At 42.4% G+C, this 72,089-nt stretch overlaps 1 protein-coding gene, 1 long non-coding RNA gene and 1 pseudogene across 3 annotated transcripts; all 3 read left to right on the top strand.

The window, feature by feature from the left end:
- Positions 1-1,477, top strand: part of LOC101022927 — a 3,174-nt pseudogene extending 1,697 nt beyond the window's left edge.
- A 20,541-nt stretch (positions 1,478-22,018) lies between these two features.
- On the top strand, positions 22,019-39,217 carry LOC101022227 (cyclin-Y-like protein 1). Of its 2 annotated transcripts, XM_031658274.1 has the most exons (7): positions 22,019-22,761; positions 24,058-24,117; positions 26,521-26,555; positions 31,869-31,969; positions 35,272-35,307; positions 37,388-37,439; positions 38,034-39,217. In XM_031658274.1, exons 1-7 carry the CDS (start codon positions 22,404-22,406, stop codon positions 38,184-38,186), a joined length of 795 nt encoding a protein of 264 aa, XP_031514134.1. In that variant the 5' UTR covers positions 22,019-22,403; the 3' UTR covers positions 38,187-39,217. The 2 variants fall into 2 exon arrangements, with proteins under 2 accessions (XP_031514134.1, XP_031514135.1); XM_031658275.1 differs by lacking the exon at positions 37,388-37,439.
- Positions 39,218-42,278: 3,061 nt separating this feature from the next.
- Positions 42,279-56,427, top strand: LOC116271299. The gene is made up of 4 exons (XR_004179794.1): positions 42,279-42,352; positions 47,060-47,222; positions 49,676-55,209; positions 55,834-56,427. It is a non-coding gene; the product is annotated as an uncharacterized LOC116271299 (long non-coding RNA).
- Positions 56,428-72,089: the final 15,662 nt, after the last annotated feature.

Genomic DNA, 72,089 nt, shown 5'->3' with positions numbered 1-72,089 from the left:
GGCCTGAGGAAGCCATGGAGAGGCTGCAGAAGACAGAGAAGATTATAGCTGAGCTGAATGAGATGTGGGAGAAGCCGTGCAAGGCAGAAGCCCTGAGGACGGAGACAGAAGTGTTGCTGGCATCACGAGCCAGAGTGGTGACTCCTGAAGGAACTAGTTACCTAGAATACAAACACTCACAAAACAGTGAGGGAAACACATCAACTAGAAAATGGGCAAAAATGTGAGCAGACATTTTCACTGAACTGGACATAAAGATGCACTCCACTAGTCCTGTGGAGTGGGGACTTGTGGTGTCTCTTCTGGGCGCACCCATGGCCACTCATGGACCAGTCAGCACGCACTTCCTCCCCTCGGAGGTCTATAAAAGCCCTGGGATCAGCCAGAGAAGGACAGAAGACGTCCAGACAACAAAGAGGGCAGAAGTCGTTTGACCATCACCTGCAGAGAGGAGGATTCTCTCTGCTGACAGGTGGAGCTGATGAGATGACCGGCTACAGAGAAGACCTGTCATCTCTGCTGAGAGCTGCAGAGGTGACCTGAGCAACAGCAGAGAGGACCTACCCTCTCTGCTGATTGGTGCAGAGTCAAACTGCCAGCAGAGAGGAACCATTCTCCAGGGCCGCCTCCCCACCACTGAGAGCTGTGGAGAAGGTCCTCTCCCACCGAGGAGCTACAGAGAGGACCCTTACCCTCTCCTGCCGAGGAGCTGCGGAGAGGACCTGCCAGCAGTGAGGAGCCACTCTCCAGGGCTGCCTCTCCTCTGAGAGCTGCAGACCTTACCGTCTCCTGCTGAAGCGCTGGGTAGAGGACTTACCCCCTCTTGCTGAAGAACTGCAGGGAGGACCTGCAGGCAACCAGGACCCACTGTCTTCAGGGCCTCTCCTTTGCTGAGAACTGAACACTTAATGGATGACCTGACTACAGAGAGGAGCTATGTCTGCTGAGTGCTGTTCTAACATTTAATCAAGCTCATCTTCATCTCATTCACCTTTGTTGTCTGCATATCTCATTTGTACCTCATTCTTCCTGGACACAGGCCAAGAAAAGAACTTGGTGTAGGGCCACAGAGGTTTCTGGCCCAGCCAGAAAATGGACCCCTGAAGTCCCATAAGAGTCTCAATTTGCATTTCCTTAGTGGTTAGTGATGCTGAGCATTTTTCTCATGTTAGTTGCCATCTTTATATCCACTTCAGTGGAAATGTCTGCTCGCATTTTTGCCCATTTTCTAGTTGATTTGTTCCTCTCACTGTTTTGTGAGTGTTTGCATTCTAGGTAACTAGTCCTTTCAGGAGTCACCACTCTGGCTCGTCTGAACTGAAATGTCTCTCATCCTTGTGTGAGTTGTGGTAATGGTTTAACTGGGCTCTTTGCCCAGCCTCATGGAGTTTGACCCTATTCACGTGAGGCTTAGTATTAAGGAAGACGCTAGAGGAGAACCCTCTGCAGATTTCTGGAGGTCTTTTTGTGATTTTTTTTTTTTTTTTTTTGGAGACAGTCTTGCTCTGTCACCACCCAGGCTGTAGTGCAGTGGCACCTGAGGTTAAGTGACCTTCCCACCTCAACCTTCCAGATTGCTGGTACTACAGGTGTGCACCACCCCAACCAGCTAATTTTTTTTAAGAGATGGGGTGTTAATATGTAGCCTAGGCTTGTCTCAAACTGCTGGGTTGAAGTGATCTGCCCTCCTTAGCCTCCCAAAGTGCTGGGTTTACACGTGTGAGCCACTGTGCCCGGCCTGTGATTAAGTCTCTTGGTACTTTTTTTTTTTTTTTTTTTAAATTCCAGCTCGCTCTCTCACCAAATTCTGATCTCTGTTTCCTCAGCTCAGTGAGATGCTGTGCTCTGCTGAAATTTCAGTTTCTCGGCTGCAGTCTGGAAGGTGCCTCAGGCAGAAAGTCAGGGTAATGACAGGACTCGCAACATTTGTTTCCCTTCTTTCAGGGATCATCATCCTGCCTTATCCATTGCTTGAAAACTGTTGTTTCGTATATTTTGTCCAGTCTTCTAGTTGTTTGTTGATGGAAAAGTAAATTTAGTCCCAGTAACTTCTTTTTTTCCTATTATACCTTAAGTTCTAGGGTACATGTGCACAACGTGCAGGCTTGTTACATATGTATACATGTGCCATGTTGGTGTGCTGCACCCATTAACTCATCATTTACATTAGATATGTCTCCTAATGCTATCCCTGCCCCCTACCCCCTCCCCAAAATAGGACCCGGTGTGTGATGCTCCCCTTCCTGTGTCCAAGTGATCTCATTTTTCAGTTCCCACCTATGAGTGAGAACATGCAGTGTTTAGTTTTCTGTTCTTGCGATAGTTTGCTGAGAATGATGGTTTCCAGCTACATCCATGTCCCTACAAAGGACACAAACTCATGCTTTTTTATGGCCGCATAGTATTCCATGGCGTATATGTGCCACATTTTCTTAATCCAGTCTGTCACTGATGGACATTTGGGTAGATTCCAAGTCTTTGCTATTGTGAATAGTGCCGCAATAAACATATGCGTCCTTGTGTCTTTATATCAGCATGACTTACAATCCTTTGGGTATATCCCCAGTAATGGGATGGCTGGGTCAAATGGTATGTCTAGTTCTAGATCCTTGAGGAATCGCCACACTGTTTTCCACAATGGTTGAACTAGTTTACAGTCCCACCAACAGTGTAAAAGTGTTCCTATTTCTCCACATCCTCTCCAGCATCTGTTGTTTCCTGACATTTTAATGATTGCCATTCTAACTGGTGTGAGATGGTATCTCATTGTGGTTTTGATGTGCATTTCTCTGATGGCGAGTGACGATGAGCATTTTTTCATGTGTCTGTTGGCTGTACGAATGTTTTCTTTTGAGAAGTGTCCATATCCTTTGCCCACTTTTTGATGGGGTTGTTTTTTTCTTGTAAATTTGATTGAGTTCTTTATAGGTTCTGGATATTAGCCCTTTGTCAGATGAGTAGATTGCAAAAATGTTATCCCATTCTGTAGGTTGCCTGTTCACTCTGTTGGTAGTTTCTTTTGCTGTGCAGAAGCTCTTTAGTTTCATTAGATCCCATTTGTCTATTTTGGCTTTTGTTGCCATTGCTTTTGGTGTTTTAGACATGAAGTCCTTGCCCATGCCTATGTCCTGAATGGTATTACCGAGGTTTTCTTCTAGGGTTTTTATGGTTTTAGGTCTAACATTTAAGTCTCTAATCCATCTCGAATTAATTTTCATATAAGGAGTAAGGAAAGGATCCAGTTTCAGCTTTCTACTTATGGCTAGGCAGTTTTCCCAGCACCATTTATTAAATAGGGAATCCTTTCCCCATTTCTTGTTTTTGTCAGGTTTGTCAAAGATCAGATGGCTGTAGATGTGTGGTATTATTTCTGAGGGCTCTGTTCTGTTCCATTGGTCTGTATCTCTGTTTTGGTACCAGTACCATGCTGTTTTGGTTACGGTAGCCTTGTAGTATAGTTTGAAATCAGGTAGCATGATGCCTCCAGCTTTGTTCTTTCGGCTTAGGATTGCCTTGGCAATGCAGGCTCTTTTTTGGTTCCATATGAACTTTAAAGCAGCTTTCTCTAATTCTGTGAAGAAAGTCATTGGTAGCTTAATGGGGATGGCATTTAATCTATAAATTACCTTGAGCAGTATGGCTATTTTCACAATATTGATTCTTCCTATCCATGAGCATGGTACGTTCTTCCATTTGTTTGTGTCCTTTTTTATTTCACTGAGCAGTAGTTTGTAGTTCCCCTTGAAGAGGTCTTTTACATCCCTTGTAAGTTGGATTCCTCAGTATTTTATTCTCTTTGAAGCTATTGTGAATGGGAGTTCATTCATAATTTGGCTCTCTGTTTGTCTGTTACTGGTGTATAAGAATGCTTTTGATTTTTGCACATTGCTTTTGTATCCTGAGACTTTGCTGAAGTTGCTTATCAGCTTAAGGGGATTTTGGGCTGAGATGATGGGGTTATCTAAATATATAATCACATCATCTGCAAACAGGGACAATTTGACTTCTTCTTTTCCTAACTGAATACGCTTTATTTCCTTCTCTTGCCTGATTGCCCTAGCCAGAACTTCCAACACTATGTTGAATAGGGGTGGTGAGAGAGGGCATCCCTGTCTTGTGCCAGTTTTCAAAGGGGAATGCTTCCAGTTTTTGCCCATTCAGTATGATATTGGCTGTGGGTTTGTCATAAATAGCTCTTATTGAGATACGTTCCATCAATACCGAATTTATTGAGCGTTTTTAGCATGAAGGGCTGTTGAATTTTGTCAAAGGCCTTTTCTGCATCTATTGAGATAATCATGTGGTTTTTGTCTTTGGTTCTGTTTATATGCTGGATTATGTTTATTGATAATTTGTGTATGTTAAACCAGCCTTGCATCCCAGGGATGAAGCCTTCTTGATCATGGTGGATAAACTTTTTGATGTGTTGCTGGATTCGGTTTGCCAGTATTTTATTGAGGACTATTGCATCAATGTTCATCAGGGATATTGGTCTAACATTCTCTTTTTTTATTGTAGCTCTGTCAGGCTTTGGTATCAGGATGATGGTGGCCTCATAAAATGAGTTAGGGAGGATTCCTTCTTTTTCTATTGATTGGAATAGTTTCAGAAGGAATGGTACCAACTCCTCCTTGTACCTTTGGTAGAATTCAGCTGTGAATCCGTCTGGTCCTGGACCTTTTTTGGTTGGTAGGCTATTAATTATTGCCTCAATTTCAGAGCCTGCTATTGGTCTATTCAGGGATTCAACTTCTTCCTGGTTTAGTCTTGGGAGAGTGTAAGTGTCCAGGAAATTATCCGTTTCTTCTTCTAGGTTTTCTAGTTTATTTGCGTAGATATGTTTATAGTATTTTCTGACGGTAGGTTGTATTTCTGTTGAGTCAGTGGTCATATCCCCTTTATCATTTTTTTATTGCATCTATTTGATTCTTCTGTCTTTTCTTCTTTATTAGTCTTGCCTAGTGGTCTATCAGTTTTGTTGATCGTTTCAAAAAACCAGCTCCTGGATTCATTGATTTTTTGGAGGGTTTTTTGTGTCTCTATCTCCTTCAGTTCTGCTCTGATCTTAGTTATTTCTTGCCTTCTGCTAGCTTTGGAATGTGTTTGCGCTTGCTTCTCTAGTTCTTTTAATTGTGATGCTAGGGTGTCAATTTTAGATCTTTCCTGCTTTCTCTTGTGGGCATTTAGTGCTATAAATTTCCCTCTATGCACTGCTTTAAATGTGTCCCAGAGATTCTGGTATGTTGTATCTTTGTTCTCATTGGTTTCAAAGAACATCTTTATTTCTGCCTTCATTTCGTTATGTACCCAGTAGTCATTCAGGAGCAGGTTGTTCAGTTTCCATGTAGTTGAGCGGTTTTGATTGTGTTTCTTAGTCCTGAGTTCTAGTTTAATTGCACTGTGGTCTGAGAGACGGTTTGTTATATTTTCTGTTCTTTTACATTTGCTGAGGAGTGCTTTACTTACAACTATGTGGTCAATTTTGGAATAAGTGCGATGTGGTGCTGAGAAGATTGTATGTTCTCTTGAATTGGGGTGAAGAGTCCTGTAGATGTGTATTAGTCCGCTTGGTGCAGAGTTGAGTTCAATTCCTGGATATCCTTGTTAATTTTCTGTCTTCATCTGCCTAATGTTGACAGTGGGGTGTTAAAGTCACCCATTATTATTGTATGGGAGTCTCTCTTTGTAAGTCTCTAAGGACTTGCTATATGAATCTGGGTGCTAAGTTTAAAACTCTGAAGTGTGGAATAAACAAAGTCCAGCAAGTGCGGACAGGCGCCTGCTGACTGGAAGGGAACTGGAGTGGGCGTCCTGGGGGTTGTGAAAGGGCCTGGAGGAGCCTGCAGCAGCCCAGTACGCTCTGTAGTTAGCGGCGGTGGGCAATTGAGAACAGGGTGGAGGGGGGGGAGAGGAGGAGCGGGGGGGGGGGGGGGGGGGGGGGGGGAGGGGGGGGTGGTCCAGAGCCAGGACACCGAAGAGCAGGGGAAGAGCGCGTGGTCAGGCAGGGTAGGGCCCTATCGGGAGCGCCGAGGTTCCCAGGATGGCGGCAGCCTTGCCACAGCCGGCAGCAGACTGGGGGCCTAGGCCTGGGTGGCCGCCTGGAGTCGTCGCAGCCCCGCTCTCCAGGCAGCGCGGCCCCTGGGGACTGCAGAGCCGCTCTCCCTCTGGAGGGGGCTGCCCTGTAGCCGATCCGCGTGGCGGGATGTGCCCACCGGGGGCGCACTGGACACCCGCGAACGGCGGCCAAGAGCGTGGGGGCCTCGGAGCCGGGGCACCCCCGCCAGTTCTCAGCGCCTCTATTCTTTAAATCCTGCCACATCCTGAGGCCTGGTCCCTGCTCTGGCTGCTTTTGCCGCAGGAAGCCGTCTCCTGCGGACTCTGAGCTCCTTCCCTGGAGGCTTCCCCTTGAAGGGCATTGGTGGACGGCTTGGGTGTCTCTACTGATGGAGAGGCCTGGACCTCTCGGGGGCTGAAACGGGAGACCTGCCCCGGCCTGAACGCCTGCGTTCTCCCCTCACTTCCTCCCGCCCAGCGCCTCACACACCCACAGCCGTGGCTGGGGGAGGCGGAGACTCCAGGACCCCCAGGCAGGGGCTCCACACAGTAGCCACAGTGGGAGCTACTCCCTGTTCCCGGAATGGGGATGGAGCTCCGCCTCTCTTTCTCAAAGCGTGGGGTGGAGGGGGCCTGCTGGCCCACCAGGGTACCCCTCTTCACCTTCTCCCTCCTCCAGGGCGATGACAGGAGCATGGGGCTCCTGCTGCCGCTCTCTCCCCTCCAGGTGAGTTCCTTGCATCCAGTGATTCTGCTTCCTGCCCACGCAGGCCTGTAGTGAACAAAGGGCGCCCCAGGAAGCACAGTTTGGGTCAAGTTTGCGTTTCTTCATTGTAGGACAGCCGCAGGAAGGGGAGGAGAACGGGGAGTTCTCCCGGCAGCCCCTTTTCCTGAAGCCCACCCCGAGTCTCCAGGAACCCACCCAGCCTAGGAGGAAGCCGTGGTCCTAGGGGAGGGCAAAGACGCCTCGGGCCTATGGGTGTGCAGCGCCCCCAGCTCCCCCAGTTCCTGGGATCTGCGTTAGGTGGTCGCCCCTCCATGCTCCTGCTCTGAATATTCCTTGGGCCTTCCATGGCCTCCTCTCCCCAGCCCAATGCCAAGTGGACGTGCGGATGCACAAAGCCGGCAAGGACCACTATGTCTCCAAGATCTGGCGTGTAGAGGCAGGAGCATGAGTGTCTGACAGGCGAGTGAGAGTGTGAGATGGGGCAGGCGGCGTGTCCTCAGGTGTCTCTGGGCCTGTGTGCAGTGGGCCCCTGTGGGCCTGTGCAGAGCCCTCTTCCCCTGATAATTTCCTCAAAACCCACAGTGGGAGGAGAGGGCCGTTGAGGAAGAGAAGTTCCTTCCCTTGTCTTTGAAATGAATTCCTCCTCCCCGAATCTCTGAAGGGGGAAGCCCAGCCATCTGCCTTTGTAGTGTGCAGAGTAGAAGGTAAGGGGCTGGTGTAGCCTAGGTGGGGGCCGCCCTTGGGTCTGCAGCTCACTGGGAGTAAGGAATGTGGGGGAAGGCTCCGTCATTCCAGACATATTTTCTTCCCCCATCTGTGTCTGGGGCTGCAGAATAGGGTGCCAGAAGGACCCTGTTTCACCCACGTTGTGTGTGTCTCACTGAGGGGGCTCTCCCTGCAGGTCTCCCCCTCACATAAAGCCCCTTTGAAACAAGGAAGAGGGTCCCTGGGCTACAAAATGGAAAGCACAGCCTCCAGGATGCGGAGGGGAATGATGGTGCTGTATTCAAGTTCCTTCTCTCTGCTGGTTGGTGGCTGTGACAACCCTGGCCTGACTTTATGCATCTCTGGTTTTTCTTGCCACCCTTCTGTCCCCCTCCCATCTTCACCCTGAGGCCAAACAGGTCCCACTGTTGATCTCCTGTCCCTTTGCACACTTGTAATCCACAGGTGAGGGACAGTACCTGTTGAGTCATTATTCATCATGTTTTGTCAACTGTTCGTTAATGCATTTGGGACATTTGCCCACAATCAGAGGTTGAGGAAATGAGTAATTAACTGTGGGCGAGGAGCTCCTGCCTGACGAATCCTTTTCCATTTTGGCCCCAGCTTGGGTGGAAGGGGGTAGAATATCTTGTATTGGGCAGTTTGGGGGCTGGGGAGGCAGAGAATCTCCTGGGGAATTGATCTTGGGAGTCTTGGGGGTGATGCTGGTGCATTCTGTTTCCTCTTGCTCTCAAAGTACAATGCAGATTTGGGGACCACAGGTCAGAGACACATCCCATTAGAAGACCTTCATTTGGGAGAGTGGTCAGTGGTGGGAGGAGGGCCCAGAGCAGCAGGAAACAGCCTGTTGTTGCTCAGCTTAGTTTTCCTTCCCAGACAAGGGGAGCCAGCCATAGAATCTTGCTCAGGCTCTTTCTGTCCTCAAAGTAGGGGCCATTGTCTTACACAGAGAGAGGAGGGACCTTTGCACTGGTGCTGAGGGGCCCAGACGCTACCAGAGCCATCCATCCCTAGAAGATCACAGAGCCATAAGGGCTGGCCTGATCCCCTGGTCTTCTCTACAGTTCCCAGAGGTCTTTCAGTCAATCTACTCCCAGGGAGGAAGATGCCTGGAAGCTACAATGTGAATATAACATTGTGGACCAATAATAAAACGCAGGAAGCCCAAGGGTAAGAAAAGTGAACTCTTCTAACACTGCTTCCTCTTTTCTCCCCTTCATGTCCGTCCAGGAAAAACTACTTTATTGCTGAATTTCTGCCTTTCCCCCCTCACGTAACACTTTTCGGTGTTTTCTTGTAGCTGGAATAAACAAAATCCCACCCCACAAACCAGTGTTTAAAAAGAAATAGAAATGACTGTGTGAGATGTGCCTCTGTGCACATCATCGGGGTGTGTGTGTGTGTGTGTGTGTAGCCTCTCATTCATCTCTTTATATGGGGTATTGCCTTATTTCAGTCTGTTTTGGTTTTCCCCAGTCTGTTTTGGCTTTGCTCGGAATCAAATCTTTCTGTTCTGTTAATGATTCTGAACACTTGATTTGAATCACAGGGAGTCTTTCTGCTGGTGACTCAAATAAAAATATAATTTAAAAAATAAAAAAGTTTAATACAAGTGTATAAGGAATAAAACAAATTGTTTACTTAAAAGATTAATATATAAACAATATTTTAAAGCATTGTCTTGAGAAATAGTTTGATAATCTTTCCATTTGAATAAAACATGAGCTGCCAAGTACAGCATATCTTTCACTGCTAATAGAAAAGAATCTAAACTTTCTGTGAAAAGAAGTAGACCCCACATCAAAGAAAATATAGATGTGTTACTAATTCAAGGCTACATGGAGGTTTTTTTCTGTTTGTTTTTTTGAGACGGAGTTTTGCTCTTACTGCCCAGGCTGGAGTGCAATGGCGTGATCTCGGCTCACACAACCTCCACCTCCTGGATTCAGGAGATTCCCCTACCTCAGCTCCCAAGTAGTTGAGATTAGAGGCATGCACCACCACGCTCAGATAATTTTTTGTATTTTTAGTAGAGATGGGGTTTCCCCACGTTGGTCAGGCCAGTGTTGAACTCCCAACATCAGATAATCTGCCCGCTCGGCCTCCCAAAGTGCTGGAATTACAGGCATAAGCCACCGCGCCTGGCCAGATTTTGGTGTTCTTGTCAATACTTGGTGGTGTCAGTGTTCTGGATTTTGGCCATTATACTAGATGCATGCTGGTATCTTGTTCCAATTTGCAGTTCTATGAAAATGATGTGGCAAATTATTTTATATGCTTATTTGCCATTTCTGTATCTTCTTTGGTGATGTGTATGTTAACATCATTGGCCCATTTTTAAATTTTTATTTTGAGTAAAGTTATGTGTTTAATTATTGTTTAGTTTCATTATATATTTTGGATAAAAGTCATTCATTAGATATGTTTTCTACAACTAGTTTCTCCCAGTTTGTTTTCTCTTTTTTTGCGAATGTCTTTCACAAGTCAGAAACGTTTAGTAAAGTCTAGCTTATCAATTATTTTATGGATTGAACCTTTGATTTTGTATCTAAACAGTCACTGCTAAACCCAGGGTCATCTCAATTTTCTACTATGTTATCTTCTGGAAAATTTTATAGTTTTGCATCCTACATGTAGGTCTATAATCCATTTTGTGTTACTTTTTGAGGATGTAAGAACTGTGATTTATGTTTTTGTATGTGAATATCTAATTGTTCTAGTACCATATGTTGAAAAGATGATCTTTTCTCCATTGTATTTCTTTTAATCCATTGTCAAGGTTCATTGATTATATTTACGTAGGTCTACTTTTGGGCCCTCTATTCTATTCCATTGATCAATTTGTCTATTTTTTTTTTTTTTTTTAACCAAGACCAGACTGGATTGAATAATGTAGCGTGATGGTAAATTTTTTTTCTCTCAGCTTTTTAAATGTTTGAACATAGCTACCGTTTCTCAGCCTTTACTTCTGGTTATTATAATCTTTTTTTCATTTTATTTATTTATGTTTTCATATTATACTTTAAGTTCTAGGGTACATGTGCACAACGTGCAGTTTTGTTACATATGTATCACATGTGCCATGTTGGTGTGCCGCACCCATTAACTCGTCATTTACATTAAGTATATCTCCTAATGCCATCCCTCCCCCCTACCCCTACCCCATGACAGGCCCCGGTGTGTGATGTTCCCCTTCCTTTGTCCAAGTGCTCTCATCATTCAGTTCCCACCTATGAGTGAGAACATGCAGTGTTTGATTTTCTGTCCTTGTGATAGTTTGCTGAGAATGATGGTTTCCAGCTTCATCCATGTCCCTACAAAGAACATGATGGTAAATCTTGAGGTTGAGTAGTGTTGCAGTTCTCCAAATCTGTTCTTGTCCTTTCAGTATCGTGTATTTTCAAAATGGCCTGTGTTCAAGCTTACTAACTGTTTTTTTCTGCTTGATCAATTCTGCTGTTAAAAGACTCTGATGCACTCTTCAGTATGTCAGTAGCAATTCTCAATTCCAAAATTTCTCAATTTCTAGAATTGACAATTGCTATTGACATACTGAAAAATTATTTTTACATTTCTTTTTACATTGTTTTAGTTATTACTTTGTCTATAATCCCAGCATTGGGGAAGGCTGAGGTGGGTGGATCACCTGAGGTCGGGATTTCGAGACCATCCTGGCCAACATGGTAAAACCCCATCTCTACTAAAAATACAGAAATTAGCTGGATATGGTGGCGGGTGCCTGTAATCCCAGCTATTCAGGAGGTTGAGGCAGGAGAATCACTTGAACCTGGGAGGCAGAGGTTGCAGTGTGCCAAGATCACGACACTGCACTCCAGCCTGAGCGACAGAGTGGTCTCAAAAATAAGAAAAAAAAAGGGAGGGGGGGGTTCCTCATGTGACCTTTCTGGACAGCTCTCCAGGGATAAAGGTACTTGTGTTACTTGATAAGTTACAAAACAATTAAATATTACAGATAAAATAACATTAGACTAAGCTAACTGAATTGACTGGATTGTCTTGATCAAAGGTATTACACATTGATGAGAATCAGATCCACTTGCAGTGGAAAACGTAAGTTACTCCTTATGAAAGTCACCGGAAGAGCTATGCTCCTAATAATAGAATCTCATGCATCTTCTTCTAAACTCTGATATGACCAAATGCCTCAAAGCCTTAATGCATTATGTATTTTCACCAAGTAAAAACAGCTTGTTGTGGTACACCAATTGAGGACAATCAAACCATTCATGATCTGAAACCCAGAGATTGTGTCTTCTGGAAACAACATCAGGGAAATACTGCCCTTGTCACTCACTCTGTAGGAGAGTGTCAGGACCAGAAACCTTGGGTTTATAATCAAACAACTCAGAAGGTCCCATCAAGACTTTTGGAACTGTGCACTCATTAGAGACCTTAAGGTAAAGCTAACCAGGAAACTTTCTCCCCAGATGCAGATAGCATCCTGAACATAAACAGCCTTCCCAAGATTACAAATCAAGACTTCTCTACTATTATGACACTCTTACCTCAATTTTTTTCTTCCTCATGCCTCTATAAACAAAGTACAAAATGGATCTTGTGTAAAAGGGATATACTTATATTTGTGAAGGATTTTACAACCAAGCTTAAAAGGTATGACTTTATGCCTTGATATATAAATGATGAAGAGAGAAAATGGGTGAAAAATAGAAATAATATATTTGTTGCCTCAGACTCAGAAACAGAGCATCGGTCTACTTCTCTTCACTTATATCATAGGTTAGAGAGAGCATTGCCAAGAGGCCTTCACTCTTCTGGCTGTGCATTGTTTGTTTGATCTCTTTTTATGGTTTGAAGTAAATGAAGCAATGATGAAAAGTTTATCTCTCATAAAACTCCCTGAAGCAGATTCTACTGTAAAGGCTACAGTTGCACAACAGGCTTCTCTGAATTATCTAGCTACAGTTGTACTAGATAATATACTCTCTCTAGATTACTTACCGGATGAACAGAAAAGAATCTGTGCAGTTGCTGATGCTTCTTGTTGCACACAGATGAATACAGTGACTATTATACAGACCCATTTGTAGCTTTCCCACCTCTGCATCACTTCCACTAAAGATGCAAATGCATGCATGCAGGCCGGCCAGGAGCCCCACACCCATGATTGTCCCACTCTCACCATCGCAGGCATAACTGCAAACATGGACACCAGCATCCCCATCCCAGCATGCACCCCATATCCAGCATAAGCATGAGCAGGAGCACTGTAGCCTCATTTGTGCTGGTATCTTTTTCCCCAGCCAATGAATATCCATACTGTTGCACTGCCATGACTGCTGCATGCATGGATGAGAATGAATCCTGCTGCCATCATCCTGATGAAGTGCTTTGGCTAGCACCACCCGTCAGAGTGTTGTGGCCAAAGGACTGAGAACAACTCTAGTCCCTCCAGCACAGCCACTTTTTATCCTGGAGAGGCCAGAGAACAAAGCCAAGGTTCTACTATCAGCCCCCAAGTGTTAGACTATGCAGGCAGGAGTGCTGAGTTCAGCCTTGGCCCCTTAAAATCTTCCAGAAATGAACCCAGTCAGCTGCACCCACCTTATGCTACAATTAAACTCAATAGGGAATCACAAGATCAACAACAACAACAACAAAACCCTGCAATGGACAACAATTTGAACTCTTTTCCTCTTTAGAAAAGTGCAGCTTACTGCAAGCAGTCATAATTCTACATAGACATACTCTTTGAGGCTGAAGCAAATCTGACTAATTTTCAAAGTGAAAATAAAATAGAAAAACTGTTCTTGAAGTTATTTATAAACAGAACTAACCTCAGAATCATTTGAATAATCAGAATCATCTATTTCAGAAAAATCAGATTTATCACATGAATCTTCAGCCAACAATTGTTTGAGAATGATGGTAACATGCATAGAAATGCTGTTTTCTAGGATTGGTCATTTTCAGCAATCAAGAAATACTATATATTTTAATGAAAATACCACTACTAAAAACAAAATGTTAAAAATATAATAATGTCTTTTGTTTCCAAAGTGAACATACAAGAGTGATGCAAGAATAATAATAAAAGTGAGATACTCTGTGACAAAGTTATCTTGGGCTAAATGCTGCAGCCACAAGCACTGCTGGTGAGTATTCTCAGGGCAAACAGGAAAAGGGTTACAGATTGAAGGAACACCAGCCCACACAGATGAGAAGAAAACACTGCAAGAACTGCGGCAACTTAAAAAGTCAGAATGTCTTTGTCCCTCCAAAGGATCATACAAGTTTTTCAGCAATGGTTTTTAATTAGGTTGAAATGGCTAAAATGACAGAACTTGAATTAGAATATAAATAAAAATGAAGATAATTGGCATCCAGGAGGAAGTTAAAACCCACTACAAGGAATCTAAGAAAACAATAGAGGAGACAAAAGACAAAAATGGACATTTTAGTAAAGAATAAAACTGATCTGATAGAGCTGACAAACTCACTTCAAAAATTTTATAATACAATCACAAGTATTAACAGTGAAATGGAGCAATCTGAGGAAAGAATCCCAGATCTGAAAGACTTATTCTCTGAAATAACTCAGCTAGACAAGAATAAAGTAAGATAAAGAAGTATGAACAAAACCTTTGAGAAATATGAGATTACATAAAGAGAAAAGAATCTATGGCTCATTGGCATCCATGAAGGAAAGGAAGATAAAGTAAGCAACTTGGAAAACACATTTGAGGATATCATCCACAACAATTTCACTGATCTTACCAGAGAGGCCAACACTCAAATTCAGGAAATGCAGAAAACCCCTGAGAAATGCTTTCATATTCTCCAAGGTTTAAATGAAAGATTACATTCAAATGTAATTTTATAACCCAGAAGAGATTAGGAGCCTATATTTAGCATTTTTTAAGAAAATAAATTCCAACCAAGAATTTCTTGTCCAGCCAAACTGAGCTTCATAGATAGACAAAGGAGAAAGAAGACCCTTTTCAGACAAGCAAATGCTAAGGGAATTCCTTTACCACCAGGCCTGTCTTACAAGAGGTCCCGAAGGGAGTGCTAAATATGGAAAGGAAAACCGCTACTTGCCTCCCCCCCCCCCACACACACAAACACACTCATATATATAGACTATTGAGGGTGTAAAGCAACCACACAATCAAGTGTCTGCATAATAACCACCTAACAACAAAATGACAGCATCAAATCCATACATGTCAATATTAAACTGGAATATACACAGGCTAAATGCTCCCCAATTAACAGGCAGAGTAGAAAGTTGGGTAAAGAAGCAAGATGCAACTCATCTTAAATGCAATAACATTCATAGGCTTGAAATAAAGGGATGGAGACAAATCTACCAAGCAAAAGGAAAACTAATAACTAATAAAACTAATAAAATTGCTATTCAAATTTCAGTCAAAACAGACTTCAACAAAGAACAAAAAAGACAAGGAAATTACATAATGAAAAAAAAAAACCTATCCTTAATATATATGCACCCAACGCAGGAGCACCCAGATTCATAAAGCAAGATCTTACAGCCTTATGAAGAGACATAGATAATCACAGAAAAATAGTGGGGGACTTCAATACCCCATTGAAAATATTAGATCATTGAGGAAGAAAGCTAACAAAGATATTTGGCACCTTAACACCTACCTAATGGTCCTGATAGACTTCTAGAAAGCTCTCCACCCCAAAACAACAGAATATACCTTCTTGTCATCTGCACATGGCACATAATCTAAAATTGAACAGACATCCAGCCATAAAACAATCCTTAGCAAAGTTTTAAAAACCAAAAGCATACCACACACACTCTGAAAACATAGTGCAATAAAAACAGAAATGAGTACTAAGAAAATCTCTAACAACCATACCATTACATGGAAATTAACCTGCTTGTCAGTGACTTTTTAGGGTAAAGAATAAGATTAAGGAATAAATCTAAAAAACCTTTGAAAATAATGGAAAATAATTTGAAAGAATGAATGAGATTAATAGACTGCTAGTTAAGACCAATGAAAAAACCCAAAAGATTCAAAAGATCTAAACAAACACAATAAGAAATGACAAAGGGGACATTACCACCTACCCCACAGTAATACAAAACTTCTGTGATTTAAAACACACACACACACACATGCACGACCTCTATGCAAACACAAACTAGAAAACAGAAGAATTGGATAAATTTCCTGGAAATTGACAATCTCCCAAGATTGAACTAGGACAAAATTGAATTCCTTAACAGACTTATAATGAGTTGTGATATTGAATCAGTAATAAAAAGCCTACCAACTAGAAAAAGCCCAAGAACAGATGGATTCACAACCAAAATTTACCAGGCGTATAAATTAGATCTAGTAAGATTCCTACTAAAACTATTTCAAAAAATTGACTGGGAGTGTTGGATCCCTAGCTCTGGGGGATATTCAAGGAGGATACTAAAGCAGACCCGTGGAGGGGTCTAGGTGGAAAGGAACACAGACCTCCTGCCAATAGCCATGTAACTGAGACATCTTACAAGGGGATCTTCCAACCTCAGTCAAGCCTCTCAGTGCCATCACCCCTAATATTTGATTTAAAACTCATGGAAGATCTCAAGCCATAATTCTACAGTCAAGTTGCTCTCAAATTTCTGACCCATGGCAACCATGATAGATAACAAAATTATGTAACCGAGCTATAAAATTTCAGGGAAATTTGTTATAAACTCTTATAGCTCCACCCTTATTACTTAATCACCTACCAAATACCCCACCTCCAAATGTCATCACACTGGGCATTAGATTTCAACGTATGAATTTTGGGGAAAAGGCATAAACATTCATCCTATAGCACAATAAAGTCATGTCACTGTAAAAGCATTAAGAGAAAGGAGATTTTATGTATTTTGTGATTCACATATTGACTTAACAAAATGTCAAGTGAAAGTATAGAAATACTACAAGATGAACATTTTATAACACTTTATAAAATAAGTATGTTGTTTAATAAGACTGTCATATTTCTCTTTAAATTGCCTTCACATATTTTCACTTATCCCATTTTTCTTAAAAATCATATTATTTACTGTGATTGTTTTAATGCGTGTCCAGAACCGATTCATTATATTTTTATTTTGATTTATAGAAACAAAAGTCTTAGGATGATGAGTTTAGGATAAATGCTCAGCAAATAAGCTTCTACTTCCAAGTGTAAACTAAGGAGTGGTGTCCCCTCGCCCTTTTTCCAGTCTTCTTCTGGTTTCGGTTGCTTCTCACCATCACTGTGTGTCATCATGAGTACTGGCATTATCATCATCTTCCCTAACAAATATTGTTCTGATTTTTCTGTATGAACAAACTTGCATAAAGCACAAATGATTTTACTCGTTAAAAGTACAAGTAACGTCTTTAACCTTTGATTGACTTTTTCTAATTGTTATTGACAGTACGCTTCTTAAAATGAAATAATTTTCCTAATCTTTCACTTTTTGATGAGGAGTAATTCAACTAAAAATTGGAAATATTTATGATAATGAGATGCCCAGAAAAGCATTTTTAAGGTATTTATCATAGAGCAACGGGAATGTCAAAATACCATCTGTGAGTGAATCATTGTTCTTTAAAAGATTAGTGATGGCTGTGTAGTCTTTCCGTGAATACTTTGAAATATCAGTTACAGCTAGCTCTTTTAATTTGAAAAATATAAAACTAATAAACAGCTAGAATTCTAAAATAAATTACACAGAGAAAGAAGGAGAATTAAATGAAGCAATGTCTCACATATTCAGCATTTTGGGAAGACTAATACAAGGGAATTTGCTAGGATGAATATGTGTATTTTTGAAGTGATCAGATTTAAAAAATTGTAACTTTATTTTTCTTTGTTTCTTAAACATTATACACTAAAATCATGTCAGAAGTATACCATATTCTGACATAAAATAGTTCTGTCTCTACTGAAGGTCAATCTCCTGACAGTGTGACTATTTAATATAGATAGTGAGATTTGTGATCGCTGCTCCCAGTTTGCCGTGAATGAGAAATTTCCAGTACCGCTGGAATTCAGCATTAAACGGAGAGTCACCGTGCTCTGAATGATGGTCTGAAGGCAGGGATGCTGGAGCATAAGGTAGAATTTTGCTATAACATTGGATGGATTAAAATATGTATCTTTTGGATTATGTTTATTACATAAACAATTCTAGCAACCTAATTTCTTATCTTCCCTTCTGTTAACTCAGAAATGTGCCTTGACTTTTTATTTTTTTTTTCTTGGTAGTTATCTGAGCTGTTTAATCTTTCAGACAACCAGCTTGTGTCTGAACATATGTGTATGTGACGCATGCACGTCACAGTGAGTTGTTGTGTGTGCATATGTGTGTGTGTAGATGGTTGAAAGGCACCAATGACAGCCTGTCTGGGTGCAAGCAGGCCAAGCCTCACTCCTCAAGTTGGAGGAGGAGCTGCTGCCCCCTGTGGGGACTCCCCAGCAGGCCACTGGGGGAAGCCCCACGACCCAGACAGCAGGTAGAGAGCAGCAGCTGGCCAGAGACCAACTTCAGCAAGAAACTGTGGGGAGCTCCCGTGGCCAGACTTCTTGCATAAGAGCTGCAGAATCTTCCCAGGCTGATCTCACTGCACACAGCCTAGGGCCCCACTCGCCCAGGACTCTGGAACCTTCACCTACCAGCTCCCCTAGCGACCAGGCCAAGAGAGTGATCTCTGAGGAACCCATGCAGGAAGGCAAGGCGACTTCCGCGGAGAAGGATGCGGAGCTTGTAGATCTGAGACTCCTAGGAGGGGGACCTGCACTGGGCCCCGCTGGCGGCCCCAGCGCCCAGCGCCTCAGGAGCTGGAGTCGCTGCTGAGCACCAGGTGGCGCCAGCGCGGTTTCTCCACGGGGCCCGCAGGCAGGCGTCGGGTGGCTGTGTCGGGATCCTGGAGTAGCTCCTGGCCCCGAGCAGGCAGGGCCCCCAGAGACACCTCATGCAGCAGATCTGCAGCTCCCCGGCCCTCAGGAAAGGCCGCTGTTGCCTCCTTGGCTCAGCGCCTAGCGCCTTCCTCTGTGGCCCAGCCAGCTGCCCCCGCTGAACCCCACTGGGCCCTCTCACTCTCCGCTAGGGTCCCTGCCGACCCCGTGGGCGGGGGCTTGGGCTCACGGTTCCTGTCCCAGCTGGAGCCGCTCCACCGCCCCAGGCTCCCCAGCGCTCCTCCCGACTCCTAGCCTTGGCCGCCGGCGCCCCAGGGCAGAACCGACCCCACCCCTGCCTGCAGCGTGGCGCGTCTGGCCTCTGGCAGCCTCTTTGGGGTCCGCGCCTCAGTGCTGAAGCTGGGGCTTCTCCTGAGCTCGGTGCCCAGCCCGCCAAGCCCACTTCTGCCTCAGCCGTCCCTACAGCATCTTAGGTGCCCACTGGTGGGCATCGGGCCACAGCCAATGTTTGTTGTAGCCCTCTGTTCTCGGGAAGCGCTGCAAGGGCTAGCGCCCAACCTGTCGCTGCGGTAGACCCAGGCACAGACCCTGCCCTGGTGCTGGGCAAGCGCTTCCGCCCTAAGTCCCGTGCCTGGGCAACTTGTAGGACCCCGGGGAATAGCGCTCAGAACCCGGAGGCTGGACAGCCCACCCGCGCGCCCTTGGCCACTAGGCGCCCAGGACCTGACCACCGCCCCCGCCAACTCTGCCTCTCGGCGAAGAGGATCCCCTTTCAGCCTACTGTTCCTTAGCACAGAGGAGGGCCCTCCACAGGCCCTGCACCCTGCGCCCGGCCCACACTAGGGAGAACCAGTTCAGCGGCACTATCTGTGGCAGGGTCTTCACCAAGGGCAACCTCCAGGTACACTTGGCACTCACATGTAGAATAAGGATCCCCACATCCTCCCCCAAGGTGAGCTGCCTGGGTGAAACAGTCCATGGCTTTGCTAGGGGGTGATGGCCTGAAGTTCTCTGAAACGTTCCAGAAGGATCTGACAGCCCGAATAATGAATGGCGATCCCAATTTTTGGAACCAGGAAGCTGCAGCTCTCTCCCAGGAGCTTGCGGTAAAGAAGAATTGAGATTTCCATCATTCAGAACACAGGCTTTTCCCAGATCCCAGGAACTTTTGGCTGCTGCAACCTCCCTCTGGGTACCCTGGAATGCAAAAAGCGCAAAATAGCTCTCCCACTGTCAGCCTGGACAAAGCACAGACAGCAGCCTGCACAGCAGGCAGCGTTCATTCGCCAGGTCACCCAGGAGAACAAGCAGATGGTCTAAACTAGCTTAACACACGGGACTTGGGTCCTTCCACAGTAAGTCTGACTGTTCTTGAGAACTCTGCAATGTTTTAAGTAAAAAAAAAAAAAAAAATTGATTGGAAAACGGCCTCAGGAACAGAGAGCGCCCAGACAATCCTCACTTCTTTTCTACTAAATCCAAGTAATCCCTAGAGGGAGAAAGGGCGTCGTCCCCTGCAGTATTCCAGTGAAACTGACTTGCTGGTTTTGCTCGAATTAGATACTTGAACTGTTTTCAGAGCTCTTCATGTTAAAAGGAGTGGTTTAGTAGTCCAAATACTGTGTACAATGTCTTTCTCTGACTTATTTATAACATTAAGTTTATGTGGGCAACAGACAGTATAATAGCCCCAACCTTAAATGAAGTTAATCTACTTCAGTGAAATCTGTGATTTTTCGTGTAATAAAATGTATTACAAATAAATTTGCAATAAATAAGCTAGACAATTAATTCACAGTAACTTATGGCCTAGAAAATTTCATTACTTTATCCACACATGTTTATAAGGAGATGATTGAAGAAGTAGTCAAAATATGCAGATTCCTAATCATCCCCAAGAAGAAGGGAACCACTGAAAGGCAACCTGGGAGGGTGTGTGGGATTGTTCTGAAGTTGTGAAAGCCACTGAAATTCACACATAAGGGTATAGAAAAAGGGAATCCACATCTTTTGAGTACCTTCATGTGCTGGGTATAACTTGGTTTTCGTTAAGATGATGCACCACTTTTGGAGTCATTACTATACGATCGTGAATGCATTTTTAACTCCTCTGAGTCTCAGTTTTCTCACCTATAAAAGATGGGGTTGTTATGAGGCTTACATATGGTACATGTGTAAAAATCTAGACACAATGCCTGTAATTTTGTAAGTGTTCAATATATGGAGGAAGGAGTATTATATTTCCCTCATTTAATTTTTCGAGCAAGTTTATAAAATTTGTATTATTCATATTTTTTAGATAAACCAAGGATGAGAAAGATTACATAAATCACTCCAGCCTGGGCGAGAGTGAGACCTTATCTTCAATATATATATACATATCCTATATAGAGATAGTTTTAAGATTATAGATAAAAATATCGCCAAAATTTAGATATTTGTTCTGAATTAATCAGTGTCCCTGTTAGATGATTTAGGTTAAAACTTTGCATCTGATACTTGCTTTAGTTGTCTAAAAATTCATGCCCTTAGACTTGATCCTTCTAGATAAGCAGAAGTCTAACTCTAGGCGTTGTTCTTTGTCTGGAGCTATACACCTAGTACACAATTAAAAGTGCTTACGTGTCTGACCACAGTGGGTCACGCCTGTAATCCCAGCACTGTGAGAGGCGGAGGCGGGTGGATCACCTGAGGTCGGGAGTTCTACACCAGCCTGCCCAACATGGAGAAACTCCGTCTGTACTAAAAATACAAAAATAGCTGGGCATGGTGGCGCATGTCTTTAATCCCAGCTACTGGGGAGGCTGAGGCAGGAGAATCGCTTGAACCCAGGAGGTGGAGGTTATGGTGAGCCGAGATCATGCTTTTGCACTCCAGCCTGGACAACAATAGCGATCCTCCGTCTAAAAAAATAAAATAGCAATTATAATCACGTTTAAAATCTTATATGGTGATTTTCTCTCCTCTCCTCTCCTTCCTTCCCCTCCCCCCCCTTTTCTTTCCTTCTTTGCTTCCTTCCTTCCTCCTTTTTCCTCCCTCCCTCCTTTCCTCCCTCCCTCCTTTCCTCCCTTCCTCCCTTCCTTCCTTCTTTCCTTCCTTCCTTCTTTCCTTCCTTCCTTCCTTCCTTTCCAGATAGTGTCTTGCTCTGTCACCCAGGCTGGAGTGCAGTGGTGCAATCTTGGTTCACTGCAATCTCTGCCTCCCGGGTTCAAGCGATTCTCCTGCCTCAGCTCCCGAGTAGCTGGAACTACCTGCGTGTGCCAACACACCCGGCTTTTTTTTTTTTTTTTTTTTTGTATTTTTACTAGGGACGGGGTTTCGCCATGTTACCTAGGATGGTCTCGATCTCCTGACCTTGTGACCTGCCCTCCTTGGTCTCCCAAAGTGTTAGGATTACAGATGTGAACCACCACACCTGGCCTGGTTTTCTTTTACATAAGCCTCTTCTTTTGTTGAAACGGTAAGATATTCCTCACAGCCAAGAAACCTGAATGCTCCAGGCAGCCAGCAATGAATGAAAGGTTGGGGCGGGGCTGCCAGCAGGGCGGGGCCTGGGATGCCTAGGCTCCCACCTCACAATGGGGGCGGGCGGGGCGCGTGGAGGGTACTCTGGGCCTGATTGGTTCCTGGGAACCAGGAGGGAGCTCTGGCGGTTGGCAGGGCAACCTCTTTCAGTTGGTGGGAAAGAGTGGAAGGAGAAGGAGGAGCTCCTCTGTGCTCTCTTCTCCGCAGTCACAGCTATTAGGCTTGTAGCATCTAGACACATTCTAAATAAACCAAGCAGGTTCCCAAGGGACCCTTGCAGGCAAGTCGGCTCAGGGGAGGCGGTTGAGGCGGGGTGCGGGCTGCTAGTGCGGTGCAGCCCCATAGCCAGGGGCTGGCCCTGCCAGCTGTCTTTGCTAGGAAGAGGTGGAAGTGCTGAGCTCTGCACACTTGGAAGCAAAGGAAGGCCCAAGCTGCTGGAGAGGAGCCGGGCTACCCCATGGGGAACACGCTGAGCTGTTGCTTGGGCACCAAGGCCAGCCCCAAGCGGAGCCAGCGCAGGAGGTCTGGGGAGCTGTACTGCAGCCCTGACATCTATGAGGCAGCATCAAGCAAAGGTGTAGGCCAAGGCAGAGAGGAGCACAGGCGCTGCAGATGGAACCTGCTGCTCGCTAATGCCAGCCCCAAGCAAAACCAGCGCAGGGTGCGATGGGCGGAACCACCCTGCAGCTATAACATCACGGAGCCGGAGGTGGCAGTAGCTCCACACCCTACTGCTGTGGAACCTGCACAGCCGGATTTGGGAGCTGGCGAGGGCCATGACCTGCAACACATCAGTGACCAGGAAATGCCCAAAGGTAAGGAGGCAACTGATACTGTTTGCCCTCAGGCGCACCTCTGGCCACCGCTGACACAAGGTCCCCCTAGAGGCATCCACAGCCTCGGGTTCCTTACTCCTGCCCCTAGCCAGCTTGCCCAGGCCCAGGCACCAGGCAGGAGGACTGGATCTGCCTGCTGCCTATCCACTCCCACCATTTTTTTCCCCTGCTGTATCTGGTGGTTTCTCTCCTCCTCCCTAACCCAGTGCCCAGTTCTGGCCCCTTTCTCATCCCCCAAGGCTAGGCAGAAACTAAGTTTTCAAAATAGAAAATGTGTGCTACAGATTTCATTCCTATAGAGGAAGTGTCTTACAGCTCTTCTCTTTAAACTTTGGCCTTTTAATTTATTTAAACAATAGAATAATTAAGCTTCACGATGAATGTGACTTTGTAGCTGGAAAGTACTGTACTCTCAGAATATCCAAAAATCGTGAAAGAATGAACAAAGATAGAATGTGAATGAATTGTACTTTTATACACAAAGCGTGCAAATGCTTGTGAATGTTCCTTGTTTGGTGGTGTAAGGTAAGCCTCTCAGTGGTTTTACACACTAGGTAGTAGATGGGTAGTGTTGGATGAGAGTCCAAAATAGACTATATCGTTCTTTAGGATTTACAGCACATTTCCATATATGTCTCATTTCATCCTGTCTCTACAAAAAAAATGGTTAATACTTAGCCAGGTATGGTGGCTTGCACCCATAGTCTCAGCTGCAAGAGGATCTCTTGAGCCCAGAAGTGTGAGGCTTCAGTGAGCTATGCTAACTCCGTCGCACCATTGCACCACGCCAGCCAGGGCAACAGAGTGAGACCCTGTCTCTTTAAAAAATTGTTTTTTGTACGAAACAGCTCTTTGTTTTAACATATTTGACATATTGAGCCGGTGTCTGACAGTAATTGACCACAGCATCACTTGCTGCTTGAGACTTTCCCTGAAATGTGCTGGTAATAGCAGCATAGAGGAGGGTGGGTATATTTGATAAGAAGAAGGAGGAGGGCATGTGCATGATTCTTCTACAAGTTGCATCGGTTATATTTAAGTGCAAGTGTTAAAAAGAAGTCCCAGACACAGCCTGGTTTTGTTCCACATATGTGGAGAATTTCTGTGATTTTTGCATTCTCCAGTAGAGTTGGGACATTGTAGCCTTTATTTTGTTTACATTTATTACTAAACCTTTTCTCAAGACTGTTAAAAGTGATTAAAATGGATGGGTAGCTTTAAAAAGCATCTTTTCTACTCACTTAAATTATTACATTTTTCCTTCTTCCTCTACAGATTTTGGTTCTGACCATCCAAGGGAAAGCACACTCTTCCTGAGAAAATATCAAATGAGTGGTAAGACAATATTGCTTCTTCCTCCAAGCAAAAAACTACAAACTTTCTGTTTTGTGTATTACAGAAAGTATTTAGAGGAGCTCAGATATTAGTTAAAATTTTTCAACTTTTCATATATTTACTTGTCTTATTTTAATATGTGACATAATTTCCTTTAGTTGACACTGTTCATGGAAACATTCAGACTTTGTGTTTACACATTTGGTGACATTTTTATCAATGCAATTAATTGGCCACATGATTTAGTGTAGTAGTCATGGATTTATGCCTTTTTCTTCATAGGTCTTTGCCATTTTTCCCTTGCTCCAAAAAGTACATTTTAATGATGAGTGATAGGATTTAGGGTACAGCTTGGATTTCACTTGAACAAGTCAAAAGAATTTGTTGTTCTAGATTGCATCTGTGATGTTGGCCTCCTTTTTGCGCAATGCTCTAACCACACGAGCCTATCACATCCATGTTCATACTACTCAGAACTTTTTCATTCAAATGTAATGGAAATGTAAACATGGCCTGTGCTGTTTTCCAGGTTAGCCTTAGTGTGTGAAAGTAGTGTAAAGTTTCCACATCCTGCTTGTTTTAGGAAGAGAATTAGAACTGTGGGAGTTTTCTGTACTCCTCCTTATTTTTTGTAACATTCTGTTAAATCTTACTTTATTTTCAAAAAAGTTTTTCAGTTATTTTCAACAGCAAGAATACAAGAAGTGGGGGTTCTATAATAACATCTGAAGGAATGCTGCACAATAAAAAATGGGTTTCTCCTCTGCATTTTCATAGTTTGTGTGGACTTTGCCTGTCTTGAGCTGGTAACTTCCGGTTAGGGTTGTTATATTTCTCAGTTTCTTCCAGAGCCATGGGCTTCTCACACATAGAGTATATGGAAGTGGAAGAAAACCTATCCCATGTCCCCGTCTCTTCAGCAGTGAGAAATGTGTGTCCGTGAGACCAGTTCAACTTCAAAGGAGGAGGCATTGTAGGGAACAAAGTGTGGCCCAATTCCCCCTTGTAGCTTTTATTCTTCGGACCTGTGTTAGAACAAAATGGTTTTGTGCGCTGAGGATGCCATGTTCAATTAGGTTGACACACTCATTTTAACATTTGAGTTTAAGATAGGCTACTTTTCAGTTGTGTAAAGTCCCATTTATTTTTTCAGTAACATATTAATAGATGCCCAATAATTCATTTGGGATGCTTGCAGGGATTCTAGTGCATCTGGAGATTGGCTCCTGGTCAGAAACTGGTTCTTAGAGCTGTCAGCTGTTAGATCCTGGTGATGAAAGTAAGCTATGTGTAAATGTAGAATTAGACAACACTACTACTTAAGAGTTCAGATATACAAAGGTAAATTTTTTATTAGCTAAATTTCTCATCTCTCCTGTATTTTGGCAGTATTTTGTCCTGTATTTTTATTAGCTAAATTTCTCATGTGTCCTGTATTTCTATGAAGGAATACCTGAGACTGGATAATTTATAAAGAAAAGAGGCTTTATTGGCTCACAGTTCTATAGGCTGTACAGGAAGTGTGGTGCTAGCATCTGCTTCTGGCAATTGCTTCAATAACCTAATAATCATGGTGGAAGGTGAAGTCATCTCTCACATGGTGAGAGAAGGAGCAAGAGAGAGTGGGAGATGCCGCCTGCTTTTAAACCAGCAGATCAGGCCAGGTGTGGTGGCTCACGCCTGTAACCCCAGCACTTTGGGAGGCTGAGGCAGGGAGATCACTTGAGGCCAGAGTCTGAGACCAGCCTTGGCCAACATAGTGAGACCCCGTCTCTAGAAAAAATTTAAAAATTAGCCAGGTGTGGTGGTGCATGCTTGCAGCCCCAGCTGCTCCACAGGCTAAGGTGGGAGGATCACTTGAGCCCAGGAGGTCAAGGTTGCAGTGAACCATAATCACAGCACTGTACTCCCGCCTGGGCATCAGAGTGAGACCCCATTGCAGAACAACAACAACAACAACAACAACAACAACAAAAACCCAAGAAGATTATGCATGAACTCAGCAGGAACTCACTCATCACCAAGGGGATGGTGCTAGGCCACTCATGAGGGATCTGCCCCCGTGGTCCAAACAATTCCCCACTTCCAACACTGGGGACTACATTTCAACATGAGATTTGGGGGGCACACGTTGCCTAATTTGTTATGCCTTTCCTTGTGTACGTGAGGATTCTTTCAGTTTTTTGTAATAGAATTTCTGTTAGGTCAAAAATAGAACTATATTTTTAGATTTTACTTTATGAGATTCATCATGCCAGATTATTTAAATTATAAATTTTGTTGGTAAGAATTTTATAAACAGAATTTTATCTCTTTTTTATAGTGATAATCAGATGATTAGTAACTACTTTTTTATTCTATGGTGTTTATACCAGAATTGATTAGTTATTTTTTCATTCTTAGTGCAAGAAAAGAGGAGGAGCTCTCACCTATATTATGTAAGTAAGCTTTTGAAAAGTTAAGAAATTGTTTGAATTAAAAGTCTATCTGTTATGATTCCTTAAAAATTTAACAGGGAGTCAGTGCTGTTAGTGTGATCCTTTTTTGGTGGATTTTCTAAATCTCTTGTATTTTCCTAAGTATCAGATTCATACAGGAAAGTCTTTAGTTTACTGTGCCCATTTTTAAGGGTGTCTGACATTTAAGTTACACAATTAAGTTGTGATGAAAATATCTGCCTTAAATATTTAATCTTTTGTATTCAAATAAAATTAAAAATAGCTAAGTCTGCTTTCTTCGACACTTTCTGCTGACTTCCTGTCATAGCAGGTGAAAGCGTAGCTTCCTCACTCCACTGTGGTCTTATTTCCCTCCCCGTTTCTTCCACCTGTAACACATTTTTTATTATATCGCTAATTGTTATTTACATGATTATGACTATGAACATATTATTCACAGCTGAGTCATATAGTATTCTGAATGTGCCTCCTCCTTGTACATCCTTCATTGTTTCTCTTAAATATTTCTGAGATCTGAGCACTTCTGCACTTCCCCAGATAACCCCCTTTTTCCTAGCCCATGATAGCTCATAAAGCCAAATGCTACCATTAGCCCCCAACTGGCCTCTTTGCTTTTACATCCTTCGTTATTTTGTGTGTGGAATTAATTTTCTGACTATGTTCCTTTGCCTTTTTTTTGACAGTTACTCTTCCCCAAGTGTTGTAACATTGGTCACATGCCTATCAAAAATAATGTTTTATCTACTAAAACGTCTGTTCCATGTGTTTTCTTGAAGCAACTTTCCTTGGCCTTTGGTTATCCTCCTCCAGTGTTTCCCTAGGCTGCCCTGAGCCTGTCTGCCTGGGAGCCCTCTCTGAACTCTTCTGCGACCACTCTTGTTGGATCCCTGAGTCCTAGACTGTGCCTTGCCCTCTGCCTTGTGTTACTTCCCAGTGGTGCTGGAGCACGGTTTCCAAGGAAAGACTCACGAACACACATGTATAGAGATCTAACTAGAGTGAAAACTAAATTTCATGGCTCTGAAGACATTTCTCTATTATGTTTTCATTATATTGTTCTTGAAGCTATTGCCATTGTGTGATACATAATATGTAACCAATTTTTACATTTCTCAAGCTTTTTAGGACCTTCTCTATTCCTGGGATTCTGAAATTGTATAATGTAGCTTTGCGGGGACCTTTTATTTTATTGTGGCCATTAAGCCTGCAGACTGTCTCTTTTAGAGAATTGTCCTATTTTCTCTGTTTTATTATTATTATTTTAGTATTCTTATGATTCAGATGTTGCGCCTCCTAGACAGTATTTCTGCATTGATCTTTAATTTCTTCCCCTCCTATTTTCCAATTTGTCTTTTGTTATGCTTCTTAGAGATTCTTTGACTTTCTGTGCTAACCCTTTTATTGAATTTTTTAAATCTCCTTAAGGGTATTTCAAGATTTTTTTTAAAAGTTTTGCTCCTGAATTTTTACTGGTCCCAGGAATTCCTTTTTCCTGTTGTTTTCATCTCTCATTGGAGGCTTCCCTCAGATGTGTGGTGGTCTTTGGCTTTCTCTATTTGGAAGCAGGAACTTTGTTCACTGAGGGGTCTCATTGTGGGGATTTGGAGGTCAAGCCAGCTTTTCTTTTGGGGGACCTCAGTGTATTATATGAGGGTATGAGGGTATTTTCTTTGCAATGGTTCAGTTTTCTTCCAAGAAGGATCTCCCAATTTTCTGCCTTAGCAGTGCAAGAATGGCTGCTGGCTTTCCAGAAGCAGGATTGAGAAGGAAGGTGGCATTTCCCTTTGTATGTGCAATTTAATCCCATTTCCCAGGTTTCAGCCCTTGTAGCTCTAAGCCCAGAAACCCTCGGGTATAATATATCCAGAGAATACACATCAAAATTCCTTAAAAGATGGGAGGAGAGGTGGACTTGGGGCTCTAGGCACAGATTTACAGTTGACCTTGCTGGCTTCTGTTGTATGTTTCACCCTACCTTCCCAGGTACCATGTGCCTTTGATTTTGGAGCCTGGGTTGGGTTCTTCAAAACAAACAAGATTGCTTGTTTCTGTTCTGGTCACTCCCCGTCAGCTCCAAAGTTGTGCTTCCATGTCAGTTGCCACTCCTCTGTCTGCTTTTCACATTGCAGCATTGACTCAGAATCATCTGCCGTCAATCCTGTCTCCTGGTCCTGTGTATAATGTTTATTTTATGACTAATACTAATGAGATTTCAGAAAGAAGAGAAAATAAATGTCTGGTAAATCCATCGTATTTAATCCAAATTTAGAACCCATATATAAGTGTAAATCTAAGTTGAAATTCAGTATGATTATGACATTGATTCAGACAATTTCTGTTTATACCTACAATAAGCATATTACACTTTTCCACTCAGGCTTTGTGTAAGAATTCTATTCAAACTCCATACATGCCATGTGGTCCCTTTGCTGTGCAACACAGATGGAGCTGTTTTCGTTAGTACACAAAGTGTTAGAAATTTTTAAGTTAGCTAAAAGTCATTAATTATTTAAAAAATATCTGAAATGTCTTGTAAAAAAAATAGGGAGAAAAAAGTGATCTTGAGAGCTGGGCATGGTGAACTCACGCCTGTATCACAGCACTTTGAGAGGCTGAGACAGGTGGATCACTTAAGGCCAGGAGTTCGAGACCAGCCTGGCCAACATGGTGAAACCCTGTCTCTACTAAAAACACAAAACTTAGCCCAGCATGGTGGCACATGCCTGTATTTCCAGCTACAGCTACACAGGAGGCCGAGGCAGGAGAATTGGTTGAACTTGGGAGGTGGAGGTTTCAGTGAGCTGAGTTCAGGCCATTGCACTTCAGGGTGAAAAATAGAGCAAGACTTCCATATATATGTGTGTGTGTGTATGTGTACATATATATATACATTATATGAAATTTAAAATAGAACAAAATGGGGACAGATATCACCTAACACTGTACCAACTAGTCTGTGTTTTGGTGCATTTTTTTTCTGTTCTTTTTATTCTCATATATGGATTTTTCTTCAGAAACAAGTTTTGTTATGGTGTAGTATTATGCAGTATTACCCCTAATAGTAATGACCTTAAGGGATACCTTCTTTCACTTTGAATACAAGTATCTGAATGAGTCCATTATCATTTTTCATGCTATATTTGTTTTTGAGTCAATAAAAGTATATACATTGACCCACATACACTGTTAATGTAAAGTATACACATTAATAGAATCGCTTAAGAGACATAAGAGTTTAGCTAGAGTTAAAAACATTTCTACCTTGAAGGAGAATTTGGTCCTTCAAATAGTACTGTTGTTCAAAAACATCTGGAATTTTTGTTAAGAAGTAAGTGAATTCACAGTAAAAAGCATCTGAAACAAGCAAAATGGTGTTAGATTGCATGGATATTTCTGATTATTGGCTACAGGCATTTTTAAAATACTGTCTACTTTTATAAACAACCACTAGATCTTCTCCCTTCCCTGTCTTTTATGTACTTGTGGGAGACCCTGACGGAAGAGGGTGATAACATGATACAGACAAGCGTATCCCAACAGGAGGGAAGAAGGCTCATCTGAGTTACTTTTTTAAAGCTAAAATAATTGGTATTTTGCAGTTTTAAATAATGCTGCTGATCTCTTCAACTATTTGGTGACTAGGATTTGGTTACTGCTGTTATTTTTTAAGAAAGAGCATTTCTTTATATTGCTCTGTTGCGCAGGCTGGAATGCAGTGGCATGATCTCAGCTCACTGCAACCTCTGCTTCCTGGGATCAAGCAATTCTCTGCCTCAGCCTCCTGAGTAGCTAGGATTACAGGCATGCCCGCCACCACACCCAGCTAATTTTTTTATTTTTAGTAGAGACGGGGTTTCACCATCTTGGCCAGGCTGGTCTTCAACTCCAGACCTCATGATCCACCTGCCTCAGCCTCCCAAAGTGCTGGGATTACCGGAGTGAGCCACCGTGCCCGGCCAGGAAGAGCATTTTTTAAAACATTGATGAGGCAGTTTCCATATTCACTATTGCACTCTCAACAAATGAACAGATACTTTTAAAGTGTTTTAGAGATAGTTTATTTTCCAGAGGGCTCAAAAAGTTCACTGTCATCTGTCTGATAGCACTGCAGATAGATTTTCACCAATTTGTAACTGTGGGAAGATTTACCTTCCAAATTGTAATTGATATAAATAACTTGTCAAGCGCTTATTGAACTCCTTAATTTCTCCCACATCCTGTGCTCAGCAGCTGCAGGTAGGAGAGGAAGGGCCCTCCCTCCCCTGGAGAGGCTTGCTTTCTCACCAGGAGGATGCTCTGCAGGCAATTGCTATCATGTAACACTTGGTGCATTAGACTAAGAAGTACACAAAACTGGAAATGTTTTGTGGTGTGGCTGCTGGCAGAGGGATCCCAGAAGGCAGAGGAGGTGCAGCCTGCTGGGACAAGAGGGAAAGAAATAGGTATTCTGGGCAGAGAGCAGCATGAGTGGGGCAAGAAAGTACCATGATATGTGTCAGATAACTTACAGAATAAAATCAATCAACTTTTGAAATGAATGCAAAGTATTCTCGGAAGTTCTCATTTGAGTAATGTAAGAGCAGTCTTATGTAAACATGTAGTGAAAGTTAAATTCCCGAAGTTGTTTCCATCATCTGATTTTCAGATGTGAGGGAGTCTTAAAGCAGTAGTTTTTCTATCTTCCCCCAAGGAAACAGGCCCAGAGAAACCTATGTCCCTTCACTTGTTTGGTCACTGAGCCGCCCTGGCGCACAGAGTCTCTGACACTAAAATGCTGGTTCCATCACACTGTCTCTTGAATGAGTACACTTGTTATTAGTTATTAGTGAATAGAGTATGAGGTCTTTATTTGCTGCAATAAAAATGCTCTTGTGTCAATATTATTTAATGCACGACATTTTGTTTTAATGAATAATAAAAATAGAAAATCTCAGCTGCTTTTTACTGCATAGTAAAAAAAAAAAAAAAAAAAAACCAAAAACCTGAAATCTTATTTTAAGCTTTTCCCATTATTTATAAAGGGAATTCATAATAGAGACTTGCCAGATTTGATGATTGGTATCATAGCAATGTCAGCATTTTATAAACCATTCCTCGAACATCATCTGCGGAAATTAAGCACCTCCAATGAGTTTCCCATAGAGCTGCTCATGATACCACACTGAGGCAGGTCACGGGGCATAAGAAATACCTTAATGCTTTATTGTTTGACATTTTGACTAAGGAAAACAGCCCACACTTTTGCAGGTTCAGCCTACTGTGACATTTTTCTTCATCTTCCTTCTCCTTCAGATACCTCAATGGCATCTTGATAGAAAATACAGCTCATGTTCCACCATATTGCTAGATAACAGCACAGTCAGCCAGCCTGATCTTAGACACACATTAGAAAGGTGAGTTCAATGAGACTGCCAAGGCTGAGTGACAGACCCCAATATGCTAAAAGCATCCCAGCCATCCTCTGTCATTTCATCTGTTTGGTTGCCCTTTTCAGCAAGCAATTTAAGAAATTGATGTCAATTTTATATGGATTTCCAGGACCTCAATATGAATTTTCTGCTTCTCTTTTAACCTTAGATGCTGTGTGGTAGAAGGGAAAGCCAGATAGCAAATAAGCAATCCCAGAAAAAGCATAACTCTTCATTTGATGCATTTATGTTATGACAGTGTTGAATCTAATGGGAAGGAGAGGTGCTTTTTACTGGATGTTTCTGGGAAAAATTATTACTTCTTTATGGGCTACAGGCTTAAGACCAAGGGTACTACTTTGGAAACTACTCTTGGAAGACGGAACGGCTTGTCCTCCAGTGGTGCACAGTGTATCTGCATTTAAATTTTCCCATCATTCATGAGCACTTCATAGGCCACAATCAGACATGCCTTTTCAAAGCACCCTCGAACGATGGGTTCAAGTTTATTTAAAAACCCACAACAAAGCCCAGTTCCATTGGATGTGTCCAGGGAACATTATTAACGTCTCCTTAGATTATGAGTGTCGATTTTGGGAAAACGGTTTGAGAACTTAGCATATTAATGTCCTTATTCCTAACTTAACTTTCCAGTCTATAAATATGACTAACTTATGGGCTTAATTTTGTTTCTAATGTACTAGCTTTTTAAGCTCATTTGTCAGTAACTTCTCCTTTAACTAATAATGGTAAATTTACACTCATAATAATGTCACTTTCTTCTCTCCCGTATAACAGTTACTGAGATCAGATTGTGTTTCAGCAGGAACTGGACTCCACCTGTGTCTAAAGCCCTGAGTTTTGGCCTCTGTGGGGTCATCACTTAATGTTTGCATTCAACCCTAAGTAAAAAGCCACTCTCTTTTGACTAGAGTCCCTGGTTTGTTCTGATTTCAAAAGATTCTGATGTTTCAGTATGCCATTCAAAAGGAGTTTCTAAGCTTCACTTTGCTCCAACAAGTAGAGGTTCTGCTTTTTCTTCCAGCATAGTCTAATTCTTACAAGTTTTTTTAAATAGAATTTTTTTTCTTTTTTAGAGATGGGGTTTTGCTGTGTTGGCCAGGCTGGTTTCAAACTGCCGGGCTCAAGCAATCCACCCAACTCAGCCTCCCAAAGTGCTATGGTTACAGGCATGAGCTACTGTGCCTGGCCTAGAAGTCTATTTTTGAAATACAGTTAGTTTTAATTTGCTCTCAAAATTTAGAAGGGATCATTTAGTACATTTACCTTGATGAAATAAAGATTTACTGAGCAAATTAATACAGCAAATTGGCTTTTGGAAAGATTTTGAAAGGTGTTTTTCATGATTAGTAGTCCATTGTTCTCCAAGGGATGGGTGAGCCATATTATAATCACTTATACGTGTTTCTTCAAAATATGTGTCTGCAAACAAATGCATCTTCCCAGCTCCACATTTTCTTCATCTCTGGGCACTCAAAAGCCTTTTAGAAAAATGGTTAACTCTGTGACGTATCATTATATGGATAAAAGCATCCCAGATGATTCTGACCTTAACCCTAACTCAATCATTCCCGAACTTCGTTGCACATTGGAATCACCTGGGGAACTTTACCAACAACCCTGATGCCCGAATCATGTCCAATGCCAACTAAATCACAATATCTCCAGCTGGTGGTGAGGCCGTTTTTAAAGCTCCTCGGGTGGTCCAGTGGGCAGCAAATGTGGGGGCCACTGCTTCCTTTGTGCGGAGGAGTGATGGTTCTAACATAAATTACACGTTTTCCCTGTCATTTGCTCTTCTTTCTACCCATAAAGCCTTTCGTCTGTGCAAGTCAGTTCTATGTATGTGTGCATATGCTTAAATTTAAACCATACCATAGTGTTTTGTGAACACCTGCAGTTCACAAAAGCACTATGTGGGGACCTTAGGCAAATCAGTTTGAAGGCTTGGTTCTCTTATTTGTAAAATGGGTGATAATTCATGGAGTGTCATGTAAGATTCAGTGGTCTTTTCAGCATGTAACTTCAAATTCTGTGATTTTGAAATCAATTTGGAGATGAAACTTTTTTTTTTTTTTTTTTTTTTTTGAGATGGAGTCTCGCTCTGTCACCCAGGCTGGAGTACAGTGGCTGGATCTCAGCTCACTGCAAGCTCCGCCTCCCAGCCTTCCGGGTTCATGCCATTCTCCTGCCTCAGCCTCTCGAGTAGCTGGGACTATAGGCGCCTGCCACCTCGCCCAGCTAGTTTTTTGTATTTTTTTAGTACCGACGGGGTTTCACCGTGTTAGCCAGGATGGTCTCAATCTCCTGACCTCGTGATCTGCCCGTCTCAGCCTCCCAAAGTGCTGGGATTACAGGCTTGAGCCACCACGCCCGGCCGGAGATGAAACTTTTTGAGGCACTGTAGAAATATCCATCTTAGATGCTAATAATGTTGTATGGCCTACATTTTACAACTTGAATTTGCCTTCTCAAATTATTCTGAGCTTCATTTTAAGTGCTGGGCGCAAATGGCAGCACAGAACTTATCCAAGAGAAGCTCCTGTTTGCTGACATACAACATCTGAGGATGACTTAGGACCACAGTAACATACATCTGAAGAGTTGTATTTGTTCACTAATATTTTGTTTAAACGAATGTGGAAATACCTGTCATGAATATTGTATGATGCGGTATTATGCTGTGTGTTTAGTGCTGTTTATTTCAGGATAGCTACAAGTGTCATCAATTTTTGTGTGCATTGTGTTGACTAATAAATTTTCTGCTATAATTATGCATAGGTGATTTTAAATTATTTAGTTGGTATAAAGCACATTCATTATGTGCTTTTAGGGAAATAATGACAAACGAGTGAGTAAGTGATGATGAACTAAATCAGTTGAATGCAGGGCCTAGCCACTTAAAAAGCAAAACATTACTGTATGGCCTAAATGTGAGCATGTGTACACATGGATGTAAGTGACTTGCACGGAATGAAAGATTCCATGGGTAGATCAAATGACAGGGAAAATATGTAATTATGTATATATAATAACCATCAGCAGAAACATCATCTAACAGCATATTGCCTAGCAGTTTGGTTATCCTATTTTCTCTATAAAGCCAGAAAGCTAAAACAAAAGAAACGGGCTCATATAGTACCGTTTTGAATGAGTGGATTTCAGGGCCACTGAGAAGATTCCTTCCTCCCCCTTTTAAAAACATATCTTCAGGCCAAACAAGTGATAAAACCAGTAGTTAAAAATATATTTTTTTCTCTCCACAGTGTGACTTTGGCAATATATTACAACATAAAGCACAGGTGAGCTCTTTGAAAACCTCCCTTGATACTCCAGCTCATCACTTTGTATAATATGACACACACTGTTAGGTGTTAACTATAGACATAAGCTGTAGAGTGCGTATTTCACAGTGTGAAAGTGAGTCATCTGTGGGCTGGTCTGTAAGATACTGTTCACTCTGAAATTATTGAGGGTCCCACAGTGTATTTGCTTATGTCTTGTTTGAAATTTATTGTAAAGAAACAATAAAAAGATGACCTAGCCTCATACAAATATATAGTACAAAAAAAGGTGTGTTTTTAAAGCTTTCAGGTAATTGTGGGTATTCTTTAACCGCACCAAAACTCCACAAGCACTAAATGATTAAAATAGTTATAATGGGATTACACATATCAATGAATACATTCCACTAACACTCACTGATCTTTCTTGTACACTGAATGGATCTTTCCCCTTACCGCCTTTTATAATATTATGCATTGGCTATTTGGAAAATATTAATTCATGTTCATTTATAGTGTCAAAAACTCACTTTCATTAGTATCACCATGTTTATAAAAATGTCTTCAAATATTGAGATGCTGCCAAGCTCACAGTTTGTAGGTATGAGTTTTCCAAGTCCTGATTTTTAACTTGAAAGCTTTAGATATAGACAACAAATACTTGTTACTTTTCCTTGAAATGACAGACTCACTTGGCTTCTTTTAGAGAATGGCAGTCAATCATACTTTCAGATAGAAATGGTATTCTGTGAAAAATTGGCTTGTTCAGCTCACAGTTAAATCACAAGTGCTTTCCTTTAACATGACCATACTTCAGTATGCAGAAGTGCTTTACATGAACTTATTTCTTAAGATACTAAAAAGAGAGTTTAGGATTTAATAACATCATTAATTTTTAGTGTTTCATCAAGGACATTCTTTAGTGAAGCAGGCTACTTTAACAAAAACTGCAAGGGGCAGTGAAGAGTGGAATGAATACTAGTACAATTCGGTACCACGGCCCATATTCTTACTGAGAAGCCAGCAGTTTTACCCACTTTTGCTTTTATGCAACTATTACAAGTGTTGAACAGTGAGATAGCAAGCGATTTCTTAATACTTTTAGAAAGTAATAAATTATTCTTATGTTTTATTTTCAATCAGCTTCTCAGGTTGAATTGGTATTCTTATAAGAACCTTTTGGGCCATAGGTTGACACATGTAATCCCAGCACTTTGGGAGGCCAAGGTGGGAGAATTACTTGGGACCAGGAGTTTGAGACTAGCCTGAGTAATGTGACAAGACCCCATCTATACCAAAAAAGAATTAAAAATTAGCTGGGCATGATGGTGTGCACATTTCATCCCAGCTACTTGGGAGGCTGAGGCAGGAGGATCGCTTGAGCCCAGGGAGTCAAGCCTCCAGTGAGTCATGTTTGTACCACTGTGCTCCATCATGGATGAAAGACCAAAACCATGTCTCACAAAAAAAAAAAAAAAAAAAGTTTTGACCTCACGGGCCTCCTAAGGAATCTCAGGGTCCACAAAGCACATTTGGAGAACCGCTGGTTTCCTAAGTGAGCACACAATGTGTTAGTTTTTTAAAGTTCATTAAAGACTGGCCTCTTTTAAAATACAAAGGCAATTAATTCTGTAACTCAAACTACTTAAACAAATATGATAAAAGTATAATAAAGGAAGATTTGGGAAATCTGAATCTCATTCACATTTATTAAAAGTTCTAAAAACTTTATTGCCAACCACTACTGCTTTATAAAATGTTCTTGTGTTCCAGCATGAGGTTAGAGGAGTGAAAATAGATGTAGTTTATTACCATCGCCTGTTAGTGGGAGTCAATATTTAAAGGCAAATCTGGTTCATCAATGTAGAAAAGATTCACGGTTCAGGACATTATGTGCTGAAGAAAAGGAGGTAAAGAAATCCTCTGAAGGCCAGGATCCAGGAGAAAAAATTGCAAAAACTGTTTTGGTGAATGAATGTTACCAAAGCAAACATAAGGTATCTCTCTCCACCCCCCATGCCCTACTCCCAGCAGATAGTTTACTAAGATATTAACAATTCCTGAATTAATTTCTTAAATGCACATTCTTATTTTATAGATATGCAAATAGATCTCTGGCTATTTTTGAAGAGCCAATACATCCACTTTCAGTAAGTGTCACTTTCTTTGAGGTTCTACTTTTGTCTCATAGAACTGTATTTAGTTCATGCTGAAGTCAATATCACCCACCTTTAAGTCTTGCCTCTTTGTGTCTAATCATCTGACATAAGGAGTGTTGTCAAGTGGGCATGCTGGAGTAGGAGCTGACTTGCAGCTTTGTTTAGTTAGTGCACTAAGGAGAGTAAATATACCATCCAACTAACAAAATGTGTCATTTAAAAAAATAATTTTCTATAGCAGCAAATAATATAAATATTTGTAAATAGTCCTAACAAATATGCACAATCTCTGTGAATAGAATTAGAAAACAACTTAAGTTCAATTCAGTTTAAATGCTATAAAACTTTTTTAAAATTCCTTCTTCAGATACATAGTAGCCACAGGGCCACCCTCGGGCCTATGTTTGCTGAAAACCAAAAATACTTTAAGACCCCACTATTTATATTTTTTAAATTAAAAGACATTTTATCCTATCAAAATTGTTGTGAAGGATACATGGGCCCAAATGTGAACACTGCCATCTTAAGAGCTCTTAAAATGCTTTCTTGAGTGGATATTTATATTGCCTTTTTTTCTTCTTTCAGCAAGAGAAGATTCCAGGGAAATCGTTTGAGCATGATCCCAAACGCGACTGTATTTTCAGATATTTCTGTACTCTTTTTCAAATCATAAAACTAACAGCTCCGTGTGCAATCGTAGCTTTGGTAAGGTATTTCTTATCTGTAAAGCATCTTTAAGAACTGGCCTACTACACAGCATATGGCCATGTTTCTAACTAAAAGTAGAGTCCTGAAATTATCATCAGATATTTTAAGAGAAACCTGTGCAAGCAGCTAAACACACATACGTGAGTTTAATCATCAGTATGGCTTAAAATGATGCCATTGCTTTTCTTATCACAGAATAAATTGCTATTAAAGGCAGCAGGAGAGATTTCTGGTTTCTCCTTCAACAGATTCCAATGTAGGTCTAAGCTGAGTCGCAGGCCATATTCCCAGGGCACTTCTGATGCACGCTGTGACTGGGAGCTGCTGCTCTGAATGCTTCCTCCTTCCTGCTGACCTCTTGTGCCTGCTCCGGAAATTGCCCAATAATGTGCTACCAGTTAATACTTGGACATGGGCTTTGCTAGTGAGCTGCTAAGCTGTAGCAGTGTCCTCACCTCTACATCGTTCTCACAGAATTCCTGCGGTGAGACTCATTCTGAATATGAAGTTCTCTTCAGATGGCTGGGATTGGTTTACCCCTCCCCACACTAACCTGTAGAGGAATGTCAACCACGCAGCCAGGAGAGAAAAGATACTTAGAGCAGTACCCTCTCCTTTAGCATCTGGCTAGAGCTTTGAAGAGAAGGCTTTTGCTGGGCACCTGCATGGAAACCCCTCCGTGGGCAGTGGATGAGAGGCAGGCCTCTCCATCGAGCTGCAGGCCCTTTGGAATGCTCAGCACATGCTGGTGGGAAGCAGGAGTGGAACTTCCAGCTGGAGAGAGAGAGAGAGCTGATGCAGGAGGGAAAGCTGGACTGGAAGAAGGGGGAGTTCCCTGTAGACAGGCTAAATTTGGTGTGCCTGTAAGATAACAGAGTGGCCGTGTGCAGTCAATATTTGGATCTAGGGGACTTGAGCATGAATCTGAACTGGAAATAAGGAATGAGGAGTAACAGTACCTGCTCAACACTGGGCACAGTGGCTCACACCTGTAATCCCAGCACTTTGGGAGGCTGAAGCAGGCTGATCATGTGAGGTCAGGAGTTCGAGAGCAGCCTGACCAACATGGTGAAACCCTGTCTCTACTAAAAACTACAAAAAAATAGCTAGGTGTGGTGGAGGGTGCCTGTAATCCCAGCTATTCAGGAGGCTGAGCAGGGTGGGAACAGGAGAATCACTTGAACCCGGGAGGTGGAGGTTGCAGTAAGCTGAGATCATGCCACTGCACTCCAGCCTGGCCAATGAGAGTGAAAATTTCTCAAAAAAAGAGAGAGTAGCCGCTCAAATGCAGAGAAAGTGTTTAGAATGAAAGTGGAGAAGCCGAGCATGGTGGGACACACCTATAGTCCCATCTACTTGGAAGGCTGGGGCAAGAGAATCACTTGAGATTAGGAGTTTATGTCCAGCCTGGGCAGCATAGCAAGTCCCCATCTCTAAGAAGTAAAAGAAAAGGTGGTGGACAGAAGATAGCTCTGTAAGGACTACCAGCATGTAAGGGACAAGCCCCCAGTAAAGTGGCTAGAGGGGGAGGAGGAAGAGCAGGAGAGGATAATAAAAGAAGAACAAAGGGTTCAAGATAGGAAAGGCTGTGGTCACAGTGCTAAATGCTGCCAAGAAGTTGTCTGTTCCATAAACACGCCCTGGATGCCGACCCTGTGCTACTCTTCTAAGTGCTGGAGTAGAGAAGATGACAGGTGGAAAACGGTCCTTGTCTTTATGAGCTTATGGTGTAATGAGGAAAGCATTTTTTTCAGGTAATAGCAAATAGCAAAACAATAAAGCAGGATAGAGAGGGATGGGAGGGGCTCACTAATTCAGATAGAATGATCAGGAAGAGCCTCTGTAGTGGGTCACATTTGAACAATGACCTAACTACAAAACCAGGACAATAAGGGGTGCTGGCATGACAGGCAGTGGGATGAGTGTGAAGACTGAGACAGGAACACATTTCATGTGTGTTCAAGGAACAAACAGCAGGGGCCCGCAAGGTGGGAGGAATGAAGGAAAGAACGGAAGAGGTGATGCCGCACAGGCAGTGCCACAGCTCACAGAGCCCTTTGGCTTGCAGGCCATGGGAAGAAGTTCAGGTTTTATTCCAGTTTGTTGAGGGGACTCATAGTAGATCTTGAGCAGCGGAGTGCAGTGTTCTTAATTTAAGAGGTTATGGTGACTGCTTTGGGGAGAGTAGACCACAGTTGGGAGGAAGGTTGGGGCGGTGAAGAGGACCAAGAAACAATTAGAGTGATATAGGTGAGCTGTGACCCGTGGCAGCTCAGAATCTGAAGCAGGCAGCCTACCAGTGAAGGTGGGCACAGAGTGGTGCACACAGGTGGAGCAGGAGTAACTCACATGTAAAGTAGTGAAGTCCCCAGGAGCTAGGTCAATGACAATTCCTGGACAAGATGAGACCAGCTTGGGGAGTAGAGCCTTGGGGTGAAGGGCTCTGGTTTGTGGGAATGTCAAAACTCTGAGGACCTTGGCAAGAGGAGTCTCAGGCGAGTGTTGGGGGTGGGTGAGGTGGGTTAAGGAGAGATGGGAGGTGAGGAGCTGGCAACAGGGCCTGATACTGTGAGCAAATGAGAGGATGCCTCGGGAGCTGCGGGGGAGCAGGATGGGAACAGGAAACACATTTGCTGTTAGGGAAAATCTCTGGCAGAGAGGGAGAAAGTCTTCAAGAAGAGGTGATTTGGGGCAACAGTGTTCATAAAATTGGGATGGGATCGATGCTGATACAAGAGTTGGTGTTAAAAGGAACTTCCTCCCGCACTGATCCAGGAGGACAAGTGGTATCCCAGTGAGTGTCAGCGAGTCCAGCTTACCCAGTAAAGGTGACAGGAAGTTGAGGGGCTCGCCAATGCTGTTTAAGTGCTCTCTAATGAATGCTGTGGAGTTGAACCCTGGGAGGGAGGGTCATTCTAGGATACCGCTAGTGCAGAGTTAGGAGAAAGGCAGGAATAAGAACATACCGTGTTCACCAGCCATTTGATTTTGAAAACACAGTTGAATTCAGAACATTGCTTAGATCTGGGCCGCCAATCTATTAACCTTTAGACAAAAATGAACTCTCTTAAAATGAACTGTTTTCCTTTGGTCTTGATACAAAGGCGTCAAGTAGCATAGAGAGACATACTGTTCTGCAGAGCACTCTCAGGATAGGAGCGCCTCCCAGCTCACCTCCTGTCACCTTCACTCAGCTGGTCCCTCACCCAGTTCTTTTATCTGATAGAGATTGGATAGATGAAAATGCTTCCTGAGATTGTCTCATAGACTGCTTGGCTGGTTCAGAGGAACCCCAGGGATACAGAGACTGACAGCTGCCCTAAAACCAACGAGATTGACTGAATGCGATGCTGCTGGCTTAATGAGTTTTCATGAAGTGATTATGGAGACGTGAAATGGGGCTGTGAGCAGGACCCTCTTTCCTCCCCGCACGTTCCTTATCAAGCACTGAATGGGAGATTATTTCTCAGCCACAGAAGTTACCACTTGTCATGCTGTCTGCACGGCAGGCATTGGGAAGCTCTTGACCCTGATTCCTCGAGTGGGTGTCCCAAAGAGTGGGTTAGTTACTATGAAAGGGAAGACAGCAGTGTCCTCAGTATCGCTTGGGTGTTATATTCAAGCATGGCACACCTGTAAAATTCCTATTACCTGCCAGCCAGAAGTGACTCAACACACAGGCTCCTGGAATGCGTTTCCTGAACAACTATGGCTGCACTGGGCCACCGAGTTTGTGCTGCCTTTCATGAGTGTGAAGGTGCTGATGGTGCCTCTCTTCATGCCCAGGAATGCCCAGTCATCCTGTGACGAAATTGGGCTGGAAATGTCTATGGGCAGAGTAGGCTGCAGAGGTATCTGACTATATGACTGATTTGGCCTCTTACTTTGAGCAAAGTCTCTCGCGGAACATAAGAATAAAGGCACTTACTTTGTGTGGTCAAAACCAGAAGAAATCTTTCATTCTTAAATGTTTTTATCCTGCGCTTACACTGAACTGGGGAAATCAAAGACCAGTGCTCTATTTTGCAGATTATTACATCGAGCATGACTTTTAACTAGTGCTAACATCGATCTTTGTCCTACTGGTGGAAAGATTGTCCTCGGAGCCATGCTTCTTGCCTCAAGGTTTGGAGAAACCGTGGTCTGTGGAGTGAGGATGACAGCCAGAATCCCCAGGACGTTGCAGTTGAGAATGTGTGAGTTTGTCAGATTTTGGCGAAATGTGTAACCAGTGTCCATACCTCATTGCTCTCCAAGTTAAGACTGTAAAAAATATCTTTATAGGTTCGATTGTGCAGGTAAAGGAAATAGGCATAAGACCACAGACTTCTCTCTATCCAGTTTTCGTGTAACAGTTTGTATTTTCCAGCATTAATGGGTAGGGCTTGATGTGTTATTGTTGTAATAACCTCCTGGATAAACTGAAAAGGATTTTTCTGATTATGTTTTGGCAAACCTCTTACAAGTGTACTATCAGAATGACACAGTGCAGTAAATGTCTTTATAGCTTTTTAGAAGCTATCTGCCAGTTTCAGTCCCTTTTTAAAGGGCAAACATTTCGCCTTTGAAATAATTGGCCACTATTATGTTCTTAAAGACTCTGGACTATGGATAAGTTATAGCTTCAATCTAAGTCACTCATTGTGTAGTTGCTTTTGCTGGTCCTTTCCTCTCCTTTTATCTGAAGATCTGTTTTTATAGGAACCTTGAGATATGAAGTTAAATAGCCTCAGATTCCTGTGCCCTGGCCCCTCCCCGTTGGGAGTGTTGCGTGTGTTTGGAAATCAGCCTGATGAATTAGAAGCTCCAACTTTCACCTCCCGCAGCATGAGAAGCACTTCTGGGGCATCTTCCCATGCCCAGCACACTCACAAGGCTCCATGGGTACTCAGACATCGCAGCAGCACGCTGAGGTCTGGAGTTGCCCATGAGAGTGTGAGGAGCCTTGCAGAGTCATGGAGTTCCTCCCAGATGCACCAACATGACACTGAAACACAGCTTCACCAGGGCTCCCTTCCAATCCCGCCTCATGACTGCTGTGAAGGGAAGGGACCTGGGGCTGGCAGGCAGGGTGAACAGGGAGGCATTTTCAGCACAGCCTTCCTGGGTGCCCGCTAGACAGTCAGGACAGCTGTGTGGGCTGCATCTGTGCAAGATGAGGGAGCAGCTCTTGTTCACATTGAGCAGCAGCAGCAGATCAAGATCATTCCAGGCATGACACGAGTTAGTTTTGTGACGTTTGTCCGTGACTCCATATAATACTGTCATTCTGAATCACCTCAGTGTATGTCTGCAATTGAAGATACAGAGTCTATTGTAGATATACCTCAGTGTATATCTACGTTTAAAAATCACCCCTTTGCGGCTGAGCTCAGTGGCTCATGCCTGTTATCCCAGCACTTCAGGAGGCTGAGGTGAGTGGATCGCTTGAGCTCAGGAGTTGAAGACCTGCTGGTTAACACAGTGAACCCTGTCCATACAAATTCTTTTAAAAAAAAAAGATTAGCCGTACCTGGTGGCAGGCAGTAGTAGTACCAGCTACCTGGGAGTCTGAGGTGGGAGAATTGCCTGAGCCTGGGAAGTTGAGGCTGCAGTGAACTGTGATCACATCACGGCACTCCAGCCCTGGGTGATGGAGCCAGACCCTGTCTCAAAAAGAAAAACAAAAAACCATTTTAGCCACCACTTTGCTAATAGCGTAGACCAAGTGATCATGGTGATATTTCTGGTAGCCATTTTAGCAAAGACTGACAGCAAATGAATTTGAAACTAATGGAATTACTTTGGACATTGCAAACACTAAAGTGGCCTTGATCATAGTCATCCATTTGTAAACTGGTCCCTTGAAGGAATCAAGATTTGTGACTGCCTGAGTTCTCCTTGCCTGCTGCCTGGCCAGAGCTGATTTTATTACGTCAGGGAAATTGCGATAGAGAAAGAATTTAGTTCATGCAGAGAGACCAGAGTTTTACTATTACTCAAATTAGTCTCTCTGAAAACTCTGGGATGGTGTTTTAAAGAATAATTTGGTGAGTAGGGGGTCAGAAAGAGGGGAGTGCTGATTGGTCGCATCAGAGATGGAATCAGAGAGAGTTGAAGCTGTCCTCCTGCACTGAGGTGGTTCCTGGGTGGGGGCCACAAAACCAGATGAGCCAAGTTTATTGATTGAGGTGGTGCCACCTGATCCCAATGCAGGGTCTGCAAAATATCTCAAGCACTGATCTTAGGTTTCACAATAGTGATGCTATTCCCAGGAGCAATATGGGGAGGCTCAGACCCTTGCAGGCTTCAGCCTCTTGACTCCTAAACCATACTTTCTAATCTTGTGGCTGATATGTTAGTTCTGGAATGGCAGTCTAGTCCCTAGGCAGGAAGCAGGTTTGTTTTGGGAAAGGGCTGCTACCGTCTTTGTTTCAAAGTTAAACTATAAACAAAGTTCATCCCAAAGTTAGTTTGGCCTCTGCCTAGGAATGAAAAAGGACAGCTTGGAGGTTAGAAGCAAGGTGAAGTCACCTAGATCAGCTCGCTTTCACTGTCATGATTTTCTCAGTTACAATTTTTGCAAAGGCTGTTTCAAATTTGTAATCATGAACACTTAGATCTACCATCGTGGCAGCTGAATTGTTCTCAAAACCTGCAGCTCAGCTGACTGGGGCTCTGAGTTCTAGTCACAGGATCAGAGCGCATGCAGGGATCTGTGCAGGTTTCCACAGAAGTGAGCTCCAGGAGCAGTGGGGGCAGAGCCCAGCTCCAAGAAGACCAGTTCCAAACAGTGCTGTTGCTGTGTGAATGGAGAAACAATAGGAGCTATGCTCCGAACAGGCTGCTTCTGTTTATGATCTTGGGAAGTTGAAAAGCATGATGTCAAAGCATTTAATAGACATTTGTCTCAGCCCCCTGCTGTTGACTGTTTGCAGTGGCCCCATTTTGAGTGTAAATTTAGTAGTTAAAAAATTGGTGTCTATAAGATTTTTCTTAAAACTTTCGAACCTCTATCTGTCTCCCTAGAATGCATTTCCGTTCTAAAGAGTAAGTTAAACTAAGTAGCCGCTATTTGGAAAATTTGCTGTCTCTGTAAATGGTATGTTACTCAATCTAGCCATTTTAAAAAACCACAAAGCCCAGAAGATGCATATTCTGTTATGCACAGAATGCTTTTCTTCGGGATTAAATTTCTATTAGTATGTTAATTCTGTGAAGTACTGTATTTCTACACGGTTACAATGTACTAGTAGAGAAAATAAAAAGGGATCGTGAAGGGCCTTTAATTCCTGTAATAAGTCTAGTCCTCATTAGCTATCTATTCATATACTGTTTGAATCTTATATATATATAATTCAAATTATAATATAAATCAAATTATATACACATTTAAATTTCTACAGACTTATGGACATGTGAACAGGAAATTAATTTTGGTAGGTTCAGCTGGGTTTTAAGCAGCAAATGAGATCACCACATCTTGGCTCGGGGTCTAACTGTCCCCCTTACAGGAGAACATCAAGCATTTGTTGACTTAGCCAGTAGGTAAAATATTAAAACTTTCAAACCAAGAAACCAAATGTATTGTTCAGATAGTGATCATTTTTAAGCAGTTAACTCATTACAGGGGTTACTCTGAGAGCAACCAGATTTACTCTGTATACCTATTAATTTAGCCTTGGTGAGGGCTGCTGGATGACCGTGTGGCAGAGGAAGGCTCCCAGCCCTTTCCTCTCCCACTGCATTCAACTCGCCCACATCCTGTTCTGGCCACGGGTGACAGATGCTGAGCACTTCAGGGTTGAATTCCCAACTCAGGAGCAACACTGCGTGTATAAGGCCAGGGCCCTAATAAAAAATCACATCATAGGCCGGGCGCGGTGGCTCAAGCCTGTAATCCCAGCACTTTGGGAGGCCGAGACGGGCGGATCACGAGGTCAGGAGATCGAGACCATCCTGGCGAACACGGTGAAACCCCGTCTCTACTAAAAAATACAAAAAACTAGTCAAGGAAAGGGCGGCACCTGTAGTCCCAGCTACTCGGGAGGCTGAGGCAGGAGAATGTAAACCCGGGGGCGGAGCTTGCAGTGAGCTGAGATCCGGCCACTGCACTTCCAGCCTGGGCGACAGAGCCAGACCCGCCTCAAAAAAAAAAAAAATCACATCATAAAATGGGTTTAGTCTAGCAAAATGTCTCTTCTTGATTTTTCTGCCTTTCAAACTTTAAAGAATATCCTTGCCTGTCACAGTGGCAGTTTCAACTCTTCATAATACTGAGGTGAGTAGAAACCTGCATTATGCCCCCTTGACATAGCCTTGTGTGCTGGAGCAGAACGAAGGGGATTCTTGTTGCCATGGAATGTAGCTTGCTTATGTATTTATTTGGGATGAATCCTTCTTGTAGCCTTAGAGTTTTTCCTCCTCTGAGATAATAGGCTGGTTCTCCATGGGTCCATTTGTTGCCATGGAGATGTGCCCGGTCCTCTTGTTGGTGCTTCTCTACTTCAGTAAGCCCCTTCCTGTTGTCGTCCTGGTAAAAATGCCTGGAGGTCCTTCAGAGCTAATAAATGGCACCCGTCATTCCTGTCATGGGATTGCTATTGCGGGGCTTGTGAATGAGCACGGAGTTTGAGTTGTGCAGCTGCCCTAAGGGAACTCTGAAGAATGAGCCCCGAGTCTGCAGCAGGAGTACAGAAGAGGCTTCCCCTTTCCCTCATCCCAAACTTGGGTGCTGGGATGCAGAAGAGACCCCGAGCAGCTGTGTCTCGTTTGGACATTAGTGTAGGGACCTGACCAGGCAGCCTTTATTTGTTTCAAAATGGAATTTAGAGCATCCTAGTAGCTCAGAATGATATTTTAAAAGATAACACACTTGACTAGAATTGTTCTATGTTGGTTTTATTGTGTTTCTCCTCCCCCAGGAGCAAGATGGAGAAGTGTTTCTTGGAGCTACTTGAGTTTAATATTCATGTATCTGCCGGTGTTTATGCAAAATATTACTTTGACCTGCGTGCCTTGGCAAATGACCATGACCTGTATTTTCTATTTAGTTTTCTTCACAAAGATAAAGCACAGAAACTGGAGGTAAGGATGTGAAGTCACTTAGTGGACTTTTCCATCTGCCACAAAAGACAACGTCTGTTACAAAATCATATTAAGTAGTGATTAGGAAAATGAAAGCCTTAAAATTAACAGACTGAAGAGCTTATTTCTTTGGCATCATATTTCTTATCTTTTACAGTTTATAAAAGGATCCATATATATATATATATTTTTTTTTTTTAATAGATGGATTCTCACTCTGTTGCCCAGGCTGGAGTGCAATGGTGCGATCTCGGCTCACTGCGAGCTCCGCCTCCAAGGTTCACGCCATTCTCTTGCCTCAGCCTCCGGAGTAACTGGGACTACAGGCACCTGCCACCACGCCTGGCTAATTTTTTGTATTTTTAGTAGAGAAGAGGTTTCACCATATTAGCCAGGATGGTCTCGATCTCCTTACCTTGTGATCCACCCGTCTCAGCCTCCCAAAGTTCAGTGATTACAGGCATAAGGATCCATATTCTTAATTAATTAATTAACAGAGTTTCACTCTTGTTGCCCAGGCTGAAGTGCAATGACATGATCTTGGCTCACGGCAACCTCCGTCTCCTGGGTTCAAGCAATTCTCCTTCCTCAGCCTCCCAAGTAGCTGGGATTACAGGCATGCAACACCACACCAGCTAATTTTGTATTTTTAGTAGAGATGGGGTTTCTCCATGTTGGTTAGGCTGGTCTCGAACTCCTGACCTCAGATGATCCACCCTCCTTGGCTTCCCAAAGTGCTGAGATTACAGGTGTGACCCACCACACCCAGCCAACGATCCATATTTTTTTTTTTTTTTTTTTTTCTGAGATGGAGTTTCGCTCTTGTTGCCCAGGCTGGAGTGCAATGACGCTATCTCGGCCCACCACAACCTCTGCCTCCCGGGTTCAAGCAATTCTGCCTCAGCTCCCCAAGTAGCTGGGATTACAGGCATGCACCATCACACTGGGCTAATTTTGTATTTGTAGTAGAGACCAGGTTTCGTCATGTTGGTCAGGCTGGTCTCCAACTCCTGACCTCAGGTGATCCACCCTCCTTGGCTTCCCAAAGTGCTGGAGCCAACACGCCTGGCCAATGATCCATATTTTTAAAAAAATATTGATATTCTTTCTGCTATGACCACAATTCAGAATATTTTAATTAAATTTAATCTGATTTTAATGTGTTTTGTTTTTAACCTCTTATCTGTTCACACAGCAATACGTGAATAAATGCAATTGTATTCCTGATTATACCTATATACACAATGCACTTACCACTCTTGACTGTCTTTTACTTACACAGTTTGCAAATTTATGTCATTGTCTACTGTATGTATCACGGTGCAGTCCCATGAGTTTATTAGACAAAGCAGAAGTGGCTGAGAGACTTGTACTTAAACTGAATAAGGTACCAGTGTTTCAAGTACTGGGTAGGAAGGACATAGGTTTTTAATGAAAATGGTAACTTTCATGGGGCAATGTAAGATTTATGGCTTATGAAGCTTGGTGAGTATCCAGGAAAATTGCAACTGAAATAGACACATACAAAATTGGCACTTTCTCTGGTATCTTGGTGGTACTTTAGAATAATCCTTTTTTCTACCACAATGTGCAAGTAAAGTAGCACCTTACGGTGCTTCAGTCATTAGACTTCTTGGATGTTCCAAAACAGCCCAGCACACACCTGTCTCATTAAAATTTGCTTTGAGTATGTGGTAACTAATAAGGATTGGGTAGAATTTGAATCGCTGAGTAAATTGATTTTTTGGCACAAGTGCATGTTTATTATGTCGAAGGAACAAGTGCAAAGGTAACAGATGATATAGTTGTTAGGTTCTTGTCACAATACTCTTGAAATCTTTGGGAGTCCTATTTTATTTTTTATGTGACTATCATCAAGCGATGAACCCAATTTTAAAGTTACTTAATAGGGTAAGTTCCTCTTGGTTCTGGCAATCTAGTCATAGCCTTTAAAGGAGATCACCTTAGTGAATGGGCAAGGAGTAGCATCCTCAGAACCTGGCAGTGTAAACCTCAGCCAAAGCAGTTGCAAGGGGACCATCTAAAGGAATCTGTATGTGTGGCTTCTCATCAGTGATGCCTTTTAAAAAATGCTGGAGCCTGGCCGGGCGCAGTGGCTGACACCTGTAATCCCAGAACCTTGGGAGGCCTAGGCGGGTAGATCACGAGGGCAGGAGATGGAGAGCATCCTGGCTAATGTGGAGAAACCTCATCTCTACTAACAATACAAAAAAATGCCGGGGTTGGTGGCGGATGCCTCTAGTCCCAGCTACTCGGGAGGTTGGGGCAGGAGAATGGTGTGAACCTGGGAGGCAGAGCTTGCAGTGAGCCGAGATTGCACCACTGCACCCCAGGCTGGGCAGCAGAGCAAGACTCTGTCTCACAAAAAAAAAAAAAAAAAGATTGGAGCCCTTTTTTAAATTGTACATTTTCTCTTTGACTTACTTTCCTAGGCTATGTCACGGCCGTGTGAATACAAAGACTTACATCAACATGCCGCTGCTATGAAAAGGGCTATCAGCATGAACTTCATTGGTATTCGGTGCTCTAATGCCATCTTATCTTAAAGAGAAAAATTAGCCTTATAAGACCCTGGACTTCTCAACTGTAAAGACTAGAAAATATCACTTCTGCTGAAAGAAACAGCAAAATTAGGATTTTCTTTTTTTCTTGTTTGTTTTGTTATATATTTTCTTGTTGTTGTTGTTGTTGTTTAGGATTTTCATCAAGAGGAAGCATCTTCAATTTAGCCGCATTGTGGAACTGTGTCATGGTGGTATGAACAGTGGGTGCCAGGTGCTTCCTGCCCTTCCTCTTCCACTGGGTCCAGATGGCATTCCTAAGGCACTATCTTCTTGAACAACTCCTGGGGAGAAGGAGTGTCACATGGACACAGCACATCCCAGCTCAGAGTCCACAGTCACCCACAGTCTCAAGCAGGTACCAGTGGTGTCCATAGTCACCCACAGTACCTAGCAGGTGACAGTGGTCTCAGCTGAGCTGGAGCTCAAAAAACTTTAGAATTGGCTCCAGATTTGTGAGAGCACCTGGGTTTGGTTCTCTGTCCACTGACACACTGAATGCAGGGTGGCCCAAAACTCAACAATGGTGTCAAGCATCAGGGCAAGGCTGTCATTACTGCAAGCACCAGGGTGGCTCAAGCCTGCTCATCTTGTCTTTGGAGGGAATCTGTGCATGTGAAATCAGGCCCCCACATCGTGGTTATAAAGAAAGAGATGAAATTAGCTCATCTTCCCCCAGGTTGATAATGGACAGGCCACCTAGGGAAGCAGTAAAAGACCTGGCCTTGGGATTGTTAGGGGAGCTACAGAAGTGAAGACTGAATTTACCCAGTTCTGGGAAAACAACAAAAGAGGAACATCTGGGTTCAAAAGGTTATTAGGAGCTCATTTTCCCACCTAATCTTGCCCTGGTGCATTGTATGGTCTCAGCACTTGTCAACAAGTCAAAAGCCTCTCTATAATTCTAACACAGGGACACACGGTGACACATTTTCCAGTGCACCTCAGTGGTTCAAGAGATTGCTGGTGCTGCCTGCATCTGTCAGTCTGTTCAAATATGGAGAGGAGTAGCAGTTCTCACAGGAGCAACTTCTGCATCCTGAAGAAGTTTGCCCAGACAGCTCTGGTTGTAATAACTGGTGGCACCCACTGACATGCAGTCAACAATGGGACTCCTATGGTGCACAGGACTGCACCCCTTCTCAATCAAGAAAGAATTTTCTGGCTTCTGAAATAGAAGGTGCTGAGGATCAACCTGCCTTAGAGTCTACAAGGGAAACACTTTCTGAGACTTTCTTTTTTCTTACAAGAAGACCAGATCCCCACCAATGTTAGATGTTAGATCAGGTTTTTGTGCAAGGGGGGATGTGGGGGGGCAGAATCCTAAGATGCCCCATGATCCCTACTGTCTTTTGTTACACCCTGAATCCTCCATCATTCCTTGGGTACCGCCAGACCTGTGCTTTGTTCTAGACATTTGAATATGGTAAAGAGGGAGTGGCTCTCTGGGAGTTACCTTTCCTTTCCCTTTATCGGGAACAGTAGGAATCCCTATTTTCTTTCTTGTGTTTACTTTCACAGTGCAGTGGTTTGGAATATCCCACTGTCAGTTTGCAATTTCCTCCTCCAACCATAATCTATGGCCCTTTATATGTAATTGAATATTTTCATGTATTGGTATTTTGTGTCTGAAGATAAAATATTAGACTAAACACGTTAAAACATTTCATGCAAAGCCTACAGTCTTTGTAGAGTCTACTCTTCGGTGAATACACAAATTTATTTTATATATTAAAAATTGTATTGTGATAATATTTTCTTTTTTTCTTCAGTTGTTAGACATAGTTAAATTTTTCCAAAATTAATGATATTGTTATATTTGATTTAAAATACTACTAGGATATTTGGATTGATAGCTGAAAATAAATGACAAAATAAGAATTGCTGAAACCTAGCGATAAAGTACTTAGGATGGGTTTATTATCTGTATCATTGTTAAATGTTTAAATTTCCATGAAAACCTATACATAAGAACTTAAAATTTTGTATAAAATTCTTCGTGTCCTGCACTTTAGCTCCACTGCATAATGAATAAAAGGAAAATGGATTGTCCTGAGGGAAGTTCTGCTGGACTCCTTTTCCCTGCAACGTGCCAATAGCGTTTTCAGGTCTCCATAGGGTGAGGTGGCTGTGAGTTCCGGAGAAGTCAGTGTGTGGAGATGCATTTCGTGGCCACATTTCTCCCTTGGGTCTTTCTGGTTGTGGTGGTGGCTTTCAGGATGGTGTCTGAGGATCCTCTCCAGGGGAGTCCTTCGCTTGTGAGGTCACCATCTGGGGAGGGCCCAGGATCTTGGGAAGGATTTATAGGGTCGCCCCTGTGTGAGAGAGGTGCCCTGTGTGGAATCTCCCGGAAAGCATCTTTTTAGGGGTTGTTGGGGAAAGCCATGGCCTGAGTGGAGAGAGAGGCCTGGTCTCCCATGCAGGGTGGGCGGGATGTCTGAGGGAGTGCTGGAGGGTTGCCGTCTGTTTCGGGGTCGCTGTGCGGGGTCTCAGTACAGCCCTGCACCTGAGGAAGTCATTGTGGAGACTCAGAGGTGGTTGGGACTGGGAAGGAGACACCCTGGGCGGTCGCCACCTGTGTCAGCATCGCTGATGCCAGGAGACAGGTTTGGGAGGGGTCTTTGGAGAGGTGTAATTGTGGAGTCCCCACGTTCCGGGCGGGGAAAACTCGAGGGTGCTCCAAGGCCAGAGATCAGTGCGGGGTGCGCAGAAATAACCTAGTGGGTTTCACAGGGGAATGACTTTTCCCGGGAGGGGTTAAGGGTGGAAGGAAGGGGCCTCAGCATGTCCCGTCCTGCAAGGCCCTTCTGTAGGGAGTCTGGGAGATAGATCCGTGGGGCCCCTGGGGTCGCCCCTACCCGGGGCGGGTGTTTTCCCATCTTCCGACCTTTCTGGGTCCCAGAGGAAGGAAGTGAAACCTGCTTCGCCTTGGGCACCGCCCGGTGGAGGGGGCCAGGAGGTGTGGGCTCCCGCCTGCCGCACATGGCGCTGGGCAAACTCAGTTCGGGGGAGTGGCCGGGCTCCTGGGCAGGGAAGCTCCTCCAGCCTAGGGGACAGCGGGGCCACCCCTCAAGCGCCCGCAGCAGGAAGGGAGGAGCTAGTTGCGCACCTCTGTATCCTTTTATTAGGGAATTGGAATTGAGGTTACTTGGCACACAGTGCGGAGCGGAGGGTGGGGCCTGCGTCCCCCTGCTCCTTCTCTGCCAGGCGCAGTTTCTAGCACAGATCCCAGCCCCTGGGGCGCCTGCTGAGGGGAGCGCGGCCTGATGCGGGGCTCCGCCATGGGCTCCCGGGAATGTCAGGGGACATCTGAGCCCTGTGAGGGCCGAGCCCGCCCTACAGGTCCTGAGCCAGCCAGCACAGGAGCCCGGTGCAGAAGGCGGACCCGCAGAAGGCGTGCAGAACGCGGAGCTGCCGAGGTGGACAATTTTGCTCCAGAGCCAGCGGCGACAGGGGGAGCAACAAACAGAGGGAATGCGGAGGGCTGGCCAAAAAATGAAAAAAATAAAATGGAAAAAAAAAAAGAAAAGGCGGCAAGTTATTGAATGCGGTCGTCATGAAATGTGGAGTTTCGTATTAGATTTGACTGTTTCATTGGGTTTAGAATGAGTGACTAGAACACAGTTTTAGGACTGGCGGTAGACAACTGTAAAACTCCAGGCAACTGCACAAAGGAGAGTCCTTGATAACCTTTCTGTGAGAAGGCTCTTTTGAGCTGTGTTTGATAAGAAATATGCCCAACTCTATGAGTACAGCTTTCACATTCCTAACAATCTGAGTCACTCTGAGTCAGAGTGATCTTCAATAAATTACAATCATTTCCTTTGCTTTTCTGACCTGGTTAAACGATTCACATGGTTCCTACCTATTAATACCCCTGCATCAGTAACCAAAGCTTTGCGTGTTTGCTTGCCGCCTCCCTTTTCTTTATTATGCTTTCAAATGGACAAGAAATAGATTTCATTTTTACAATCTGTGACTTGGGTTTCTGAAAATCTTAAACAACCTTAGTGTATGTGGACATATTAATTTTTTAAAACGCTTTACTGGTGTATATTTTATATCATATAATCACATATTTTAAGTACAACGCCAAACTATTTAGTATATTTATAGAGCCATGCGAGCTTAATTACAACCTAAGTTTAAAATATTCCTATCCCTTAAGAGGAAAATGCATCCTATTTGCATTCACCTTTGCCATGTCAGATATAGACAACAATCAATTTTATGTCTCTATAGATGAGCCTATTTTCAGAGTTTCTAATAGCCAGGATCATGAATTATGTGGTGTTTTGGGTCTGGTTTCTTTCACTTAGCCTAATGTTTTTGGGTTTCATTTCTGTTGTAGCTTGCATTATTGCATCATTCCTCTTCAATGGCAAGTAGCATTCTATTGCAAGGGCATTACCACATGTTATGAGCATTCATATAAGAGTCTTTGTATGATAATAGGAATTTCATTTCTTTTGCATACTAACTTTGGGTTAGAATTTCTGTGTCCTGTAATGATTTTATGTGCAACATTTTGAGGGATAGCCACATTTTTATTTCATTTTGTTTTCAAGGTGGCAGCAATATTTTACATTCCTATTTGCAGCATATGTGAGTTCCCTATTCTCCTGGCCAACCATGTTGGCCAGGCTGGTCTCAAACTCCTGACCTCAAGTGATCCACCTGACTCAGTCACCCAAAGTACTGGAATTACAGGAGTGAGCCACTGCACCCAGCCCGATTTTCTTTTACATAAGCCTCCACATTTGTTGAAACCATAGATTCTAAGTTGTTCTATCAAAGTGATAATTATAAAAATGTGATGTATTTAGTGTATAAATTTTAGGAAATTTCCCCTATTACTCTTGTTACTTTGATTGAACGTGTGTGTTATTTTCAAAACATGTAAATTAAATACATATGTGTTAAATCTATATACGTATTGAAAATATAAATTGACATCACAGAATAGACTTAGTTCATGGCAATGTTTTTTCTGAAAGCACCTGCAGAAATTTTCTCTCTCTCCCTTCTAATTTCTAAAAAACTCAGAGACCACATGGGAAAGGGAGTTCCTTGGATGCCAGATAATGCATGAAGCAGATTTGGTTACAGTAATTTTAGTATAATTCATTGTAAGATGATGATCTCTAAGAACTTCCTTACAGTGGAGAAACCTGAAAGCTCCCAGCAGCCAGCTATGAATGAAAGGTGGGGGCGGGACCACCGGCAGGGCGGGGCCTGAAGAGCCACATGCCTGCCCACGTGGAGGGTATTCTGGGCCTGATTGGTTCCTGGGAACCAAGACAGAGTTCCCCTTGTTGGCAGGGCAACCTCCTTCAGTTGCTGGGAAGCAGTAGAAGGAGGAGGAGCTCCCTCTGTGCTCTCTTCTCCGCAATCACAGCTCTCAGGTTTGTTGCATCTAGACCCATTCTAAATAAACCAAGCAGGTTCCCAAGGGACCCTTGCAGACATTTCAGCTGAGGGGAGGCAGCTGAGGCTGAGGTGGGGTGCGGGCTGCTAGTGGGGTGCAGCCCCATAGACAAGGGCTGGGCCTGCCAGCGTGCCTTTGCTGGGAAGAGGTGGTGTAGCAGGAGGAACCGCAGACAAAACTCAGCCAGTGGATTAAAGAAGGAAGAGGTTTTTATTCGGCCGGGAGCATGGGCAGAGTCCGTCTTAAGAGCCAAGCTCCCCGAAAAAGAAATTCCTAGCCCTTTTAAGGGCTTACAACTCTAAGGGGTCCACGTGAAAAGGTCGTGATAAATCAAGTAAGCGTGAGGAACGTGACTGGGGGCTACATACATCAGCTAACAGAACAAAAAGTTTTACAGTGCTTTCTCATACAATGTCTGGAATTTACAGATAACAGATAACACCAGTAGTTTTGGTCAGGTGTTATTATTATTATTATTATTATTATTATTATTTTAACCACCAGGGCCAGGTGGTGGTGCCAAGGTCATCTAGCTATTTATCTTACTTCTGTTTCTTTCCAACTTTTTCCTTTCTCCCTTTTCTCCTGTTTTATAAACTAGGGAAAAGGGGAGGTGACAGAGAAGCTGGGAAGGACAACAGGAGAAGTGTTGGTCATTCTGGTCTCGAACTCCTGACTTCAAGTGATCTGCCTGCCATGGTCTTTCAACGTGCTGGGATTACAGGCGTGAGCCACTGCCTGGCCAATATATTCTAACTAACCACAGGAAACAGTCTGGCATCAGGAAAGCAACAAGGATTACACATATTATTTAATAAACCAGCAAACAAAGGTTTAAAACAGTTCTGAAAATGAAGTTAACTGTCTGGAGTCAAAGGAATAAAAAAAAAAAAAAAAAGTCAGTTTTGACCATTTATAATCTCTGACCTTTGTGGAGCTGGTAAGAATCTGTTGTAGTGCAGCTGCATACAGTATAGTCAGGCAATTTTTTTTCACTTGGGTTCATTTTGTATGTTAATCTTGTATCTTTTGATTTCACTGAACTTTTTTAGTTACTTTCTTACAGATTTTTATATAGAAGCTTATAAAATTTGCAATAAAAAGGAGTTCAGGGTAATACTATCAGCTTGAGTTGAATAAAGTGGTCAAAGTGGACATTCTTGTCTCATTTGCAGTTATAGATAAACATCCAGTCTTTATATATATATATATATATATTTGTTTTTGTTTTTTGTTTTTTGGTTTTTGTTTTTTTTTGAGATGAAGTTTCACCCAGGTAGGAGTGCAGTGGCGCAATCTCTGCTCACTGCAACCTCCACCTGCTGGTTTTACGCAATTCTCCTGCCTCAGCCTCCTGAGTACAGGGATTACAGGCGTGCACCACAATGCCTGGCCAATTTTTGTATTACTAGTAGAGACGGGGTTTCATCATGTTGGCCAGGATGGTCTCGAACTCCTGACCTCAGGTGATCCACCCGCCTTGGCCTCCCAAAGTGCTGGGATTACAGGCCTGAGCCATCATGAAGGCCAGTCTTTCAACATTCAGTATAACATTAGCTGGAGATTTCTCTATAAGTGCTCCTTAGCAGTTCTGGAAAGTTTCTTAGTTGTTAAGGGTTTTATAATGAATGAGTGTTGTACTCATTATAAGCTTTCTCATGTCTATTGAAAGATTGTTTTGTTTTCTTTATTCTATTAATATTGTGTATTGCATTGATTTATTTTTGAATGTTAAGTAAACATGGCATTTGTGAAATAGTTTCTTTGGGTGTAGTATATAATTATTGTTATATATTGCTGGATTCAATTTGCTAGTACTTTTTGAGTATTCATCAGGGATAATTATCCAGATAATTCTTTACATATGATGCCTTATTCTGATTTTGGTATAGTAATACTGGCATGGCCCAGTGCGGTGCCTCACGCCTGTAATCCCAGCACTTTGGGAGGCTAAGACAGGCGGATCACCTGAGGTCGGGAGTTCAAGACAAGCCTGACCAACATGGAGAAACCCTGTCTCTACTAAAAATACAAAATTAGCGGGGTATGGTGGCATATGCCTGTAATCCCAGCTGCTTTGGAGGCTGAGGCAGGAGAATGGCTCAGGCAGGAGACTTGGGGGGCAGAGGTTGCAGTGAGCCGAGATTGTGCCATTGCACTCCAGCCTGGGCAACAAGAGCGAAACTCTGTCTCAAATACAACAACAACAATAATAATAATAATGGCCTAATCAAGTTATCAGAAAATTGCCCTTTTTCTTTACTTTAAAAAAAAAAAAATTTGCAGTGATCTTGGCTCACTACAAACTCCAACCCCCCAGGTTCAAGCAATTCTCTCTCCTCAGCCTCTTGAGTACCTGGAATTAAAGGCATGCCTTACCATGCCCAGCTAATTTTTATATTTTTAGTAGAGATGGGTTTTCACCATGTTGGCCAGGCTGGTCTCGAACCCCTGCCCTCAAGTGATCTGCCCATTTTAACCTACCAAATTGCTGAGATTACAGGCATGGGTCACCGCCTGGCATTATTTGCTTCTTTTCTATGTTTGAGGAGGGCTTGTGAAAAATTGGTATTAATTTTCCATTAAGTGTTTGGTAGAATTTACCATTAAGCATTTTGACTCTCAGTGTTTGCTTGTTCTTTGGTGGAAAGATTTTTAAAGTTTGTGTCGTGGGCCGGGTGCAGTGGCTCACACCTGTAATCTTAGGACTTTGCAAGGCTGGGGCAGGTGGATCACCTGAGTTTGGGAGTTCAAGACTAGCCTGAACAACATGGAGAAACCCCATCTCTACTAAAAATACAAAATTAGCCGAGTGTGGTGGTGCATGCCTGTAATCCCAACTACGTGGGAGGCTGAGGCAGGAGAATCACTTGAACCCGCAAGGCAGAGGTTGCAGTGAGATGAGATCGCACCTTTACCCTCCAGCCTGGACAACAACAGTGAAACTCCCTCTCAAAAAAAAAAAAAAATAATAATAATAATATCGTGTTATAGATCTACTCATATATTCTATTTTTCGTGAGTTTCCTTTGTTAATTTGAGCCTATCAGGGTATTTATTTTTAATTTGTAATAGTCTATGTTTCTAGATTTTCTAGGCAGTTGGCATGAAAGATTCAGAAAGATGAATGCAGGAAAATAAGGCTTTGGGAAAATTAATAAATTATCCAAAGCTTCCCGAGTTTTAGAATGGAGAAAATGACTATAACTGCTGGACTTATCACTTGCATTTATTGCCTGAGTCAGAAAGGCTACTTCTCTAAAAGAAAACAGTGAAGCATGCCACTTGAGATTAAATTTTATTAAGATGACATATTAGCCTATTTCATCATTTTCATAAATGTTTAGATGTGATAGATAATAAATTTGAATAAGAACAAATACAAAATAACTTACCAAATGAAAAATGATATGAACAAGTAGAAATTTAATGAATCAGAAATGTTAGTACTTAGTAGCCTGTAGAAAGTATTAGGGATTATTCTAAGTCATTTATACACGAAAACAATACGTAAGGATTCAACATGTATAAAACAAATACATAAAAGAGATAGATAGACACATTTACAATATTAGGTGACATTAAAAACCACAACTCAAATGTTTTGGTATACAGTAACTAAATGAACATACGAATGTTAGATAACATTATTAGATACCTTGACTAATAAGGCATAGAGAAAAATGGTTAGAATTTTTTATCAGTAAACAGAAGATACACATATTCCAGTATCAGAGGGGAAATAAATGCTGAGATTTTAGTCCTAACAATGCCATAGACCTTATGAGTAGAAATTCACCAGGTTATATTTTGTAGGCAACTGAAATGACACTAGAAATTATGAAGTGTGTCCAGGTGTGGTGGCTCACGTCTGTAATCCCAGCACTTTGGGAGGCCAAGGCAGGTGGATCACAAGGTCAGGGGTTTGAGACTAGCCTGGCCAACATGGTGAAACCCTCTCTCTACTAAAAACACAAAAAATTAGCCAGGCGTGGTGGTGTGTGCCTGTAATCCCAGCTACTTGGGAGGCTGAGGCAGGAGAATCGCTTGAACCCAGGAGGCAGAGGTTGTGATGAGCAGAGATCGTGCCATTGCACTCCAGCCTGGGCAAAAGAACAAGACTCCATTTCAAGAAAAAAACAAATAAATTTTGAATTGGAAGCAACGAGTCATATCTAGCCACATACAAATTCTATTTGTCTCTTTTAATTAATTTATAAAATAAATAGAAATTGCAAACAAATTATTTTTATAAAGCCAGGCTCTGAAATCAACATGGCAAATAAAAAAACAGTAAAGAATATGCTACAAGGGCAGCATGGTTAACTGGAGTGAAAAGAGTGAATTCACGTGAATAATTCTATCATGTTAACTTAATGTTATTTAAAAAACAGTAAATTTTGGTTGTATCCAGTTTAGTTCACTGCAGTGAGCTATATTTTCAGAAATGTGTGTAAAACATAAGATAAATTTTTAAGTATCAAATAAATTACCCTTTACAAATTACTATTACCACATGGCATATTTGAGAGAGATGCATATTTTGAATGAAGAAGCTTGAGATATCTCATAAAGTGCTGTTATATGCTATAATGTTTTTGTAAAATATTTCACTCATATGTACCTGGTGGATATTTGTAACTTTAGAAAAAATGCTATATATTCTTAAATCTTTTCATGTAGACAATTAAAATTCTCAAGAAGTTACAAAAACACTTAAAGTGTAAGACAGAGTTAAAGGAAAATATAAAAAATTTCACAGGAATAGAAGTAAGTCAAGAGAACAATGCAGAGGAGTCGTAGACTTAAGAAGCATGTGCTTAATTCAGGTAGTGATTGATCACAAGGATGTCAAATCTACGTGACTGTCCATCTTGCTCCCAGGGAAAATGGAATAAACACAAAAATAACAAGACACAAAAATCCAAAATGTGGTATTTTCCAAAAGTGAGAACCAAATTAAAAACAGTGGTGGTGGAGGTGGTGGACACAAATAAACAAGAAGGAAGTGTGTGAAGAAAAATATACAACAGCTTTTCATATTGAAATTATGTTTAAAATGTTTACATAAAAACAATGCAAAACATCTTTTTTTTTTTTTTTTTTTTTTTTTTGAGACAGTCTTGCTCTCTCACCCAGGCTGGACTGCACTGGCGCAATCTCGGCTCACTGCAAGCTCCGCCTGCCGGGTTCACACCATTCTTCTGCCTCAGCCTCCCAAGTAGCTGGGACTACAGGCACCTGCCACCACGCCCAGCTATTTTTTTGCATTTTTAGTAGAGATGGGGTTCGCCGTGTTAGCCGGGATGGTCTCAATCTCCTGACCTCGTGATCTGCCTGCCTTGGCTTCCCAAATTGCTGTGATTACAGGCGTGAGTCACTGCTCCTGGCCAGTTAATATCATTTTTGTGAAAAGAACAAGAAGCTGTACAAATTAAGGCCAAGTATGGTCCAGCACTTTGGAAGGCTGAGGAAAGTGAATCGCTTGAGCTCAGGAGTGTGAGAACAGCCCGGGCTACATTGCGAACCCCATCTCTACAAATAGTGCAAAAATTAGCCAGACATGGTGGTATGCACCTGTAGTTCAAGCAACTAGCCAGGGTGAGGTGGGAGGGTCCCTTGAGGCTGGGAGGTGGAGGTTGCAGTCAGCCAATATCAAGCCACTGCACTCCAGCCTGGGTAACAGAGTGAGACTGTCTCAAAAAAAAAAAAAAAAAAAAAAAAAAGTTAAAAGCATATTTGAACAGCAGTGAAAATGTATATCAAGTTAATCCACAGTGTGTGAGTTAACCACGAAATTAAATTGAAATGATAAGAAAATTAATGAACTGAAATATTGAGTGTAATGAATACAGCCAACTACCATAAAAGGAGACAAGATTTTGTAAAATATAAACATAGTTTTAACTAGATGAAAACTATAAGAAGGAGTAAATTGTGCCTATTTTTTTAACCACAGTAAAATGAATAAAAGAAAGTAACAATATAAATGGTAATTTACAAATTTTAAGTTAAAACCAGACATAAACCCTTGAATTCCTAAGTGCAGTGTTTCAAAAAGAGATAAAAAATACTTAATAGAAATAATATTCAAACTTCCTGAGGGCAAGAGAAAGAAAAAATCTGAGAGTAAAAAACAGATATAACCTACCAAAGTGAAATCAAAATACCCACAGCCTATAGAGTCAGGAAGCAGCAAAATAAACGTGAAAAGTGCTGAGAGAATTTGCTACTGTGATTAGCAATTGCAATAAACATGTCAGTGAAATTTTTTTGGTAGAATAATTTACTTTTCTTTGAATATATACCCAGTAATGAGACCGCTGGGTCAAATAGTAGTTCTGTTTTAAGTTGTTTGAGACATCTTCAAACTGCTTTCAATAGTGGCTGAATTAATTTACAGTCTCATCAATAGTATGTAAGCATTCCTTTTCTCCACAACCTCACCAGCATCTGTTATTTTTGGCATTTTAATAATAGACCTTCTGACTGTGCTAGAATAGTATCTCATTGTTTCTACTGTCTTTAATTGTAGTTCTTTATGCTATCTCTAACCTACTCCGATCTCTCACCAGCCATCATTATTACTATGACCTTGTTGTTTAATCCAGTCAGTATTTGTAGGTCTTGATTTGTTTGTCCTCTTGGAAACTTTCCACTCCTTTATAACTTCTTTGTGCAATGTACACACAATAAAACTGTCCACTGAGAATCTTGTGCCCAAAAAATTATCTTTTAGACATAAAGGTGAAATAAAGACATTTCAGATAAGTAAAAACTGATGCAAGTTTTTTGCTAGCAGACAGACATTATATCGAAAACACTAAAAGCAGTTCTTAAACTGGGTGTGATGGTTCACGCCTGTCATCTTCAGGCTTAGAGACCCAGCGTACTGCCCTGAACATTCCACCCGGAATTCCCACAACACACCCCCTGCAATACCGGGCGATTACTTTCCACACCATCGGCCCAGTTCCCCACTCCCAGATCCGTGTTGGCTTGACCAGAGCCCTTGAGACCCCTTCCCCCAACTTCCCAAGACCCCATGCAGGAGGTGAGGCATCCCGATTTAAGGGGAAGGAGGAAGCTGCCCAGGGGGCGGGCACAAGTGCCTCCTGGGGAGGGATTTGGAGGTGGAAATGGAGCACAGTTGGAGAGCCCAGAGGGTGCTGGGATGACCGCATCGCCACCCTTAGTCGTTTGAGAGTTTGGGCAGGATTGGCTGCACCCCCAGCGAGGGCTGTTCACTCCACAAAGGGCCTGTGGAGGCCCCAAAGAAGGCTAAGTGCTCTCTGGCTGGAAAGGAGGAAATTCGAGAAGACTTCCTGAAAGAGGCTGCAATCCCAGGGAGACTGGAGCTGCAGAGAAGTGGTTGAAAAGTGCCCACGCAGGGGTCACGTCTTGGACAAAGGTGTGGCTGAGAGAATGTCCTGGGGGAAAGAAAAGGTGCCCCAGAGCTCCTCTCCTGTTTCCTCTGTATGTGGTGCCTTCTGGCTGCCCATGGGAGCCTTCCAAGGTGGCCCAGTGCTTCCCACTGAAGACAGGGCACCCGGGGCCCCAAGAGGGGAGCCACAGTCTCAGTCACACAGTAGAGCTGGAAGGCTCGAGGCTCCCTCCTGATAGGCTGGGCAGGAGCAGCAATGTCCTAGGTCGGTGTCAGGGGCTGGGGCTGGGGCTGCGACTGCAGCAGGAGTGTCCGAGGAAGTGTGAATCAGCCAGTCAGGCCAGTTCCACCGTCCACCTGGGAGCCCAGACCTTGGAGGGGCATCTAGGCTCCCGGGAGGCGGAAGGAGTGCCTTCCCAAAGTGCCCCCTACCCCCGCCTATTCCTTCAGCCAGTACCCGGGTCCCCTGGGTCATGGCTCTGCCTCTTCCAACCCAGACTACCTAGGGTCGCTGACGAGCAGCAGCACTGGCGGTCCTGCAGGCGCAGGCGCACCCTGGGGTGGTCGTTCACGCTGCGTAGTAGTAGAAGGGGTGCTCCTGGGGCGCAGCTGGGTGCGCAGGTCGCTGAGCGTGTCCAGCGGCAGTCCGGTCAGAGGCAGCTGGGCCTCATCGGCTAGGTTCTCCTTGATGTGGGAGCGTTTCCAGCGCGCCAGCCCCCTCCGTAGCACCCCGACGGTGCCCACCCGGCTCTGGCTCTGGTACCGGCCCTTCGTACCCACAGCGCACCCTCCCAAACCAGCCCAGCCTCCAGCCCCCGCCTCCCATTGCCACTTTTTCTAAAGCTCAGGCTTCCTGCTCAGAAGACTGGAGGCCAGGAAGGTTATGAAATCTGAAGCTTTCAAATAATTGTAATTATATTGTTTTAATTTGCGAGTAACATATGTGTACTGTGTAAGTGTATATATATGTAAACACACAAATATAATTCAGAAAGTGATATATATGTAAGATTAAATACAAATGTCCCTCACGGAGGGCCAGGTCCCAGCACAGCGAGGAATCTCTGCTTGAAAACGCTGCAACCAGAAACCTGCCACACTCCAGGACAACTGCTTGAACCTGGGAGACCGAGGTTGCAGTGAACCGAGAATGCGGCCCTGCACTCCAGCTTGGCTACAGAGCCAGACTCTGTCTCAAAACAAAACAAAAACAAAAACAACCCTCCCACTCTCACCTCATTCAGCCAATGGTCTGATTACGTCTCCTGTCACTCAGGGCCTGAAGCCCCAGCCAATCCGTAATGCCAGCGTGAAAACTGTCCAATCAGATTCGCAGACAGAGAGGAAGAGGCGGCTTCTGCAAGCTGGAAGGGGTCTCTGTCTCCTGCCGACGAGGCTCCGACTCCAGTTCCTGTGTAAATTGTTCCGTCTTCTACGCTCTAGGGTCTCCTAGGTGACTCTACCACAGCCCCTCTTATCCCGTGACCTGCAGGTACTGGGAGATCCCTAGCGAGGACGTCAGAATATCTGGAGGCTGGAAAATGGTGAGTGCGACGGGTTGGACGTCCTGAGGAGGGGGAAGAGGCGGTTTGAATCCGGCGGTAACTGGCTGCCGGGGGGTCTGGGCCTCCTGGTCAGCTCTAGAGTCTCCAGACTCCAGTGCCGGGTGGCACAGCTGGGCCCTCCTTTCCCTCCGGGGCACATGAGGGGTTGACCCAGCAGGCAGAACCCTGAGCCTCTTGCCCGTCCATAAGCACGAATTACTCCCCTGCCCAGAACCCTTTCTGGGCAGTTCTGTGCTGCAACCCCGAGTTTCCTTCAGATGATGCGGGGCGATTGGAGGGAATAAGGGGAGGGAATCCCCACTTGGGGTCCGCAGTTTTTCCGTAGAAGAAGTAGTGGTCCGTGGGGCCCCCAGTCCTTCCTTTCTCCTCTTAAAAATTAAGTTGAGGATTTTTTAGCATAATCAGGGCTTACTGCAGCCTCCCACCTCCCGGGTCCAGGTGATCCTTCCCCCTCAGGCCCCAAGTAGCTGGGACCACAGGCGTGCGCCACCACGCCCGGCTAAGTTTTGTATTTTTTGTAGAGACGGAGTTTTGCTATGTTGCCTAGGCAGGTTTGGAACTCCTGAGCTCAAGTGATCCTCCGCCTCGGGCCTCCTAAAGTGCTGGGATTACAAGCCTGAGTCTCTGCCCCTGTCTACATTGAGGCATCTTTAGAATGTTAAGTAGTGATATAATTTGGATGTGTTTCCCAGCCAAGATCTCAAATTGAAATGTAATCCTCAATGTTGGAGGTCGGACCTACTGGGAGGTGATTGGATTATGGGGGCGGATTTATCATAAATAGTTCATCACCTCCCCTTTTGATATTGTCTCTTCAATAGTAAGTTTTCGGGAGATCTTGTCATTTAAAAGTGTCTACCACCCCTCATCCCCTTTGCCCTCTTTGCAAGCTCCTGCTTTGCCTTCCACCATGATTTTAAGCTTCCTCTGGCCTCCCTGGAAGCAGATGCTGGTGTTTGCTTTCTGTACAGCCTGTGGAACCATGACCCAATTAAAGCTCCTTTCTTATGCATTACCCAGTCTGAGGTATTTTTTTTTAGCAATGCAGGCATGAATTAATACAAACCGTTTATTTGCTCAAACAGCAATTTATGAATGAGAGAGCACCCAGCTATGGTTTGTGGTTTGTGGGCTCAAAGGTGAGACTTGAAGAAAAGGCTTTTTTAAGAAGCGTGAGGAAGCAAACCAAATTAAATATTTGATTGGATACAGTTCTATATCGCATTTGCACAGATCAGGTAGAAAAGTCCCGGTTATGTAGTCAGAGCTTTATTGGCAGTTTGTGGTTGGTTAAGCCTACGTTTTGTTTTTCTCTAAGTTAGTCATTCACAAGAAATTCCTTTGACATAGTTAGGTTTCCTCAGGTAGAATCCCAGGGCACCATGGCCATTTCAGTTGAATTGCCAGCTCGTTGATGCTCCACAAAGGGGCCGGTTTTCCTTGCATTTTTCAAATGTATGGCAAGCAGGGTCTCCAAATCCATGACTGTTTTCCTAACCTAACTGTTGTAGGGCCTGTAGAAAATTCTAAATTTACATTTTCTTTCCCACATTCCCAAGTGCCAGCTATCCCTCTCCACGTCATAAGATTATCATCTACTAGTTCTTTATTTAGTTTCAAAAGAGACACAGTATTTTAATTGTTCATTTTCATTTCACAGAACAGTGGTTGGCTCTTATTTTTCTGTTTGTGAACATTTCACATGACAGAAAAGCCAGGAATAATCACCTGACACTCTACTGTAGCAAATCTTTGCACCTCTCCCCTTACCTTGCCTAGGCACACACACCTTAACAGAATGTCTTTGGGTTGAGGTTGCGTTTTGGATTTGCAGGGTAATGTATCCTCAGCTACTCTATCTCGGCTCACCACAACCTGTGCCTCCCAGGTTCACGCGATTCTCCTGCCTCAGCCTCCCAAGTAGCTGGGATTACAGGTATGAGCCACAGTGCCTGGCTAATTTTGTATTTTTAGTAGAGACAGAGTTTCTCCATGTTGGTCAGACTGGTCTCGAACTCCTGACCTCAGGTGATCCGCCTGCCTCGGCCTCCCAAAGTGCTGGGATTACAGGTGTGAGCCACTGCGCCCAGCTGCTTTATAATTTTGTATCCTACAGAGGTTTCAAATGTGATTTTATAGAAATTTATATTAAGTAATTTTATCAAAACACTAAGTATCTCCCTAAATATATAAACTAATACTTGTCAATTAAACTCTGTATGCCCAAAATGCCTCAACTGTAATATAGTTCAGTGTATCTACTTCATACATTTATCAAACACACTATGTCATTGAGGAGCTTAAAAACATTGCTGAGCATATATTAAACTCTCAATTTTAACTTTATTTTTAAATGTCTGTCATTTTACAGTTTTATTTAGTATGAGGCTTACTGGGACTGTGTCATTTATGTATATATGTGTGTATGTACATACATATGTACACACATGTATACATGTATGTACATACATATGTACACACATGTATATACGTATGTGTTTGTAACGTGGATTTTTCACAGATAATAACTGAATACATATATATTTCTTGTACACAATGTAGATTTTATATGTATACACATAGTGAAATGGTTAGTACAATCAAATTAATGAACAAACACATCTATCACTTTACATAGTTACATTGTGTGGAGTGGGAACAATTAAGATCTGCAAACAGATTTTCAGCATACATAAGAGTCTTATTAACTATAGTCATAAAACTGTACATTAGGTCACCATAACTTATTTTATAATTAAAAATTCATACCATTTGAACAACATCTCATTTTCCCCACCTCCAGCCAGGCCCTAGCAGACATCTTTATACTCTCTGCTTCTAGGAGTCCAACCTTTTCACATTCTCCACAAAAGTGAGATCATATAGTATTTGTCTTTCTGTGTCTGGCATATTTCACTTAGCATAATGTTATTTGGGTCCATCCATGTTGTCAAAATGGCAAGGTTTTCTTATGTTTTTATGGCTGAATAATATTCTATTGAGTGTATGTACCATGTTTATTTTATCCAGTTGGTGTCTACAAACATTTTAGGTTTGTTTCATATCTTGGCAATTGATTCAAGGAAGATGAAGGTCCAGATGTTTATTTGAGATACTAAATTTATTTTATATGCAGAAATGAGATAGCTGGATTGTATAGTAGTACTGTTAAATTTTTTAAAAGAACCTTCATAGTGGTTTTCATCATGACTCTTACAAATTATGAATCACCAAGAGTGTACAGTGTTTTTAAAAAATATACTTAATGCTTGTTATAACTTTTCTTTTTGATTTTAGAAATTCTAACATGTGTGAAGTAATATCTCACCATGGTTTTAATTTGCAACTTCCAGATTGGTGATATTGAGCACCTTCCTTATACCTGTTGGCCAATTGTATGCGTTCATTGAAAATCATCAATTTAGTCTTTGGCTTATTTTTCAATCTTATTACCATTATTATTATAATTTCTGCCTTTGATTCGTATGAGTTTCTTAAATATTTTGGATACTAACAACTTATCATATATGGTTTTCTTATTTTATTGTTCTCTTTGTTGTGCAGAAGCTTTTTAGTTTGATGCAGTCTAACTTATTTATATTTGCTTTTATTGTTGTACTTTTGCTGTTGTCCAAAAATTAATTTTCCAGACCAATATTAAGATTTCTTTGTATGTTTTCATTAAAAATTTTTAAGGATTTCTGTCTTACATAATTAGAATCTTTATTTTATATTTAGTTAATTTTCAAGGATAGTGTCAGAAAAATGGTCTGATTTTATTTTTTTTACCTGTGGGTATTCAGTTTTCCCAGCAACAATTATGGAAGAGACTATATTTTCTGCATTGTGTATTCTCAGTGCCTCAGTGTCAAAGATAAGTTGATATTAGATGAATGGATTTGTTTTGGGGCTCTCCATTCTGCTCCACTGATTGTGGTATGCATTTGTATGCACAGAGGATCCTGTTCATATTACAGTAGTCTTTAAATGTAGTTTGAAATCAGAAAGTAAAATGCCCCCTGCTTTGTTCTTATTCCTCAAAACTGCTGGCTATTCAAAGCAAGTCTCTGGGAGTTTTATATACATTTCAGGATTGCATTTTTTATTACTTTAAAAAATTTTACTGGAATTTTGATAGGGCATGTATTGAATCTATAGATTACTTTAAATAATTTGACACTTTTACAATATTTACTTTTTTAATCCATACACAGGAAATATTTTTGCATTTATTTATGTCATCTTCAGTATTTTTATTATCTTAATATTTCAATATAAAGATTTTTCACCTTGGTTAAATATATTGCTAAGAAATTTATTATTTTGATGCTATTTCAATGAGATTATTATTTTCCACAAATGATTTATATGTTAATTTCATATTTCTCTAATTTACTGAGTGTGTTTATTAGCTGAAACAGTCTTTTGGTGTACTGTTCATGGTTTACTATATATAAGATAATGCCACCAAAAAACAGTAACATAATTACTACTTTCTTTTTAGATTGGATGCCTTTTTTTGTTCCCTTTTTCCTTTGAGACAGGGTTTCATTCTGTCACTCAGGCTAGAGTGCAGTGGTGTGATCATGCCTCATTACAGCCTTAAGCCTTAGGCTCAAGCAGTTCTCTCACCTCAGCCTCCCAAGTATCTGACACTACAGGTGTGCATTTTCCACACCTGGCTAATATTTTAAAGTTTTGTAGAGATGGGATCTCACTAAATTGCCCAGGCAAGTCTGAAATTACTAAGCTTAATCCTCCTGCCTCAGTCTCCCAAACTGCTGGGATTACAGACATGAGCCACTGCACCTGGCTGGATGTCTTTTCCAAAATGTTCTTGCCTAACTGTTCTGCCTAGGACTACCAGTACTATGTTAAAACAGAAGCTTTTAAAATGTCATTAAAAATGGCACAATATACCCTTGTATTGGAAACCGCGTTCTTCTAAATACAAAAATTTGCCAAGCTTGGTGGTGTGCGCCTGTAATCCCAGCTACTCGGGAGGCTGAGGCAGGAGAATCGTTTGAACCTGGGAGGAGGAGGTTGCAGTGAGCCGAGATTGTGCCAGTCCAGCCTGGGTGATACAGCGAGACTCCATCTCAAAAAAAAAAAAAAAAAAAAAGAAAAGAAAATGAGACTGATAACTTTCATCAGAGCACAAAGCATCGATTGATTACAAGAAAATCTAAACATCTATTTCACTTTAAAAGTATTTTTGTCTTAGTAAGAACTAAGCTTAGAAATTTAAATCCTATGTGACAAATAACTATATGGTTGAATAGTTGATTTTATTTACTCAACCTCATAGATTTATTAAAAACACTAATACCATAGGTTACTTAGAACCCTGCCCAGCATATAGTAAACTGCCAATTATTACCTATTTGCTAATAACTATTATTCTGTAATTTTATCTTCTTTACAATGAAGATTACTAGGACTGTGTCTTATAGTTTTTCTTCTTACTTTTTCTTTTCTTTTCTTTTTTTTTTTTTTTTTTGAGACAGAGCCTCGCTCTGTCTCCCAGGCTGGAGTGCAGTGACCAGATCTCAGCTCACTGCAAGCTCCGCCTCCCGGGTCCACGCCATTCTCCTTCCTCAGCCTCCGGAGTAGCTGGGACTACAGGCGCCGGCTACCACACCCAGCTAGTTTTTTGTATTTTTTTTTTTAGTAGAGACGAGGTTTCACCGTGTTAGCCAGGATGGTCTCCATCTCCTGACCTCGTGACCCGCCCGTCTCGGCCTCCCAAAGTGCTGGGATTACAGGCTTGAGCCACCGTGCCCAGCCTCTTTTTACTTTCTCATTTGCTGTATGCTAACTTTGCTTGTAATTTCACAAATTCTGAGGTAATGTACTTGAATGTACATGTTATATAAAAAGTGAATTAAATAATTAATAGGCACTTCATATTCATTAAAATTTTTATATGTTTAAATTTACTGAATATAAAAAGTTATTAGCAATTTCATTCACTTTTCTCAAACTGTACAATCTAAATGATATGCATTTGTTTCTAATCGTTCATTTTGTGTATTAGTGTTTCATACCATATTGTACATTATTTATGTTCATATTATTTAGAAATGTAATAGTTTGCTTTGCTTCCAAGGTTGCGTTGTAATCTTTACATTTTGTGTAAAAATAGCATGAAAATAATAATGACATAATAAAGAAGATTCTTCAGTACTATGTAAGTTCTTCAAATTTTCCCATCACAGTATTTATGAATTATAAGAATGCATTTTCTTTGAAATGTTATTGCTTTTATTGTATACTAATGATTCAGGCTTCATGGCCTTCAATAGCAAAGACATGGAATCAACCAAGGTGCCCATTAGTGGTGGACTGGAAAAAGAAAATGTGGTACCTATACATCATGAAATACTGCATAGCTATAAAAACGGGACAAAATTATGTTCTTTGTAGCAACGTTGATGCAGCTGGAGGCCATTATCCTAAGTAAATTAATGCAGAAACTGAAAACCAAATAAGCATGCAAGTAAGCATGTTGTTACTTAGAAGTGAGAACTAAATACTGGGTATACATAAATATAAAGATGAAAACAATAGACAGTGGGGACCAGTAGAGGAGGAAGGAAGAGGAGGAGACAAGGGCTTAAAAGCTACCTGTTGGGTACTGTGCTCACTCCCTGAGTAGTAGTAGTATCCAAAACTTAGCAGTACATGATATACCCATGTAACAAACCTACACATGAACCTAAAGTGAAAGTTGAAATTAAAAAAAAACAAAATATGTGCTCTTTATGAATGTGCATTCATAGTTGAAAATTATAGCTATCTAGAATTATTGTTAGTGGTATATCATGTTTATTCAATTTTTTTGTTAATTTTGTTTTGTTAAATTTTCTTCTGGGCCAGGCGTGGTGGCTCATGCCTGTAATCCCAGGACTTTGGGAGGCCGAGGCGGGTAGTTCATCTGAGGTCAGGAGTTCAAGACCAGCCTGGCCAACGTGGTGAAACCTGGTCTCTACTAAAAATACAAAAATTAGCCAGGTGTGATGGTGCGCACTTGTAATCCCAGCTACTCAGGGTGCTGAGGCAAGAGAATTGCTTGAACCCAGGAGGTGGAGGTGTAGTGAGCTGAGATTGCACAACTGTACTCCAGCTTGGGTGACAAGAGACTACCTCTGGAAAAAAAAATTCTGCCATTTTACATTTCTGTGTTCCATATTTTAGAGCAGGCTATGTCACATTAATTGTGTTTTTGTTTTTATTTATTTATAAAAAATTGTTTTAAATAAAATTTTATATGCCAGCATTCAACTCTGTACACGTTAAAACAATGTTTGGACAGAAGTCAGGTATGAATCAGCCATATATCTATTGCCAATATAATTATTTTTATGTTTCTTGGCCTGTATAAATATTGCCCCTATTTTATGACTTGTATATTTGCTTTTTTTGGTTGATGGTGAATGGTTGTTTTATTTTTAATTGTAAAGAATACATACTAAAATTTATAATCTTTAATATTTTCAATTATATAGTTTAGTTGTGTTAAGTATATTGTTAGCAACATCTCTAGAACATTTTTATTTTTGCAAAAAGATATGCAATACACATGCATCCACTACTTATTTTCCCCATTGACTGGCCATTTAAAAACATCATTCTGTTTTCTCTTTTTAAGGGTGTAGGTACTTTAGATATTCCATGGAAGTATATTCATACAGTATTTTTGTGTGTGTGGCTGGCTTACTAAATTTACCATAATGTCTTCAAAATTTGTCTTTATGGTAGACATTAGAAAATATACTGCTTTTTAAATGAATACTGAGTAATGTTTCATTTTCTTTGTATTTTAAATTATATTTATCCATTTATTCGGTATAAGAAGTTCAAATTGCTTTCACATATTGGCTCTTGTGGATAATGCTTCTATAAACT

This window comes from Papio anubis, chromosome 18, assembly GCF_008728515.1.
Source record: "Papio anubis isolate 15944 chromosome 18, Panubis1.0, whole genome shotgun sequence".
In the NCBI taxonomy this organism is placed as follows: Eukaryota; Metazoa; Chordata; class Mammalia; order Primates; family Cercopithecidae; genus Papio; species Papio anubis.
The sequence above is the reverse complement of the archived record's forward strand: the minus strand, read 5'-3'. Positions and strand labels throughout refer to the sequence as shown.

What these genes read in the sequence shown, in the direction of transcription:
- LOC101022227 (XM_031658274.1), top strand. Translation starts at nt 22,404, where the DNA reads ATGGGGAACACGCTGAGCTGTTGCTTGGGCACCAAGGCCAGCCCCAAG. An exon ending in TGACCAGGAAATGCCCAAAG is followed by an intron (nt 22,762 to 24,057) that starts GTAAGGAGGCAA and finishes CTTCCTCTACAG; the next exon opens with ATTTTGGTTCTGACCATCCA. An exon ending in GGAGCTCTCACCTATATTAT is followed by an intron (nt 26,556 to 31,868) that starts GTAAGTAAGCTT and finishes CTTCTCCTTCAG; the next exon opens with ATACCTCAATGGCATCTTGA.